This window comes from Aspergillus nidulans, chromosome III, assembly GCF_000011425.1.
Source record: "Aspergillus nidulans FGSC A4 chromosome III".
Lineage (NCBI taxonomy): Eukaryota > Fungi > Ascomycota > Eurotiomycetes > Eurotiales > Aspergillaceae > Aspergillus > Aspergillus nidulans.
The window spans coordinates 2,853,495-2,914,442 of NC_066259.1; the positions used below are offsets into that span (position 1 = coordinate 2,853,495).

Consider the following 60,948-nt stretch of genomic DNA (forward strand, 5'->3'; position numbering starts at 1 on the left):
AAGCTGAGTTGGTTAGTTGATTATCATCAGTGCAGACGTGTAGGAAGCTTACCCATGCTGTGCAAGGTCCCAGATGAAGGACTTAAGAGATGCCTCATCAAAGCCTTGACCCATCCAGTTGAATGAAGGGCTGAGGTTGTAGACGAGTTTCTTGCCAGGTAGGGCAGCCCGTACTTCGCCTGCGAGCTTCGCAGCTTTTTCAACGTTGGGGTCACCAGTTTCGACCCAGAGGAGGTCAGCGTAAGGGCCAAACTCCTTTGCGCGTTTGGTTGCAGCTGGGAAACCGGCTCGATAGTGATAGAAACCTTCCCTAGTGCGGGGGATGTCGCAGGACCAAACAACCGGGGTCTTGGTGTAGTCGTTGGCCAACTCCCGTCGACGGGTGATGGACAGGTCTGGATTCTCCTTGACACGCTTTTTGTATGCGTCACGAGCGGCTTGAGGAGCACCTTCGGCCTCCAGGTGCGCATCGACAGCTGTCGGAGGTTAGATATACCTGGAGGTGCTGAGGTTGATATACGTACCCTCATCAAATGTCACTAGCTTGTGCCTTTTAACCCAGTCCAGTTCAAAGGCATCAATCTCCGAAGGAGCGGCTCCCTCCCTCTCCATGGCTTGCAGGGTCTCTGCGAGAGGTTCCGACTCTTCGGTGACTCCGAGAATGAATTCGTGGTCTCGCACATCAATGGCGCTGCTAAGGAGCTTGCCACTCTCGGAGTCAGTCCGAGCAATAACAAGGTTCTCAACACCCATCATATCCCACTGGAATCGCGTCGCAACAAGGCGGTTGATGTGCTCTCCGATCGGAACCAAGACTTTACCCGCCAGATGGCCGCACTTCTTTCCGCCGTGCATCTGGTCCTCAAAGTGAACAGCTGCGGCACCGTTCTCAGCGAAAAGCTTGGCCAGCTTCAGGACTGCGGTCAAGCCACCGTGTCTTGGAACGTTAGTAGAGACAAGCTAAGCTCTAGATGATCAACCTACCCGGTGTCACCGTCTGCAATAATCGGTCGCATATAGTCAATGTAAGGAGTAGACTTTCGCTGCTCAGGGGTCATCTTCCGCCGCGCATCCCAGTGTTTGCGGTCATGCAACTGCTGAGCCTTGAACAGTCTCTGGACCTGGTTGGGCACGGTATTGTACGGGTAATCACCAAAGTCGGGAGACACCTCGTTGGTCGTCGTCAAAACCGACGAGCACGCCCAGCCCGATACATACAGGACCTCCTGGTTAGGAGCCTGCTGGGTCATCTGTACGGGGTCAATGGCGCCCACTATGTACGCATTAGCATATCTTCCAAACGGTTCACAAGCACAGCAGCATACTCGTATGAACTGGCTTATTCTCTGCCGCTCTCTCGTTCAACAGATTAAACAGCTTCCGCGCCATCAACGAGCTCGGGTACGTCTGCTGCAACGATCCCCGCTTGCTAACGACATCGGCAGCCGAGTAGGGCCGCTTGATGCCCTCAAAGCGGGGGGAATTCCACCACGCTTCAACATCTTTGATCTGTTGTTCGTAAAGAGCATCCTCTGCATCTCCAGCTTTGTCGGCGGTCGATAAAAGCTGGTAGGAATCGCTGGGAAGCGTTGAGGAAACGGGGGGCTGGACGGGAGGGAGCGATGACGGCGACATCCGTAAATAGCCGCACGTGAACGCGCGCTGGGCGAGACGAGAGGGACCGCCAGCGGTCGCTGTCGTAGTGAAGATGGGAAGACGTCGGGGTACTCGACGAGGAATTGATCGTAGCATTGTTTAGAACAAATGTCTGGCGTGGAGTACTGGAAGGAAAGAAAGGAGAATGAGTCTAATTAAATGCGAGGAGTGGAAAGTATGTTGACCGACCCGGACCTCGACCTCGGCCCTGACGCTGGGACAACTCCGGGGATGCCGCTTCCCCGCGGCTTGCTTATGCGGCAATAATGCTGCTGAGTCACTATTCCAGGCTAACTATTCTGCGATATACCCGGGTCCATACCGCCAATTAGTATCGGTCGAAAGGTAGCCCAAAGGTCCGAGAATCGGTAGATACACTAACACACCGATCATGATCCTCAGCGGCGCCCAGGTGATCAACCGCCAACTGGTGCACAACCTGCGATACGTTGCGCAACAGCAGCAACCTTGTGGTGTTGACCTCACTCTCCGCCAGGTCTCGAGATGGACTTCACCGGCAGCAATTGACTTCAACAATACAAAGCGCCAGGGAGCTAGGACTTCTGTCCTACCTTTCAACAGTAGCCAGCAAGCGATCACGCTACAGCCAGGTAATTACCTGATCGATTTCAACGAAACCGTCCGCGTTCCACGGAATTGCATGGCTAGCATCTATCCGAGATCTTCGCTCTGGCGGTCTGGGGTCGGGATTACCGCTGGTGTAGTGGATGCTGGGTATGAGGGGGCGCTAGGAGGTTTGATGGAGGTGAGAATCCGCGTGGGATAGTACTTTTCAGGGATGCGAAGCTTGCGCAAATCGTGTTTGAGGAGTTGCGGGAGACTGTTGAAGGGTATAATGGCATCTACCAAGCGTCCACTGCCAGCAATGGGCGGGATGGTCCAGGGATGGCGTCATAGCTACGATTATATACATGGTAAAACTGTGCAGAAAATAAACAGGAAGATCTAAGGGCGTGCGATGTACCAAGGGCGGTATGGTTGGAGGTATATAAACCCAAGCTGTTAATAGCAAGCTGCAAATAGCAAGTTGCATCTACTGGCCGAGTGTGGTCAGCGAACGATGAGCTAGCTGCTTTAATCTCCATTGATTTCCAGGGGCCCTTACCTCCACTGCCCTCAAAGCACACCCGCCGGCTGTTACTGCTTGATCTCAACCAGGTTATTATCCAGTTGAGCAACCACCACAATCAGTGGAGCCACTTGCGCCTTCATGAGTGCCTGCTTCGTAGCATAATACAATCCGCATACTCTTCAAGCCAAAACGCATTATTTGCCGGCTCTGTAAAGCCTTCAAGCACCTATCCGTACGACTTGATGATCTCAAGCCTTTGCTGGTCAAGTCCTCCTGCGTCTGGAAGATATCCTGGGACAACAAGACCTATGTCCAAATGTATTGGTCAGATTTAGAGTACCCAGTAGAGTATTGCAAACACTTTGAACTGCACGGTGTCGAAGAGCCGCGAGATTGTTCTTTTAAAGGCTCAGATATGCCCCCGTGGAAGCTCCGCGTTACCAGTAGCCCATTTATGTGATGGTGGATCAGGGGTCGGCAGTCGACAATCTGGCAGGCTGAGATTGCTGCCGTAGAGTGCTTCCGTGCTGGGGGTTTTGGTGAGAAGCCGATGTCGTTGATGAAGTAGTGTCAGGAACGCCAAGTTTCGAATACTGGCCTATGAGCCAACTATAAAAACTTTGGTGAGCATGGGCTCGGACGGGACTTTCCCATCCGCCTCGTAATTTCATATTAAGCCTTGTTCCGGCCTTAAGTCCTCGGCGGAATCAACCGGCATTGCCATATTACGAAGAACTCATCAATTCCTCGATGAACAAGGTTCAAACAGATTAGCTGTTAGACCGTCATCAGCAGTGAGGCAGGTCTTTAGTGAAAATGTTGGTTCTGAATGTATTAAATGCGAGTTAGGGCTTCCAGGCACGAGAGACCAATGGCGCCGCGACCTGGCAACAACATACTGAGTAACTCGGCATTTACTAACAAGTTGTTGGCAACTGTGTCGGGTAATAATTACCATGAATATTTGGCGCGGTCTGGCGCTTCCACAAAAGCTAGCCGCGCTTACCTTAAGGTTGCGAGTGGTGTATTCTGTCCCTATCCAGAATCCAGAATCATGTTATAGCGGCTGTCTTCGAGCCTGTTAGGACTCCATAAGGCGCTGAACCCAGCAATAATAGCTAGTCGCAGATCATCGAGTGGTTGTAAATGGAGGAGAAAGCCGAGAAAGCCGGGACTTGGGAACTTTTCGACGACGCCGCAGTTCATCAAGGTCCTATAATAGATGATGACTCGAGGTCTGGACTATCGGTGACAGATTTGTAAATTTGCCCTCGTAATAGGAAAACGCCATCAGAATGGAAAGGATTAAAAGGCAGGCCTATCACTCAATGTAGGCTGTAAATCTGTCGAATAGCACAATGCTCTGCGAATCAGCAATAGAGCCGCCCAGAATTGTGCCCATTACCTGTATGAAATCAAGCCTGAAAATGGCAAATAGACAACGATAGAGCTGAGTATTATTGTGATAGAGCAGATTGATAATCCGTTTGTATTAGCTGGTCTTTCCGGCGCCAGTTTCTCGTCATTGCTGATGTGCCGGGGCACATATATCTCTTCTACGCGAGTCTCGCCGGTAGTGGCAGCTCGGCCTTGGGTTCGGAGACGCATACTGCTGTCAGAATCTGAAGGCCGTTTCAAGATAGTGCATGCTATTAAGTACTCCTTGTAAGTCCCCTTGATATGAAGCCAGCTCACAATTGCTGATGCTTCAGTATACTTCGTTTTGAGCCCTCAATAGCCGCTTGCGAATGCTGGGTGGGAGGGTATTGGAACAGTCATTGCTTGGCCCAAGAAGGATACATCTCAGCAGCGGTCGTTCAGTCCATGCCGGAGAATTCTCGGTAGTGGTCTTGGTTTAAGGCGCAGAACTAGCTCAGATCTTGGACTATAACGCCACGTCAGCAACAGTTTCCTAGTAAAGCGCACACCACTCGTCACACCTTGACCATGCAATTGTCGAAACACGTCTTGATGCATAATGCGAACATGAAATGCAACTCTCTGCAGCGCCCTGAGATTGTCTGACAAACCGATCAGCAAGGATCAAATTGAAGGGTTACAATGTCAATTCAGTTACCAGTGTCCAATTCCCTAGGATCAGCGTTAATCGATTGAGGATATGCTAAGCTTTTCACGATCGCAGAGTGGCAAGGGAAGAGACGACGTGTCAATGGACGCGAGGGGCAGGTAAAGAACTAATTGAGCGGGGCCCTCAATGGTAAGTAGTGGATCCAGTTGACTGATGATATCAGCTCGCATAGTCGATCATATGTCCCGCCCACAGTTAGGTTCACCATCCTCTAGCTAATGCTAGAGTATCTGCATTGGCAATATCAGCAGCGACTCCTTCCTCTTACTATCTTCACGTGGCTTTGGCTTCACCTGTGAAACAACTGCTTTTCAAGCTCAGCGAAGGTAAGTATACTTCTCTCTGTCATACTATATATACTGAAATCTCTCTGCTAACACTGCCCCCAGTCTCCCATACAGGAATCCCTGCGACATGCTTTAGACTATTTCTCCTCAAGTCCCCGAGTCCATATGATTGGAAGAAAATGTATCAACACGGCAAAATCGGCAGGCTGCAGGCGTGGAGTTCCTATATAGGCAGCACCCTTGCCTGGGCCAAGAAACTACTTATATAAGTCCAATGAAGGCCCAGGACTTGACACGAACAACTGATTGATTGATTTACCTGTCCATGTCTAGCTGCTCCCGGGAACCTGCTGTTCTTCCTCGAAGCCATCATGTGTGGAATCTCAGCAGTTCTCAGTCTCAGTGAAGGTAGTATCTGCCCTCAAGCTCTAGCTAGTCAGATGAATGAAAGCCTGCAGCTGATTAAGCACCGTGGTCCTGATGCAAGAGGCCAGTGGCTCAGCTCAGATTATCGTGTGGGTGAGTGGCCTCTTCGAGAAATATCAACATATGGTCTAATTGTACCGTCATTTAGGCCTTGGACATGCCCGATTATCAGTAATTGATCTCAACCCCGCCGGTAACCAGCCTTTCCACGATCCTGAAGGCACCGTTCATGCGGTCGTCAACGGAGAAATATACGACCACAAGAAGTACCGCGCGAAGCTCGCCCATCAATATGAGTTCAGGAGCAATAGTGATTGCGAGATTGTTACTGCTCTATATCGACATTACGGTATCTCTTTTCTCAACAAGCTGCGAGGGGAATTCGCCCTCGTTCTCTGGGACGCAAAACGGAAGCTGTTTCTCGCCGCTCGGGATCGCTACGGTATTAAATCACTGTACTATACTGTGGTAAACAACAGATTATTGGTGGCGACTGAGATAAAATCATTCTTGCCATTTGGATGGCAGCCTGAATGGTCCATTGAGAATCTCCTCAGAAAGGGTTGGTTGTGGGACACCGAGATGTACTTCAAGGGAGTACACCGGGTATGGTAAAAAGGATGCTATAATGTCAATTAGCTGCTGACATTATTCTAGTTAGAGCCGGGTCAGTACATGGTCAGTCAGAACTATAAATTCCCAGTGGTGAAGACGTACTGGGATATGGACTATCCAGACAAGGTGAGTTGCTCTAATTGCACATCCACGGGCGCTCAGCTAACGTATATAGAGAACACCTTTCCCACAGACCGAAGAACAGATAGTCCTCGAGCTTAGAAAACGCATGCTAGAATCAGTGAGGCTGCGGCTCCGAGCCGATGTAGGGGTCGGATTCTATCTTAGTGGCGGGCTAGACTCTTCTGCTATTGCAGGGATGGCGAAATACCTTATACAGCAGGGTGAGCCTCTAGGAAACGACTCTAGTGGAGACATCTCAAAGATGAGCTGCTATACAATTCGATTTGGGGAGGGTAGCGGAGTGGATGAGTCTGGTATAAAGGATACCTTTGTCCCGGAAGTGAGCGACCGTCGTCTAACGAAATGTAGATGTTGCACAACGAACTGCAGACTGGCTTGGAGCCGAGCTGTACCCTGTGACATTGACCGAGGAAGATATCGCTTCCAGATTCGAGGATACAGTTTGGTATACTGAGACACCAATCCCAGACGTCAACGGGATGGGCCGAGTTGCTGTGGGAGAGTTGGCCCATTCGCATGGAAAGAAGGTCATCCTCACAGGTAAGTAAATGATATCTTCAGTATCAATCCACCAGCATTGCTCACTAACAAATTAAAACTAGGAGAGGGCTCAGACGAGCATTTCGGCGGCTACCCGGATATGCTGTCGAAGATGTTTGTCGAGCCGGACCTCTCATGGCATCCACCTCCATTCAAGATGCCTAATAGCTCGAAAGTATTCGAAGCTGGAAGGGAGGCTGTACCTGCCGCAGTTGAATCACTAGCGTCAACAAAGCGGATGCTCAACAATTCCTCGATATTCGCCCGTGTAGACTCATTCTACATGTTTCCATTGGCTTCAGCGACAGTAGAGAGCGAAGAACCTGATCCAGAAACGGCATTCGCAGAGAGTCTCGGCGCACAGACTCTTTCTAACATCTCGGAGAACTGGCACCCTCTGAACTCAGCAAGCTACCAGTGGACCAAATCCATCCTTGCAAATTACATACTCCGCTACATAGGAGACGGCGCTGATATGGTGTATCAGATTGAAACGAGACCCCCTTTCCTAGATCATCACGTTACGGAATATGCAAACCGTATACCTCCGAGTCTGAAAATCCGGTATGACCCTGTCAAGAATGACTTGCGGGAGAAATACATTCTCCGTGAGGCCATGAGGCCGTTCATTACAGACGAGGTCATGAACCGCACGAAGCGTGCATACCTGGGCCCTTCAAACTATAGAGAGGACGGGCCGCTGCATCGAGTTGTAAAAAGCTTACTCACTGAAGATAATGTCAACAAACTCGGGTTTGTGGACTGGGATCGGTTACAAGAGCATATTGTCAAGGGCTTTCGAGACGGCGATCCGCGTTATTTCCGCAGCTCGCTCTTTGTGGCTCAGCTCGTGGTCTTGTCGCAACGGTTTGGCGTCAAAGTAGCTACGACGACGGACGCGCTGCCCGTGACATCTGAGATTCTAGATCGTACTCAGAACAACGACAATATGACCACAGTCCAGGACAGAAGTCGCCTATAGCGGCTGCAGAGGTCCGTTTTTGAAACACGTCTCAGCTCTGTTTCTTCAAAATATGACCTTGCTATAAGCGGATCATCTTTAGATCGCTCTTGACATTCACCTAGCCAGCTAGCCGGGTCAGGGTAACTTCTAGAAGACAAGCTCATCGATGTGAAAAAGTCGGCTGACCGTTGAAGGCTTTAGGGAGGCAACAGGATCTCGTCGCGTCTTTAGAACTAGTCACATCTCGTGTAGCCTACATCGTATGCCGGTCAAGTTTTAGGCTTCATCTTGATGACAACGCTATGCACCGGCACCGTGAAGTACAGAAAAAGGGCGTTCATTTGACTTCTAAACATGATAGCGTTGGGTTGTTGGGATTTAAGTTTCCTGCTCGCGTGGCAACAAGTAAATAGTGACTATACTAGTTTAGCATCCATGGCTTTGCAATTTGTCCATGATTGAAGTTGTATTAGGCCTTGTAATGTCGAGTAAAATATGCAAAGGTGAAATTTGAGTTATCAAGGGACCTTTCAGAGGGACTCACCCATGCCCTGCCTTCTTCCAGCGAACACCGTCTAAGAGGCAGCTAACAATCGGTTTCTCATCCAATGCAGAACCCTGGTCGCCACTGAGTGGTGGGTAAGGCTTCCGTCTCACCCAAGCCTAAGAAGGAAGCAAGACCGTAGCTGATTAGGTGACCCGATATTACCACTGCATCCAGGCCAGATGATCCCTGCTGTTGGGGTCATTGTCTCAAGTGCCAGAAATCATCCCAGTATTAGCTCCATCGAATGGGAGGACCTTCGGGAATGTCAGCACAGAGTTGTCGACTAGTGCAAGTCACGAGTCCGAATATAGCTGATGCCTCGTCTTGAGTCCAGATGCCGATAAAGAGTTCAGATTGCATGTCTCATATGTACACCGGTAAACAACGAAACCTCAGGCACGGACGGTATCGGTCTTGGATGTTACTCTAGGAAGTCAGTTCAGTTGTACCCCATAAACTTTCAAGCAGGATAGGTGTTCTTGATTGCGACTAGGAGTTTGATGTACTCACCGGGCCAGCTTCATAAGGCGACCAGTACATCACCGCAATACTTTGGTGAGCAATGGCAGCAGGAAGAAATACCAAATCCCGGGATGTAGTTTGCTCCCCTATCCTTCCAGGTAAATAGTGAAAGCTCCTGTCAAAGCAGGACCCATTTAACTCGTATCTTGGAGAAGGCATCGGTGCGCAGCTGAAGAATACCTCATTTGTTCGATCTCTCTGGGGTGGCGGAAGTCAGTCAAGATTTCCAACTGGGACGACTTCTGCTGTCGGTAGTGTTACCACGTGCTTCAACTGGGTCAAGTCATACACTCTGCCTACAAGTAACTATCCGTCGTTGGTCATTCTTGCTTCTTCCGCTTAGCACCATCCACCAAAAAGCTCCAGAGTTAGAGCAATCCCTGCTGACTGGGCCACCACAGTGCTTACTTACTAGCGTCTCGCCATTGAGTCCCTAGTACCTGGCTAGGCAGTTTGCGAGAGTTCCTATTGGAATCTGCGCTCTAGCTCATTAGCATCAGATCCCAAGATCACCAGTCCTGGTTTGACCCAGTTACAGAAGAACACGATAAGGGGCTGTCTAGACCACGCCACCGGTCCCAAATTGAGCAAGGGTCATGGAGTGCGGCGGTGAGCCTCTTGCTTGATAACCTCCAGAAATGTTCAAATTGGTCTGAAAAAGGCACCCCATGTTTAGCCTTCAGCTACTGATCCCGCCGTTACACCGTGGGGGTCTGTGAGATTTGAGATATTACCACAAGTTTTGATTAGTGTCCGAGTCTAGCATCTATCACATTCTATCGAACTGCCATCTACAAAAGCAAATGTTTGCTTTGTGGGAAGCGATCACGGGATCCCTGCGAGCACGGCCTCCTTTCTCGTCATCACAGCATGTTCCTCATCTCAGTGGCGCTTTTCATCCTATCAGCTTCGGTTGCTACCTCAGAACTCGTGGTTTTATTTCCTATGTGTTCTATTTTCTGATCATGCTGCTTCCCGACAGAAGCTCCTTGGGTATCCGGACACGAGTCTAAGCGGAGGAACGGCTACCAGGAAATAAGAAGAGCTTCCCCGTTACCTCCACAATCCTTCGTTAATGTGACTAAACACTGCATAATGGAGGCATGGCTGGTCCGTACTCAGCAAGTTCGAGGCCCCAGTGAGACTCCGGCGCAATGCCCAAGCTACGCCCGTTGGATCGGCATATCCACGATTCGCAACTCGCTCCAACTCTCCGCACTCCGCCGCCTTAGTGCCAGCCCTTATCAGTCTGATGACGGTTTCTCCTCACGCCTAGGGGCTATTTGGGACCTTATTTGACTTTATCTCGCCCTCACTCCAAGTTTTGTCCCTATCTCGACAGCTAAGCACGGCCTTATCTGCGGGCACCAACAGTACCTTAAACAGAAATCAACTCTGCCGGCTTCGCGAATCATTATTGTTATATCACTTCCGCCCACGACTATACCAGTCGGCCATCTACAATCGTCATTGCCTCGTTCATATATCGTTCAGTTCCAACCCGTCATCGCTCTCCTCGCTTGGATAGCCCATTTGCACGCTATCTTGTTGGCATGGAAAAGATCAGGATTCCTTCCCCGTCTGCCATTCTTAACCCTCTTGCTGCTTTATCTTCCGGAGGTTCCACAGGTTCCGACTCCACTCAAAACGCAGCGCCTGTCCAGAGCCGTGTGACAACGACAACTAACAAGCCCAAGCAGTCAAAGAGTCGTAATGGTACAGTACACCAATTCTTTACAAGATGCAGTCCTAGATATAATCTGAAGGATAAGGATGCGGAAGAAACAAGGCAGAATGAATTCTTGCTGCGCAGTGCGCTGACCTCTTACCTGTTATACGCTTCCAGGTTGCGTCACCTGTAAAGCAAAACGACTGAAGTGCGACGAGTCAAAGCCAACATGCCTCCAGTGCAAGAAGCGTAACGTGGATTGTGGAGGATACAAAAAGGATTTCAAATGGCGTTCATTTGGAGAAAGCGACTTCCCTGGGAGGGGCTCCGTTCTAAAGGAGAAGAAAGGTAAACATGCAGCATCGGATCAGCATTTGACAGCAGGCTGATAGGCATCATCCGACACAGGAGGTTCGTCGCCACCTACTCGCAGTACTGTCATACGCAACCGGGAGCTGGTTGAAAATCAGTTCTCTGGGAAGGGAACAGTTGGCGGCTCGCAACCTCAGCGAAGCTCGCCCCGAGACATTTCCTCCGGCCGTTCTAGTCACTCGCCAGGCAAGACGGACCTGGGGCTCTCACTTGATCACATCCTTGGCTACTCGGTTTCTGGAAGCTTCAGTGATGACTTTTTTGCGTCGCCGTCTTCAGAAATCACACCAGAGGAGCAATCCTCCTGGTTTCCAACTATACCACTTACTCCTAGCACAGACCAGGAGAATACCCCTAGCCATACCTTGCTGGAAGCGTCTCCGGAAACAGACGAATTTAGTTTTGAAGCTCTGCTAGAAGGCGACGGTGAAGAGATTGAGGAGATTGTGCGGCAGCCAGATCGTCGTACTAGAGTGAGGAATCTTGGCCTCCCAGGGTCATACGTCCCCCAACAAACTGAGCCGACCATCATGCCCTCGGGGCCTCTTGCAGGACCTGCCCTAAGTATTGCAAGCCCAGAACTGCTTGTTTTGCACTTTGATAGGTTTACCTGTGGAATTCTGTCCATAAAGGATGGCGCTCGCGAGAACCCATGGCGCACTTTAGTTTGGCCATTGGCTAAGGACACCCCAGCCCTTTACCATGCAGTGTTCGCGCTGGCCGCATTCCACGGAAGCAAAGATAATCCTTCATTGAGGGTCTTTGGAGTTGACCATATGAGAATGAGCATTACGTGCATGGTTCAAAATATTCAGAGTATGAGGGCTGATGCTGCGTTGGCAACGAGCTTAGCTCTTGCTTTTGCTGATACTTGGGACCAACACACTCGGTCTTGTATACAGCATCTTCGAGGCGCGAAGGCGCTGGTGGCGCAAGTCGTTGGACTGGCGAGGCAGGGCGGGATTCAGGAGACTGATTTTAGAAGGGTGCGGTTCCTGTATAACACCTGGCTCTACATGGATGTTCTCGCTCGCCTGACTTCTCGCGAGGAACTTGGGAAACTAGAGACGGAGGTTCCTGCTTTTCCATGTCCAGAGAGAACAGTTCATGAAATTGATCCTTTGATGGGAAGTGCTGCCACACTGTTTCCGCTCATCGACCAAGCTGCCCGTTTGATCCAACGTGTCCGCAGAACGGAGTCGAACTCTATATCTCTCATTTCCCAGGCCATTGAGCTCAAGCAAGCGGTCGAACAATGGGAGCCGCCAGAATGGTTTGAGCCCCCAGAAGATCCCACGTCAGAAGTGCAGCATAGTATTCAAACAGCTCATGCTTATCGCTGGGCTACTCTGTTGTACCTTCAACAAGCTGTCCCCGAAATGCCTTCGGAACCACCACAGGACCTTGCCAAACGCATTCTGGTTCTTTTGGCCACTGTGCCACCTAGCTCACGTACAACAATCATCCAGATGTTTCCCCTCTTGGTTGCCGGTTGTGAGGCGGAGCAGGAAGAGGACAGAGATTGGGTGCTCAAACGTTGGAGCGCGATTCAAACCCGGCTGATGTTGGGCTCTATTGACCGATGCATTGAGGTCGTTCGTGAGGTCTGGGCTCGCCGGGATGCAAGTGCGGCTCAAAAAAAGCAACAACAGCAGCAGCAGCAGCAGCAGCTTCGTGGGTCTGGTTTTTCTCGCAACAGTGTTGGGAAAGCGTCGGACCAGGACAATGTGTTCTACACCGGCCGCGGCCCCGTGGTTTCCTCGCGAAGAAGCTCTGCAGTCTCACCCCTAGAGAATATTGAGTTTGAAAGGACGGTTCGTGGAAAGTGCCACTGGGCGCATGTGATGCAAGAATGGGGTTGGGAAGGTAAGTTTTCAATAGTCGTGAGGTTCTCCCTGAGGCTTTAACAACCAAACTAACAATCGAGTAAAGTATTCCTAGGTTAAACTCAGAGCACACACACACGCAGGGACGATCACTCTTTTTTAACGACGACAACGCCAGATGAGCTTTTCACGCCATTAGCCGCCTGGTTATCTGGAGAGCTAGACTCCCCCAGCTTCTGGCATGCCCCTTCTCGCGGCGTCTGATTTCTCGCGTCTAGTCGGAGCGGAGCCGTACCATCCCTCTCCAAGTACAGTCGAAGGGAATCCAAATATGGTTCCAGGTCACGGGTGATTGAGACAGTCGACATAGTTGCGGCAGTATGGAAATATATAGCTTGGGAGTCGGCTGCCGGGTGTACATGTGTTTTTGGGCTTGGAGTTAGTGCGGGTTTGGTTTGCTGGTCTTGTTGAAAAAGCTGGTCTGGTCTACACGTTTTCCATAGCGAATCAGTAAATTGGTCGGAGCCGGTATTGACGGATATCACTTGCTGCTTCGGGCTGTACGTATTCTGCACTTTCAGTTGTTCTGCTAGTACTTGACTGTTTCTCGCTCTGACGCTGGCTTCTCGAATGTTGACAAAGGCAATGACGATCGCACCGGCTATAGGTACTACTTATCCTCTGTAGTAAGGCCGTTCTGGTCGCGTTGGGGCGTTGATGCTTTAAAGCCGGTTGCAAGAGCGGCCGTGGATTTGAGAAGTCGTCACACAGATCTGGGGATAAAGCTGATTCTGCAAGGACCTGCTTTGGGTGGTGCTTTCCGTCTTTCGCTAGACAGGGCTAAATGGTGCTTTGGGAATTTGGGACTTGAACGAAGCGAGCGTCCCGTCGACTGGCGAGATGGGTTGGCATGCAATGCAGGGCTTGGAAACTCTGGGGAAGGGGAAGTAACATGGATTTAACTATTAAGAAGTCATGAGTTAGTTCTGCTGCATAATTTGTCCTAGTCAATCAGTCATACGACCACGGATACAAAATATCCTGCTCTAGCGACGATCTGTTAGAATGCTTGGAATCTTCCATCACCACCTGCCGTAGACTCCAACCAGGAGTAGGCAAGACACTCAGTGATAGTACTACCGTTTAAGTATAGTTGTTCCTTGAAAAGAAATGCACGGCTTGCCTTTAGTAGAATGGAGGGTAAGGAACTACCCTTGAAGTGAAATTGATTAGGCTGCCACTCTCGCCTCGAGAGGTCTAGCTGAGTCTGGAGACCTCCTGGCCATTCTGTTTTGAGCATAATCGAGGTTAATCAAGGCAAGGGAAAGCAGTCTCAATACCAGAGCTTGATCAGAAGGGGGAAGAAGCAGACTTCCCCTCATTGTCATCCTGCGAGGGGGAATGGGTGGGAAACTGTAGCCCAGAAGGGTAAAAGGATCCAGCACGACCCCTCTCTATCAGTCTCTCCATCTGCCACCAACCTCTTATCAAACTCATCCCCTCATCTGGTCTTTCCCACAGCTCTATCGCTTATATGGTCCAGGATTTACTTTGAACTACACTAGGTTTCTGGATCCGAGAATGAAGCTAACTTAGGCAGGTATCGATGTGTGCCAGCCCTCTTCATAGCAGCAACTGCTGCAGACAAACTGCCCCACACTCGACTAACCTTCGCGCTCTACATTATGGTAGTTGGAGAGGTATCGCTCCGTGATTTTTGCGAACCTGATCCGGCCCCAGAAATGATTCTCTCGAAGAGATGGGGGTGTCCTACTCCAGAAGGTGGATGCGAAGCGATCGTTCTGCCGTAGCAGGATGTGACTGCTGGGCCGAGACTGGGCCGAGACTGGGTTGCGGCAGAATGAAGGGGGATATAAAACCAGGATTGGACCTTCAGATGGAGGTAAGTAGTTGATCGGACTCTCTTTCCGTCTCGTTGTCCTTATCCCGTTGTGAAGATCAAACCGCCAGAATGCCGACTGCTATGGTTTACCACGCCAAGGCGCAATCCACCTTCAAGCCTCCATTGATCGCAAACGAGAATGCATTCCTGGGCGACATTGACTCAAGGTAAGTGCGCTTTGTCCAAGGTGTGTTGACCCGTGCTGACAGCTCCAAGCGACTCCTACAACCCCGAAAAGCCCATCTCCGCCGGCTTCTACCGTCTCGAGAAGGGCACACCTCTAATCTACGAGTACACCTACGACGAAATGAAGATCATTCTCGAGGGCGAGTTTGAGATCTCCGACGAGACGGGCCAAACGGTGACCGCTGGGGCGGGCGATGTGCTCCACTTCCCCAAGGGCTCAAAGATTACCTTCACTACGCCGTCGTACGGGCTCGCATTCTACGTGAGTGATGTTTCCCGAGCTCGACATCCAGTACTTGCTGACACGTGCTTGCGCATAAAAGACGGGACAGCGGGCCAAGGGGGCGGCTTGAAGGTCAAGTGAGTGATGAGGGAGAAGAAGACTCCGGCACGACCAACGATGAAATGCGGAACGAGGGCTGGATCGGGGATCACCGAGGTCATGACATCACAGTTCCAAGGTTCCTTGTGCGGGCTCCCAGTGATCTGTGCCCCGATCCATGGTTTGCGGTGGCTGGGTCCGCGTGTGTATCTTGGAAGATAACAACAATCCAAATCAACATGGAGATCTCGAGAGACGGGCCGCTGAACCAGATGGATCCGCGCACCCAGATGGCCGCGCCGTAACCAGTAAACTTTTCTGTGTGCTTTTGTGTGCTTTGCAGAGTAGTAACCCCTGTCTCCATAGTTGTGGCTGATTCAATGGATCGATCGGCTGTCATCATCGAGACTATCTCGTTCGATTGCAGTGCATCGCTGATAGATTATGGAATCCTGCGAGGAACTGGCTGATGGTTGGTGGGAATGACTCGCAGTAGCCTCGAGGTCCCCCGATCTTGTATGGAGCTAGGGAGTTGCTAGGGAAACGGTCCAGGAACCTTCAACGGAAATGAACTCAGAAGAGGCTGGCTGGCTGGCTGAAGGCGATCGGGCTTCAAGTGGATATGAATCTGGGCCTGAAGTGGGCTCTCTAGCCTCTCTTCAGCTGCAGCGTCATTCTTCCTCTTCTTCTTCCTTGGTCGTGCTTTCCCCTCATCGTCTTCATTTCAGTTTGCCCTCCATCCCTCGCGTCGCTATATTACCTAGTAATATCCAGCTGTCTCACTCAGTCTGTTTAACTTCAGCACTGTTCCTCCTTCAAGAACTCGTCAAATTCTCTGCGAGAGCTGTCTTTCTTCTGTCAACAAAGACATTCTGTTCCCGCCTATGTCCCACAACTGCTGACACCCTCGCACTGTCACACCTCACATTGCTTTTTCTGTCCAAACGAATTTCTACAATAATTTTCTACAATACTTTCTTTTTCGCGCTCTTCATCGATTCGCTCACATTTATTCTCCTATCCTCCGACCTCGTGCCACTCACTTTTTTTTTTTTTTCTAAGAGCCAGCGTTCGACCCCTCTCGCTGCTTCGCTGACGCGTGGATTGTGTCCCACTGATTGTCGGCGACGAAGCGCGCGCTCGCCACGCTGTTCTTCGAGATATTCACCACCACGGGGTTCAGAAGCTTTATGCCATCATGACTCTGAATCTCGATTCTAAAGACCATTCCAACTTTCGTCTTCCCCATTTTCCCCCGCCTTTACACACTCGCTCCGGCAATGAGGCGTTCGATCGCCCCTCAACGCCCCGCGACGATGGCTTTACCAGCCCAATCTCAACCCCGCTAGGCAGCCCAAGCAAGAGCCGTATGCCTCCTGGTGCCCTGGACCTCCCTAGTGTTTTCGATAACGCTCTGAAACTGCAGCCTTCATCGCCAACCAAGAATGCGCACAACAATTTCAACCATCCAATGTTTACCCTACCCAATCAGAGCGGCGAAACCTTCAATGAGAGTGTTATTCGTCCGGCCAGTCCCAGTCGGCGACCCAAGAATGAGAACACTTTACCGCAATCGGCTCCCCTAACCAAGGATCTGGGTCGTAATCCAGCTGCCGCGGCCATTTCTCGTCAAGAGCAATACCACACCCGAGATCTGGAGAGCGTGCAGAGACGTCAGGTGCCGATGCGGGGGCTGACTCCGGAGGAATTGGAAAAACTGCAGAACCCACGCGTAAAGCGCCTGGTCAACGTGACCCAGCTATGTAAGCCTTTGCGAAATGCTTTTTCTGTAGGGACCAACTAACAGCTACAGATTTCCTGGACTATTATTTCGACCTGTTGAGCTACGTTCACAACCGGCAAACCCGCTATTCCCAGTTTTGCGCCGCAAATCCTGAGCCTCCCGCGACACCGATCGAAGAGTATGAGCCTGCTTTATCCAAATATTTGGGTCGGGAACGGGCCCACCTCCGCAAGCGTCGTACCAGACTTAGGCAGGGCGATTTCCAGATTTTGACTCAGGTTGGTCAGGGTGGGTACGGACAGGTGTACTTGGCATCAAAGAAGGACACCAAAGAAGTATGCGCTTTGAAGGTCATGAGCAAAAAACTTCTATTTAAACTGGATGAGATTCGGCATATCCTTACCGAGCGCGACATCTTGACAGCAGCGAAGAGCGAATGGCTAGTGAAGCTTCTTTATGCATTCCAGGATGAAACACAGATTTATTTTGCAATGGAGTTCGTGCCAGGAGGCGATTTCCGCACCCTGCTCAACAACACGGGCGTGCTGCACAACCGGCACGCTCGCTTCTATATTGCCGAGATGTTTTGCTGCATCGATGCCTTGCATGCTCTGGGCTATATCCATCGTGATTTGAAACCGGAAAACTTCCTTATTGACTCAACTGGCCATGTGAAACTGACCGACTTCGGTCTGGCGGCGGGTATGCTCAATCCTCGCAAAATTGAATCAATGCGCGTGAAGCTGGAGGAGGTGGGCAACACCCCTGTTCCATTTGGCCGTCCGATGGAGCAGCGCACGATGGCCGAGCGCCGCCAGGGATACCGCAGCTTGCGGGAGCGTCAGGTTGACTATGCAAAGTCTATTGTCGGCTCCCCCGACTACATGGCTCCGGAGGTGCTCAAGGGTGAGGAATACGACTTTACGGTGGATTATTGGAGTTTGGGATGTATGCTCTTCGAGGCATTAGCAGGTTACCCACCATTTGCCGGATCAACAGTGGACGAAACCTGGCAGAACTTGAAGAACTGGCAAAAGGTGCTCCGCCGGCCTGTTTATGAGGATCCTAACTATTTCCTTTCAAAACGAACATGGAACTTCATCACCACACTGGTGGCATCCAGGGAGCACCGTTTCAAGAACATCAGTGAAATTCACGCACATGAGTACTTCAGCGAAGTGGATTTCAGTCGACTGCGCGAGCAGCGCCCACCTTTCGTACCTCAACTGGACTCGGAGACTGATGCAGGGTACTTTGACGATTTCGAAAACGAGGCTGACATGGCCAAGTACAAGGAAGTTCACGATAAGCAACGGGCTCTGGAAGAGATGGCTGAGCGTGATGAAAAGATGGCAAAGGGGCTCTTCGTTGGGTTTACGTTTAGGTTCGTGCCTTGCTTCCTCCTTGTGAATGACGAGTCTAACCAGCTGCAGACATCGCAAGCCGAACATCGACGGAACTGGGCGTCTCTCTCCCCGCAAGCCGATACCAACCGAGGACTTTGGTACTATCTTCTAGGGCTCATGACCTTACTGTCTCCTCTTTCGTTGTTGTGGTCCGGACAAGCTGGTCTTGAATGGCCGTTATCTGATTAAACTTCCTAATGTATGGCTGGCATGATCCGAACGGAGTTGACGAGTTGAGTTGTACGATACAAAGATACCTAGTAGTTAACCTGAACGTAAAGCTGTCAATCGCTTGACTATCTTGCCATCTTGTCTAGCCATGCAGTTGCCGCCTTTTGCTTACCGTAGAACTTTTGGCTCCATCTTGGTTGCCTGCTGTTTACCAAAGCATTGAAGTGGCCAGTAAAGGGCTTAGAATCGTTGATGTACCTTGCTGGGTGTTGCAGGTGGGATACTAGTGCCAGTCATAATATGGTTTTCCAATTGAAGTACTCGTGTGAGCGATTACGCGAATGATAGTCGGCGATCCCTAACTGGATGCCATTAGTCTCTTGATTAAGTTTGAGATCGTTTCGACAAAGCGTAGCAGGGGCCATTTTCATAAACAATAAACAGGCTACCGAGCCCTACACTTGAAGCAGCCCGAAGTGATCCCGTACTTAGTGTAAGGAGAGAAAGATAGAATGAATAAGAAAGTTGAGCGGAGAATATTATCAGTCATTTCTCAATTCCAATACAAATACACCCTACCCTTATTCCAACTAATTCAGACAGGTCATGTTGCCCCTAGTCTCAATTCCCCTCCGCCTGTCTTACCATCTTCAGAATCTGACTCTCATCATCCCCAACAACTGCTTGCCCATTCGTCCAATCAACCGTGACAGGCCTCATAAACCGCCCGCTATCTTCCTTAAACCGCTTAACCGCTTCCTCTGCGTTCTTCGCGCCCTGTATAATCTCGCTGACCGGATACCGCGCCCCCCCTTCTTTGCCGGCCCCGCTTGGATCTCCCGTAACGTACTCGAGGATATTGCGCAGCTGGTCGGTTGTTGGCGGGGCGGTAGTGACTTCGAGCTGGAATTCGCCGCGCCCGACGGGTGTATCTGCGGCAGAGGCGGCGGCGGATGCAGACTTTAGGATCTTGTATGCCGTGTTGCTGGCCGGGGAACTGGGGGAGTGAAAGAGGGTTATCGGGTCGAGGGATTTAGGCTGCGTAATGTTAGACCACTGTTTCGTTTGAATTGGACCGGCTGGCCGAGAGAGAAGACAGGCTGACTTACGAAGCGGAAAACCATTTTGACTGGTATGTGGTTGATGCAGAGTCTCTGGTGTTATCAACGAAGATTCTGAGCTTAATTGAGGCTAGGCTCGGTAGGCTAAGCTCGATGGCTGGTGATACCTTTCCAAATCCCGTCGGGCGTCGGGAGCACCACCGACGGTTGTTGGGTAGTGAGTCAGATTATGATTACGTCATACCCTTCGGGGTCCCCTTCTGTTTAGCGCGAGTAGCCGCATAGCGCGTCTTTAGCATGAGGCGCTTGGGGTCTTCATAACTCAGGTCAGGGACGGGCTCTATATCCTAAGCCTCCTAGAGAGAAAAGCGAATGCTAATCCCACGAATTTTTGGGAATAAAAAGTGTCAGTAGTCTAAAGCAGCCCAGCTGCATAACAGGCACGATACCAGACAGCCCTAACTCCAGGTTAATCGCGGCACGTTACCAGACCAACTCCTTACCAAAAACTCCCAAAACATAGGACTATACTTCCTGAGCACCAGTTCCTCTAAGCACAGCCTTCTTGCAACAGAAACAACGCATCATTGAATCTGTCTACTCGTTTCGACACTATTGTCGTCCATTATGTTTCATCAACTGGAGTCTCGTATATATGAAACATATCTCTGATTGGCCCATGAGCCGTGTTGTCATGTCACGTGCTAGGTACCTGCACAATTGTAACGGTGCTGTACAGAGTATTGTTCTTAATCCTTCTCTCCCACCAAAAGCTTGTCTGGTTACAATTTTCCAAAGAATCATAACAATGGGCTCTACTACAGTCGCCTTCGAGCGGCTGCGTTCAGTCGGTAAGTGAGTTGCCGATGTAGACTGCAGCACGCTACTGACCATTATCTGGGCCTCTCGGAGAAGTACTCCACCACAAGACACCCTCTACGCTTCTACATGAACGTTGCCATCACAGCAAATTACACCATTCCAGAGACCTTTACTCTCTCGCTTAAGGAATACATATACAAGGCTATTGAAACCTTGATCAATCAACATCCGATCCTCTCCGCAATCCCAATAGGAGAAGACACAGACAAGCCTTACTTTGCGCGACTTCCTGAGATCGATCTAGCTCAGCCGATTTCTTTCCAGAAGAGAGTCAAGGGTCTGACGCTGGACAAGCATGACAGCGAATTACAAACTTTGCTTCAGACGCAGCACGATACCGGGTTCGCGGCGCCGTTGCCCTACTGGCGGCTCATAGTACTGACTGATGGCGAATCGGAAAGACGCTTTACTGCGGTATTCGTGTATCACCATGGCCTCGGCGACGTACTTCTGGTAAGGCGTTTCATCGCACGTTCCTTCGGGCTCTGCGGGAATCGGCGTCATTGAAGCCAGGGGAAGCTAAGCAGGTGGTTATCCCGCCAAAGACACCTCTCTTACCACCACTTGAAGACCTGCATCCGCTTCCCATATCGATCCCCTTCCTTTTCAAGATCGCGTTCAAGACATGGGTTTACTCCAAACAGGACTCAAGTCTCTGGTCTGGAGGACCATTTCAGCTACCGCTGAGCACTCAAGTACGATTTCTTGTCCTATCAGCCGCTCAGACCCTGGCACTTGTTAAAGTTTGCCGCGAGCACAGCACGACAGTCACCTGCACCGTCGAGACAGCAATCGCGCGCTCGATATTTCCTCATATACCTGGAAAGTACACACGTGTCGTGGGTAGCATACCGATCACCCAGCGCCCGTGGCTTCCGGACACAATCACAGATGAATCAATGGGCGTCTACGTGCAGGAAATGCCTGAAACATTCGCGCGCGAGACAGTAACCCAAGATACCTTTCCATGGGACGAAGCACAGCGGGCGCGGCGAACAATCACAAAAGAACTTGCTTTGGAGAGCAAAAATACGACTGTTGGGCTCTTCAAATATGTCAAAGACTACCGCAAGGATCTGTGCGAATCAAAGATTGGCAAACCAAGACCGGTGACGTTTGAGTTGTCAAGTCTTGGTGTTATAAAGACGGAGGATTGTGAGGATACTTCTATCCCGCAGATGGGTGGGGTCATCTTCACACAGAGCGCAAGTGTCATTGGTGCTGCTATGGAGTTCTCCCTTGTCACTGGTGCAGATGGATGTTTGGCGCTAGGAATCTCGTGGCAACCCGGCGTGGTGGAGGAAGATACAGTGCAGGTTGTGCTTGATACGCTCGAGAAGGAACTACACCATCTTTCGGGGTGATTGAGTGTGTTACCCCTTCCCAGAGTAAACAAATTATGTAGGCGGTGAGTGATCCGAGCCTCGGCCGACGGCAGAATATGGGGTGTTCACCTGTTCTAACCAACTTTCAGCCCTTCATCCACCTCATTCTCCCTTTAGAATACCTAGAATTAAAACAATCGTGCCAAAATGTCCCGTGCGCCTTTCATTGTCCCCGCGCTAAAAAAACACACCGCCACGGTGATAATGGCCCATGGCTTGGGCGACAGGTTGGTTCCGTCCCAAAATGGTAAACGAGTGGCTGATTGATTGTTTTTAATAGCGGTGCAGGATGGTATGCCAGAGCCTTCACGAATGGCGCTTGAAATCATGAATCGAGTTCTAATGAGACGGTCGAACAGGGTCTCTCTCGCCCACAACTGGCGCCGACGAGGCTTGTTTGAAGAAGTGACCTTCATCTTCCCAAATGCGCCCATGATTCCGATTACAGTGGTACGTTTGACGCAAGCTTTTTTCACGGCTCAAAGACCTAGGCTTGAGGTTGAGACGCTGCTGACCTGAAATTTTTCGGATAGAACTTCGGAATGTCAATGCCTGGTTGGTACGACATCACCAAACTCGGTCGTGATGTGAGTCCTTCCCTTCTCATTCCCCTCTATGGCAAACAGCAGCTGATAGAATAGCAATACAGCTCGATTTCCAAGAAGCCGTCAAGAACCAAGATGAAGCCGGCATCCTTAAGTCTCGCGATTACTTCAACTCCCTGATTAAAGAGCAAATGGACCAAGGCATCAAGCCGTCACGAATCGTCCTCGGAGGGTTCTCGCAGGGAGGCGCCATGTCCCTGTTCTCAGGTATAACTGGACAGGAGAAGCTTGGTGGTGTCTTTGGCCTTTCATGCTACATGCTCCTCAGTGACCGTATCAAGAACTATATCCCGGAAAACTTCCCGAACAAGAAGACGCCATTCTTCCTTGCGCACGGCACAGAAGATGATATTGTGCCGCATGAGTTTGGCAAGCGCTCGGCCGAGATGGCTAAGGAATTGGGACTGGAAGATGTCACCTTTAACTCATACAAGTGAGTCCCGGTCCCCTGGGTATATACTTTGATGCTAACGATGAAAGGTATCTCTCACACTCCGCCGACCCGGTGGAGATTGAGGACTTGGAGAAGTTCCTTGACAGAGTGATTCCGGCCGAGAACGGGGGTAGCTTATGACTTGATCCTCCCTCTGGACGCTGGAAGCCGCTCTCCCACAGCGCCACTCTGGGCGCAATACTTCTATTTATAGTGGTTCTGATCTACAGACGAGATAGAGCTCTGTCTAAGCACGAATTTGATTAGGCCATAAATATTTCACAAACATGTGGATCATAATTATTCCTTCCCGGCCCTCTCTATAGCCCTCTTTATGATCTCCACCATCCTATCATTATTCCCCGCATCAAATGGAATCATGTGCTTCCCTCCATGATCATAAACTTCCGCCTTCCCCGGCTCGCAAAGCCCGAACAGTTTCAACCCCTGCTCATATAACGGATCTTGCCTGCCCACAAAATGCGCCGTCGGAATCCTAACCCTATACTCACCCTCTGGTAGGCTAACAGGCCCCTTCCCATCCAACTCATACGGTATCCCCGCACATATAAACACTGCGGCCTTAAACAGTGGCGGCGCGTCCGGACCTTTCGTGTGAACATGATGATCAAGCAGTGAGTACGCAAGCGCTGCGCCCTGCGAAAACCCCATCACCGCGTCAAAGGGACCCTCCCGCTCCATTGTACGCAAGGTGTACTGGATTGCGGCGGCAAGGTCTGTGCCTGGGCATACGTCCCTCGGGTAGTGACTGTAGAAGGGGGGAGGGACAATGCCTTTCAGTTCTGGAAAGCGTTAATATCGAGATTCACCTATAAAGGAAATTTCTGAGATGATAAGTACCAGGTTCGCAGTCAGAGTTGAGACGGCCGTTTATGAAGTGGAATTCGTGACCTTGGGATTCGAGGGCTTGGACGAGACCGCCTGTTGGATATCGATTAGTACGAGACGCGGATTTCAGGGATTTGGTTTTTAGTGTGGTGTACCAGCTTGAATCTCGAAGATCTGATAAGGCCATTAGTATTCGGCTTGATAAGGTTACCTGACATGATGTAGATTGCGTTAAATGCCCAGAGCTGGATGGATGGGTAAATAGACGTACTTCCCCGCTTGTGCTGGCACCATGTAGACAGAGGAACCGCATTTCGACAACACAGTAAGCGACTGAATCTGGACGCAGCGGTGAAAAAAAAAAAGCTATGTCGAGTCTTCTCTTGAAAGGAGAGGCAGTGTTTATCTTTGTTGCGGTTGTTGTTTAGGATCCGATGATGACATATCTTGATACGGAGCGGGGTGGGGGAATACGGCGTACGACCGCATGTAGCACGGGATTTCGCTTCTGTATAAGAACATTGCCTGGATTCAAGGCTCATTCATGACAAATCAACGCAAAGTAATTGATCATCTCGCCAGTCATCATGTTGGAAAAGAACATCAGATGCTATAGTTCAGAATTCAGTATACTAGTTGATTACTCGTTTAGGTAGTGGCCAATCTAACGTTAACAGACATGGCGGCCTCGGTGCCTGAATGCCTTACGCTCGCCATCAAAGGTCACCACGGTCGAGAAGAAACATTGTTTCCGAATTTGACCTTGGAGGGATTATATGATGACGACCACCCCATCATATCTCTTTGTATTTGTTCTTTCAGGAGTCAGGACCCAGCATTGACCTTGTTCTGCTGAGGTTCTTACACCCTCCAATTGCTGCCTGAATGGTTAGGGTTTAGCCGAGGAGCCTCCTCTCGGGGTACAATCCACACAATCACCAAACAGCTACGGTAGAGATGCGCTCAACGCGAAGAATCGTCTTAGAAGAGGCAGCTATCTTGTAGAATGTATCCTGTAGCCAGAAACGTTGCGTAGTTGACTCCTCCGTCTTACGACGCTGTTCCTGTACCTTACCTAGCGAGCTCACGGCCCGCTTTCGCCATCTTTCCCTCTGCTTCTCCCCACACAAACTTCCATCCGAACATTCAGACTGCACCTCAACGCATCCATCCTCACCTCACCACTCATTCATCACCCCTCCCTCTCAGGTAGGTCAATATGCCCGTTCTTAATTCAACGAGCGATCGATTGCCTTTCAGATAGCACCACAAAATCTGGACACGACCTCTGATCGTGGAATGGACATCGTCTGACGTCGTGAAATTCCGAGTCTTGGCACCTTTCCCGAATCCCACACCCACAGCACACAACCTCCGTCCATTCGAGATTCCTGGCACTGTTATTGACGCTTCGACTCTTGTTAGATTTCTCCGGACTCCGAATCTACCGTCAAGATGGATCAGGCAAAGTTGGCTAGAATGCAGGCGAGCGTGCGGATCGGTATGTGATTTTTTTTCTTCTCTTCTGCTGGAGTCCGAATGTGCGGTGCGGTTGCGATTCTTTCTCGGTGCGAGGAGCGGGAAAATCATATTTTGGATCGATTGATTTAAGCGATGTTTGGCATGTGATGGATTTGGCTGGAACTCGCGGTATTGGAGAATCAGCACTGGATCGTCTTGGTTTGGATTGGTATCTGCTGGGGTTGAATGAGGTTGAATCGAACTGCACCGCACCGCATTGTTTTCAGCGAACGGACTTGATAAATTGCTAAATTCTCTGAGAAAACGTCCGCTAACTTGCTTCTACAGGGTATGTTATCCTGGTTTTCCCTCTATCTCCATATCCGTCGCCGATACTCAAAGCGCCCCGGACGTCCGGAACTCAATTAGAGGAACAAGCATACTGACATCGAATAGTGGAAAGGGTACTCCCCGCCGCAAGGTCAAGAAGGTCCACAAGACCTCCGGCGCCGACGACAAGAAGCTCCAGGCTACCCTCAAGAAGATGAACGTCCAGCCCATTCAGGCCATCGAGGAGGTCAACATGTTCAAGGAGGACGGGAACGTCATCCACTTTGCCGCTCCTAAGGGTATCTACCCCTCCATATCCACCTCTTAAGACTCCATTTGCATAAGGCGCCTGGAGCCAAATCAAACAGAAGAACGCGCACTAACTGTTGGTTGCGAAATTAAAGTCCACGCTTCCGTCCCCTCCAACACCTTCGCCCTCTACGGCAACGGCGAAGAGAAGGAACTCACCGAGCTCGTCCCCGGTATCCTCAACCAGCTTGGCCCCGACAGCCTAGCCTCTCTCCGCAAGCTCGCCGAGTCTTACCAGAATATGCAGAAGAACCAGGCCGGTGAGAAGAAGGACGACGACGAGGATGATATCCCCGATCTGGTGGAGGGCGAGAACTTTGAGAAATCTGTTGACTAAATCTATCTCACATCCGATCCTTCCAATCCCATTACGATTCCCATCTCGGTCTCATTTGAACTGGGGCATGAGTGAGCGTCAATGATGATATTTTTGCAATGAGGTAATAGGCTGGCAAGGCAAAATCCAATAAAATATCGAATCAATTCATGATGACTTTCGTGGTTACGTTGCCCTCAGCGGGTTGGGTTTCCGAACGAAAAAGGGCGTTAAAGAGGGGCTTTCTCTGCTTGGCTATTGTCTTCCTCGAGATAGTCGGGCGTGCTATTCCCGTATCTGGGTGAGAGTTGCTACCAAAGTAAGGACTAATACCAAGGTGGAGACTTAGATTCCTTAGCAATGTTAGGTAAGTTGTATGCATAAATTGCGGACTCCTAAACTAATCTCGTAATTAATCCCCATAAGTTCCCATGATGATATACTAACGCCCATGAATGCTAACACACCCAGTACAAAAAAGAAACCAGTTAAATCAGCACTGTAGGCAACACTCCGCATAAATAGTATGTTTCTATCATACAAGCATAGGGTATAAACTTTCTGAGGGGTAGGCAGCCGGCAGTTGCTACGACTCCTCCCTCAACCCACAGATATCAGTCCCCAGAACCATGTCAATCATGTACCAAAACCTCCAGTAAACATTCGATTTATCGTAATCGAATGTCCCGTCCTCGCGGAGCTGTGGCCCATCACCAACAATGTCGCCAGTGAACCAGCTCAGTATCGGGATTGAGCGAAGGACGCGCTCCGTGACTGTCGGCGCGGGCGGGAGTGCTTCGGAGATAGGCCGCAGTTTCGTGCGGCGCACTGTAGGCACGTGTGTCATGAATTCGGAGACTGGTGCGGCCGTGGCTTCCTGGGGTGTGTGGCGCTGATGAAGGGTAGCAGTCGCTGTGCTGGTGGAAGCTGTGGATGGGAGAGACTGTTCAATGCCTGTGGCTGTTGCGGAGCTGGCGGTGCTCGTGGTGTCTTGGGAGAAGGAGAAGTCCTCTTCGTCGGCAATGCTGGCGAGATTGTTGACGGCGAAGGAGCGCGGGAGAGTTGTTGCGCGAGAGGGACGACCCTTGTCCTTGTTCTGAAGGAAAGCCGTCGAATGCGATGTGCTCAGTGTGCGCTTGTTGCTTGACATGAAGCGGTTCGCTTGTGTCGAGCCCACCGGAATCGGGACGTCTTCTGCTGGTCCTTGGCCATGATAAATCTCACAGAAGACCAAGTGCCCGTCGATTTCCTGCGGCGAGTAAAAGACCGCGCGGTCTGCGGCCTCCGTCGAGTCAAAGGTAACCTTGATCCAGTGAAAACCACCCGCGTATCGTTTGGATTTGCGGTTTGCGTCCGCAGAGAGATTTGCGCGGATCACCACATCACCACCGCTGAGGAGCTGAGAGTAGCCGACGTTGGTTTTGGGGTCGATCCTTGGGTAGTCTTCACAGATCATGCCGCGCGAGACCCGCTCGTACTTATCAATCACCTTCCACTCACTGTCCTTATTCCGGTATCCGTATAGAATGCATTCAGTGGCTACCTTCTCTGTCTGTTTCCTAGCATTGTCGAGGTTCGCTGACGAGGCGGATTTCGGCAGTGCATTCCGTGACTTTTCTTGCTCCTGCTGTTGCGCGAAGAGCCGGCTGAATTCAGCTACGTTTTGGTTCTCTTTCTTTGCCGGCGTGCCAGTGCGAGTGCGGGATCGAGACTGCTCGTAGCGGGCGTTCCTTCGCTTGCCGAAGGGTCCAGTCTCTTCGGGCGGCCGTCGTGGGTTGCGAGCTTCGCTGTTTGTTGGATTAGCATGTACTCGGCTTCCGCGGACTGGTCGCCTCCACAAGCTGAATGCATAAGATAGAGTCCTTACTCTTTGTAAACATATCCCCATGGTAAAGTATTGCCCTTGTCATCTTTGGCGCGTTCCTCCAAAGGGACGGAGTGGTACTCCATCTTCTGCAGCTGCTACTGGAATCAAATATTGTTTGTCGTGAAAAAGAAATAATGAAGGTAAATCTCCAGGTTCGGCGGCCTTTAAGAAAAAACGGCGGGTCAATGAAGATGTGGGTTACAGAGAATGCAGGTGGAAGCGAGCTCCCCAAAACTTTTGTCGCAATAAACAGTGTTGGCCTGGATATTGTCACATGACCTTACGGGCGGTATATGTATATGGCCCTGCAAGAGTCCCACATTCTTGTAACAATCTACTACAGGATCTACGAAGTAGTTTCGCACATGCGCCGAGACCGAATCACCTAATAGGATTTCTGTTGCTTCAAAAATGTTATTCGCCCAACATCCCCATCAAGACCGCAGACCTCGCCAAAATTGCCAACCTCCAGGTTCCGGCGTCCTACATGCCCATTGAATTCATCCAAAGGACAAGACAGTCCAGGTCCGGTTTTGCAGTATGGTAGAGGTACTATTTTATCGTTGATGTTGACGCGGATAAATGTGCCCTCGTCAGGTTTGCGATCGCTGTCTATCGAAGAGCAGGTAATGCGTTCAAGGATAATGCGACCGCCCATCGGCAAAACCGACGAGGTACGCCAGACGCGGTCATCCGCCCTGTACGTAGCAGGAAGTTCGGGGTCATATTTCGGATCCTTCAAGATATCCAGTGCTTCCAGGAAAGGGGCGATATCTCCGTCGTGGACGCTAGCCAGCACGCGTTAACTATGAACCCTCAGAGAGATGTAGGGTATAATCAAACTTACAAGCTAAAAAACAGTGGTCCAGCTTTTGGCCCTTCCTGTAGAAGGCCTGCTGTAGCATTCAGCCACAGCCATCCCATTGCACCAGCGTACGGGTTTCCCGGGCCAGCTCTATAGTAGTGCACGAGATCGCGGGCGTATTCGAAGTTCTCCCAGTCTTCGCGGCTGAATACATCACACCATGGACTCGAGCCTCGTACGAGGGTTTCGAAGCCACACATCTCCTGCATGCTGAAAATGTCCATATTCGTCAGAGCTCTTAGGGCCGAATTCCCCTGCTCGAATAGCAGTCGTTCCGCTATAGCTGGAGCATACGACTGCTGGAAAAGAGCGAGCATGTTCATTCCTTTATCGTGGCCATTCTCAGTGTCCTCAAGGTATCTCAGGCACGTGTCACCGGGCGTCAGTGTATCCGCTCGTCGGTCGAATGTCTCTGGAATGATTTCGAGCTTGGCTCTCCCAATGTCCCCCCAGTTCAAGCCAAGTAGCCCGAGCGCGAAATACTGGGCTGTTTGAATGACGCGCTGGCAATCGCTTGCCCAGAACGTGAAGTTGGACTGGGAAGATAGGAGATGATGGTACCGCGTTAAGAGGCGCGTTCCGGTTGTAAATGCACCTAGCATGCCCGAGTAAGGACCAGTTCTGGTTAATTGATCAAAGTCTTCCTCCGGAGTACTGGTGAAATAATCCCAATTGTTAAGAAACGATAACGAGCCATTGAGGGTGACGTTTGCTTCCTTAATTCGCTCGAGAAGGTCAAGATGGCCTGGAGAAGCAGTTAGATATTTGGATACGTCGCAACCCAGTAAAATCAATGCGTAACCCACGGCTTCCGGCATTCTTTGTAGGGTATCTTTCCCCATGGCGCGCCATCTATTCTGCGGTTAGAAAATATACTAGTGAAATGCATTGGAGGTAGACACTACCATATGCACTTGGTCAACATGGCATCCAGCTGGTGGTTTGATGTCCTGTGTAGGACCGTCAAGTTTCTCGATCCAAGGCCCATACCCGCCCAGGTGGTAATACAAGTTCCAACCATCACTTTCTGGTACTGATGGATTGTAATTGGAGGTTCTGTGGGAAGGATTAAACCATGTGTTCCAGCTAGAGGAATATGGCGATGTAGTACTGGGGCCTTTATGGGGTGCGGTAATATAATCTCTGATTATGGAAAAGGCACCGTCAAGGTAGAAGTTTGAAATACTAACGAACACAATAATGATTGAGAATCCAATCAATGAGCCGGAAGAGGAAAGGCCAGACATTTTTTGCCAGGCGAAGCCAATGAGAATTCAGAGCTCGGTAAGTCTAGAGAGGATGGCTTAAACAGGAGGTGGAATGGCCCAAGATCTCGGCCGCCAAGACAAACTGGCGGGCATGCTATGGGGCATTTCGGCAGACGATACCACTGCAGAGCATATACACATATATTGTGACTATTCAAAAAATTTCTGAGCATATTCTTCTGAGAAATTCATTCAGACCAAGTCATAAATTAGCTATACAGCATACCGATATCGAGGACTCATATCGCCCATCTCTTCAATTTCCTCATCCGTCTTTCCAGCAGCCTTCTCGTCTTCAAAACCCTGTTCTCTACGCTTGTTCTTCCACAGATAATAAGCCCACATGATCCCATAGATTATCCCTGCAAAGCCAACCAACGCCAAAGTCACGGCGTTGCCGCGCACATAACGAGGCCCCTCCTCGGTTTTGTAGAGAAACGGCGACATCACCCCACTGACATTGCCAAATGTAAGTTGCAGGCCGGTGGCGAATGTACGTTTCGCATAGCGGGGAAGAGTCGTAGGCAACCAGGCCAAAGGTAGCCCGACCGCGACGTAAAGACCCAGTGCAACAAGAAGCGCGCCAAAGTAATGCACTCCAGACGAGGAGTCGGAAATGAGTATACCGTACCCAACTACTGAAATCGCCGCGAAGACGCAGATGAATAGGCCGCGACGTTGGGTACGGTCACTGAACCATGCAACGATCAAGTATGCGACGGCGCCTAGTGCGTAGCAGGGTATTGTCAGGGCTTGAACTTCGGGCACGGACCAGTCCCCTAGTCCCTTAATGATGGTAGGCAAAAAGGTGCTGTATCCGTAGAGCATAGTGTCAACGCCAAATTGCGCTATACAAAAGGCGTAAATCCTCCAGTCCAGTGCGCCTTCTTTGACGTCTGCCCAGTGAAATTTTTGGGCGGATGCGGTGTGGCCAAAGTGCCGACTGCGGCACTTGACAACTAATGCTCTTTCTTCGGCATTGAGATAGTAAGCCGTCTCAGGATCATCCGCGAGAAAGAACCAGGTTGCGATGCCGATAATGACGGTGGGGATGCCTTCAATGATCATGATCCATCGCCAGCCCTTAAGTCCACTGACGCCGTCCATGAAACCAATCGCATAAGCAAGGAGACCTCCACATGCGCCAGCAAGCGCTGCGCTACTGAAAAGGTAACCTGTTCGCAAGGCGATTTCGTGCTTGCTATAAAAGAGGGTCAAGTACGTCATCAGGCCAGGAAAAAGACCAGCTTCGACAACTCCAAGCAGCAGCCGACAGGCGATGAGTCCGCCATAATTCTGGGTTATACCCGTCAAAGTTGCTATAACGCCCCAGATGATTGCTATGGCCGCAATATAACGTGATGGTGTAAGCTTTTTTATGACGAGGTTTGAGGGTACCTCAAAAAGCTGTCGGCCATTAATGGTTAGATGCAGGTCATCGGATCAAGACGGGTTCAATACGCACACAGTAGGTGACGAATAGAATCGACACTGCGACCTGATACTGGTCACCAACCAAGCCCAGATCCTCCTCCAGACCATATAATCGAGCGTTTCCAATGTTGACTGCACGTGATGTAAAGTTAGCGGGTTAGCGTGCACATGGCCGGAGAGCATACCTCTATCCAGAAAGCTAAAGAGATACAAGAGGACCACAAAAGGGAGAATGTACAGGTCCATCTTCCTGATGAGCTTCTTCTCAGCCTTCTCATCAATGGCCCACATATCGGAGTTCGAGTCCATTTCTGGAACACTCGCTTCTTTATTTCCAAGCCTTTGTTGTTCGACGTCCATTTCGGGTTCGCAGATCTGTATCTTTAGATCGCGCTGTGTCGTTTGCCCCGATCAATGGCTATATAACGCTTTTTCTGCTGTTTCGAGGCAAAAATAAACCGTGGCGCGGCCGGTCTCGGAGGCGAATTTAACGGGATTTACCGGCACTCGTTCTGGCAGCGCCCATGCTCGCTTATAAGGACTCGAAGCCGTGTATGGTGCAGGACCGCGTCACGCCATAGCCAAGGATAAGGGATCAAAATTTATATCAAATGACTGAAGCCATCGAATGAAGGAGGAAGGCGATCTGACAAAAGTGGGAGAAAATGAAGCGCCAAGACTCCAGACTCAGAGCTTATCGAGTTTATCAGCTTTATCAGCGGTACCGCATAGTAACAGTACACAAAAGTGGGATATGGAGTTCCTAAACGCATTTTACCTGGTTTTTAATGATCTTGGATATTCTATCTCATTATTGACATACCAGAATATTGCGTGGTCGTTTCAAAGCAAGGGTGTTTTGCGCTCGCATTGATATTTCCCACAACGTCAGGCTAGACCGAAGCTGAGACATCAATGCGAAACCGAGCAGGTGCCGCATATTCAATGAGTTAACTCCATATCGTGCAGATCATTATCGCGTCTTATCTTTCAGATTCATCTTGAATTGACCAGAACTCAGCCTTCTGATGCCATCTAAGGTCTCGCTCAGAATCACTGGACGTCAGTGCTGATCTACTCTAGAGTACAATAATCTTCTTTGGCGCACTTTATAGTATCTGCTTCTCTGACATCTATACTTTGTCTTGCTCTCAGACAACTCTGAGCTGGCACCCAGCGTTTTGTTACTATGTGATGCTGTGAGCATCGAGATCTACTTATACCCCGTCAAATCTATAGATATGGTAAAGTTGGCACTCAAAACGGTTGACTACTTTGACAGTTACAGTGATTCCTCAGCTTGCAAATTACTTTGGGGCTCAAGAAGACCGGGTAATATCTAATTCTCAGAAATTGTACTTGGCTCTGGTAACCCATCAAGCTGCCAACCTAGACACCACAAAGGCGTCTCCAGAGGGCTGCTGGATGGAACCCCAATCATCCTCTGCGTTGCGTCATCTTCAAACATCCTTCGTTGAACATGTCTATGGACGGTGTACAACTTGACGGCCCCATTGTCTCTCTATATTTTCACCAAGTTCCTATTGTGAGTATACAAATGGTCATGGCTAGGAAAGGTTTGCAGTTTTTCTCACACTTGTCAGCGACTGAACCATTGACATCAATCACAGAATAAGAATCCTAAGAGACGAGAAAAATAAACCGAAGTTCGAATCGCCTTTTGCGTCAGTAATACTACGCTATTAAGTACCCCATTCGCAATGATTGTACAAGTCTATCGGCAATGGATTTACATCGAGGTAGCCCAGTTATTCACGCTTTTCACTTTCAATCAGCCAAGACAAATTACGATATACTGCCGCCGAAATAATAGCCAGAGAAACAATCCGTGACGTCCTTACGGCAACAACATCTATCAGTTGATGAGTTTGAGGAAATTACTATACGAGTTCCTCGACGTAGCCAAGGGAATCAGCAACAAGTGGAGAAATATATCGCAAATCAGGTTACAGATGCACTATTGCTGCCTGAAGATAATTGGACCTCGAAGTTAAGCGGGTTCTACCAGAGGGACATTCTCGGCGCGCTGCAGGATAAGCCAGGCTGCCTGCTTTCAAGCACAATAGTGGTGGTCCTCGCGCTGCGATGCCTTGTACGACGATAGACCTAGGTTGACATCCAACTTCTAGCGGCAAGTCTCCTAAAACTGGACGGTATTATTTGACATACGAAGGTGATAGAGTGAGAGAACTCTCAGAGGCAGTGTACTCGGGGTCAATTTCTCTGATTACCGGGCAATGTTTCTCTCACAGCCATATTTAGAACCTGACGTTGGAAGTAAGGAAGACTCCCTATATCTCAACTCTGTCAACCAAGTGGTGGCCTTGCATTGGGTAAGGCTACCCACACTTGATGATGACCAGGGTTCTCAACATATCGCTTGTGTATCAAGTCTTTGAGAAAGAGCAAAAGTTGGGGCAGTCCCACCCCCATTCCATGGAGGCTTTGACCACATTTAGTGAAGCACCTTTTAGGATGTCTTTTCAATACATGTAAATTACCGAGGTTTATTGTGCAGACCCTCTCAGGAATGATTAGGAGGAATAGTACGAATGTAAGTCCGATGTAGAGTACGAGGTTTCACAAAATATATCTGAAAGCCGACTAGCTCAGATTCGAATATTTTGATCGTTTGTTGCAATGTGAGATTCTTGATTCGCTCCCTTACTGAGAGCAAATAGAGCACTAAGTCGGTGTATGGTCTGCCTTTTGAAGCACCATCAGGCCTCATACCTCTCAAAGACCACCGAGAGTTCGCGTCTGATCACTCCATGAACTCGCATAAGACCACTGGATGCGTTGATAGCTTCATGCTGGGCGAGTTCACAGAAGCATGCACAGAGTATATTTTCGCCGATCGCACTGACAACAAGCCCCAGGCCACGAGGTACTATATATTAGACGCTTTAGGAATGTTTTCACGATTTGGCATATATCAACAGCTCTTTTTCTAGTTAATCAATTACTTTGTCAGATTCTACTATTTGATAGGTAAGATAAAAATAAAGAAATATTTTGGGAAATCATCATGAGAATTTAGAGTATGAGTCTGACACTCAGCTGCATACCTCGGCAGGAAAATCAGTCAATCTTACATACTAGTAGCAGCAGCTCCCCCTCACGTGTCTAGCAGGAAGTGGAGTAAGGCCAAACATCGGGGTTCGCTCTGTGTACCTTAACCCTCATACGATCTCATCCAGACATATCTCGTTCTACACGTTGCTTTCAAGATGTCACAGAACTACGGAGAGTACCAGCAAGAGATTTACGGGCAAGGCGCCTTGATGGGCCTGAAGCCAAATGTCAGCACCGACGCCCGTTTACTCGAGGAGCAGGCCCGAAAGGCTTTAAGTGACATCGCGTATAATTATGTCGCCGGAGGAGCTGGAGAGAAGGCTACGATGGACAGTAATCGTCTGGCATTTCGCCAATGGAAGCTGTAAGCTGATTCCTTCGCTGTTGGGTCTACGTAGGACATGGAACGACTGATGTCCCCGGCATTTACAGAATTCCCAAGATGCTGAGGAAGGTTGGTGATGCCCCTGTCTCTTGTCCTACCTCTGAATTATTTAATAAGTTTGCTTCTCTGTAGATGGATAAGCAGGACATCAGTGTAAATCTCTTTGGGCAAGATTACCCGACGCCCCTTATTATGGCGCCTGTGGGTGTCCAAGGGCTATTCCACCCGGACAAGGAGACAGGTTTGGCCGAGGTATGCGCTGAGACCGGTGTACCGTATACTCTAAGCACTGCGAGCACCAGCTCTATTGAAGAAGTTGCGAACGCGAGCGGAGACGGCAAGAGGTGGTTTCAGCTCTATTGGCCCGGCGACGACGATATCACCCTTTCACTGGTGAAACGGGCAAAAGAAAACGGATATTCTGTCCTGGTGGTCACACTAGACACCTGGTCTCTGTCCTGGAGGCCGGCAGACCTCGATAATGCTTACATCCCGTTCATCCGCGGAATCGGCAACCAGGTCGGCTTCTCAGATCCAGTATTCCGCGCCAAGTTCGAAAAGGAAAGCGGTTCAAAAGTCGAAGACGATATCGTTGGAGCATCTAGGGCATGGATCAGCAAGGTTCTATCCACTACGCCTCATGTCTGGGACGAGGTTTCCTTCTTGCGGAAACACTGGGATGGTCCGCTCGTGCTCAAGGGCATCCAACATGTGGAAGATGCGAAGCTTGCGCTTGAAGCTGGCTGTGATGGTATCGTAGTTTCCAACCACGGAGGTATGGCACTCAATCTCTCTTCATATTTCCTTTTCCCCATGGCTTCGCTGCATGCTAACTGGGCGCAGGTCGTCAAGTTGATGGAGCTATTGCGTCGTTGGAGGTGCTTCCGGAGATAGTTGACGCGGTCGGAGATAAGTTGACTGTACTCTTCGATTCTGGGATTCGAACAGGTGCCGACATTATCAAGGCTCTATGTCTGGGAGCCAAGGGTGTCTTGGTTGGCAGGCCGGTGATTTATGGCTTGTCAATTGATGGCAAGAATGGCGCCAAAGCCGTCATCAAGGGACTCCAGGCCGATCTGTGGCAGAGCATGTCATTATCAGGAATCTGCACAGTGGCAGAGTGCACCAGGGACAAAATCCGCAAAATCCAGTATCCTGGCGACACGAAAGCCATGCTGTGATACTGTTGTCGTGTTACATAGCTACATATATATCTCGCGTCAGGTCAAAGACCGAAATAGAGAACACGTGCTTTATCGAGATAGCACGATGGAACCAAATTGATATTTTAACTGGTAAAAGTCAATACAAGGTTGGGCGCATGATTGCCACTGTATATATTGGTTTGCGGAGGCTCCGTTGGGGAAGCACAGGGAAGTGAAATCACATGCCACGATGCCCCTCAAAATTACCCCCGTTGTGAATGGTCACTCGCCAGCTGACTCTTCTGACGCAACCGACGCCCCCGACGCATCCAGACGCCTGAATATTAAAGTTCTGATTATTCCAGCTTCATTTAGATGATATAGTCTACTGTCTTCACCGTATGGCTCAAAGAAACCTTCCCGGGAAACGCTGACCGTCCGGCGGAAACGATTTAAGTGATTACGTCAATGGCTCGCGATGCCTAGAATACTGGGCTTTGGATCAAGATCTAAACAAAATGATATCGAAGCCACCGGATCGGATAGCCATGAGGGCGCAAGCTATACACCGACGATTTCAGGAACGTCTCTCCTTCCCGGACCAGTCGCCTCTCTTGTGTCCTTCGTCGCGCAGTCTACCTCTTTATCGCTACGGGTAGGGACTTATTTCGGCGGAGTCGCTCTCGATGGGGCAAGAATCACAACATTGACCGGGTTAGAACTGAGTCGAACTGTAATCGAGGGGATTCTGACCAGAGCCGGGCGGGATATTGCCGTTCGAAGCAGCGGGAGTTATGGCAAAGCAGAAGCCGAGTCCATTCTCGAGAGGAGCGTAAGCTGATCCCGGGAGTCTCATATCGTTCGCGCGTTCGTGTATTAACCTGATGATTAGTTGGCTGCCTTGCATACGACGATAACATCCGCGTCGTTCTTTGCCGCTGCATCCTTTCAATTTTCCTCTACAACCCTCTCGTCCGCCTCAAATATGTCCCAGGCGCTTCTCTCGACACTCGATGCTATCCTTGGGTCTACGGAATCATCGAGAGCCATCGCGGCCATTATAACCCTTATTCGCAAGGAGTTCAGAGAGCAAAGCGCTGAATCAGGGTCCGAGAAAGTTGGAGTTGGGGATCTACTGGTTGGGACTGTCGGGTTCGCGATGCTCCAGAGGTGGGGTAGAAAAAACACGGAGAGGCATATCCGTCTCAATGGTGGACTAGAGACTGTATGGGATGTTGTGATCCTAGACAACGGGATTCGTGCGGATGTCCTTGATATGCAGCAAATACAGCCCGTAAACAACCGGCCCGAGATCATGCGCAACCGATCGCGACGCTCTTCATTCGTAACTCCTGGAAATGCTGAGGATGAGTTCGACGTGGTGGAACGTCCGGAAACTGCAATTGATGATTCCAAGCCGCCTTCGGTTATCATACCGGACGTTCAGCATCATATATCTGACGAAGAGATCCGGATGTACATATTGAAGCAGCTCCCTCGAGGCTGCCGCGCCTCGATCAAAACAGACACTGTTACCACACAGACCATCACGGTGAACGTTTATGACGACGATGGAGAGATTGTAGCCCCTCCAGGCACCATGGTGGTTGAGGAGAGGTTTTATAATCACACTGATGACGGCGGCCAGGGGTCGTCTGTAGGGCAGGCCCCAAAACACACCATCGTCTTCCGGACCGCATTCAATAGATCGCAGAGTGCCGATGTAAGGCCACCGTCAAGAAATCTTGTCGGTCTACGCGAACCGAACAACGATCATAGTGATGATCACCACCATGTCTTATCGGACGACTCTGCATTTGAGGTTGGGCCAGAGGACACTTGTCACATCAGCGATAGGGTTTCGAAAAGTCAGGGACAAGATAATCAGCAATCAGTCTCAGTATTCTCTGAAGTCCACGATCCGGGCACACCTCATCCTTCACCCAGGGAGACGCCGCAATCAGCAAGACGAGTTTCTGGGACATTTGGCAGAGGCTCACTGACAAAATTTGCCCAAAGAGTAAAGACGGGCACAAGTGAAAAAAAGGACCAGTCGAAGAGGTCATCGTTGCGATTACCGTTTCAGCAGTCGAACCCTCACTTAACACCAAGCGTCTCAACACAGCGCAGTAAGCCCAGGGGGGCTGCTACAGAACGAAAGCCTTCTGCGCAAGCATATCCAGATAAGCCTACTCGTCAACTGAAAGCAGGAAAATCAGTCGTACCTTCCATGAGCGAGACTGCTCACCTTACCGCAAACAGAGGCGTCCCAAGAACTCTTTCGCAAAATCATCGATCACAGCATAGTTCAAGCACAAATAAACGTGATGGCCGTACAGCGGGCCCCAGAGACGACTATTATTGGGTGCATGAGAGTAGCCAAGAGTCTTATGTTACGCGAACTGACACCTACTCGCCATCGCGAGAATTGAGGCCCTCCTCGCCCACGGCAGCTAGCTCGTATGTCCGCAGCAGTAGCTCGCTGTCACTTACACGGTCCGAGTCAGAGACAACAGTCAATCTCCGTCCAGATAAACGACCAAACTCTGCTCATCGGAGGTCAAAGTCGTACTCAGCTAGCATATACTCCTTGGCAACAGCCGGGTCAGATACCTCCCTTATACTAGCCCACCGTGCTCGGAAAAGTGCGTATGACGATGCTTCAACAATTCAAGCTCTCAATAGGGACGGCCTTGTTCCAGGAATCTTCCCTAAGAGGCATTTCGTTCGGAATATTAGGCGTTTCTGTCGCTTTGCGTCAGCAACTTATGGGGCTAGTGCTCTCCAGGTCATGGGTTTACCGCGACAGCCGAGAGGTCCTAACCGCGACAACCCCCACAGTCAAGAGCATGATGACTTTTCTCACCACACAGGGCTACCAGCGTCCGCTATCCTTCTTTCGTCCTACGTTGACCCTGCAGGTGGATCCAACGCTGCTGGTGAAACTGAAAGCGGCTTTCCCCTCGTCCATTACTTGTTCCTCGACCACGAATCGAAAGCTGTTGTGCTTGCGCTTAGAGGGACATGGGGCTTTGAGGATGTATTAACGGATATGACGTGCGAGTATGACGATCTGGTGTGGCAGGGGAAAAACTGGAAAGTTCATAAGGGAATGCACGCTTCTGCGAAGCATCTCTTGATGGGAGGTGGAAGGAGAGTCATGATTACGATCCGAGCTGCATTGGAAGAATTTCCTGACTATGGGGTTGTATTATGTGGCCACTCACTGGGAGGGGGCGTAGCAGCACTTCTCGCAACAATGATCTCCGAACCGACCCACGAGGCATCGCTTGTGTCCTTCACGACCGCTTCTCGCTCTGACAGAAAACTTATCCTTCCAAACGCCAGATTCACCGACGATTCTCACCCGGCTTATTACCTTCCCCCCGGTCGTCCTATCCACGTCTATGCATACGGACCACCCGCGGCAATGTCACCATTCCTTCGCCGCGCAACACGCGGACTAGTGACCACTGTCGTAAATGGTCAAGACGTGGTACCCTGCCTTTCTCTTGGTATTCTCCATGATTTGCATACAACAGCACTGGAGTTCAAAGGAGATACCTCCGAAGCCAAATCTAATGTCCGTCTTCGTGTCTGGGAAAATCTGCGGCAAAGTATAGTCAACAAATTCTACGTCCACGAGGCGCCAATGCTCCTTAATGCCGGTGATGGTTTAGGCGAAGATGCCTGGGCATGGAAAACTCTGAAATCTCTCAGAGAATCCATGTGTGCACCTAAATTAGTACCTCCAGGAGAGGTTTTCGTAGTTGAAACCATGCGGGTGCTGCAGCGGAGTGCCTTTACCTCTGATGTTGGGGAAGATGGTTCCTTGCGGCTCGGAAAACCAGCAACCAGAGTGCAACTAAAGTTCATTCGTGACGTTGAATCTCGGTTTGGAGAATTGCGATTCGGCTCCGGCATGTTCAGTGACCACAACCCAGCAAGATACGAAGCTAGCCTCGTGGCTCTCACACGGGGCATTTTGGATGACTAACGCGCCATGACCGCCAATATGAATATCTCTCCGTACACGCCGATTTCTCTAGATCTATGGACTTTTCTCAATGATTTCCTTTTTCAATTATCGGGTGAAGATTGAGCAGACCTGTATATACCCATGTGGATCTTTGATTTATACTCCAAGATAAGAGTAGACTAGAATACAATATATCCGATCTGGTTGACTGTATAGCATTATTGACGAGGCGAACTTTCAGTAATACGATACGCCACTCGTCTTGCAAGAACAAGTGGGATAGTCACCATTCAGGAGCTCCTGATCAAAGACAACGAACATGCAAGTATAATTGTCACTTACGCTGCTCTCGCCCTTAATCAAACATCTCATAGCCGTCCTGCCCGCAAAATTTCGGACATTTGGAGCGAGTATAGCATAGGCTAAGACACCGCAGTAATTTGCCAGTTGGAACCAGTCATCAGCATCGACTTTCAGCTGATGCTTGTGGGTCGATACGGCGGACCAGGCTCGACCATCAACTCCGATTATCGAAGGGCAGGTGGGTGTTTAAGCCGTCACATATGGTTCAAGTGCAATGACGGGACGGCTTATAACTCGCTTCAGTCATAGGATGCACCAACACTCTATCTCCTTTCACACCCTCTTATTATCAATACCCTTTTGTTTCCTTTCTTCTATCCTAGCGTCTAAGTCACGCATCTGCTTTTCAACGAGCTCTTTTTTGCCGACGAGAACCTGGCGCGTGCTTTGAAGAGAGGCAATTCGCTCATCAAGTGTAATTTCGCGGGCTTTTTGCGTTTGCTGCTTCGTCCATTAGATCAGGGCGGAAAATGCGGAGTTGGTTGGAGCAAAGTACTCACCTGAGAAACCTCCTGTTGCGTCTTCAAGCCTGCACCATAGAGTGTCCCGGTGATAGTGACTGCGGTTACAGCTCCGGTCAGAACGAGCTTTTTTACTTTCTGGGGTGAATTGAGGATAGACATATTTGCTTCACCTCAATTGATCTAGTCTGATTTGCAAAGTAATCTTCTCCAGATCAAATGAAAATCACCGCGAAGCTCTGAATCTACCGTATCTCACCGCCTGTTAAATTAGGATATAGATTGATTCCTAGCGCGTCACGTCCTGAATAACGCCTGATCACGAATTCCATCCCGCAGTATCAGTTTCACAATAAAGAAAAGTGACACAAAGAAGTCGCCCTCAATGACCGGGATGGGAGGACAATAACGGATCTCGCCTCTACACCATGCTCGATGGCTTTCGTCCAGGCAGTCGCATCTGTCCGAAAAAACCAATATGCCTTCCATGAGCAATAGCGCAGTCCCTCAACGCCGCCGACGTGAGCAGGACGATGACTCCGATGATCTTGCGTCCGCATCTGAATCTTCACCTGTTCCAACTCCTGCGAGTAACAGGAGTCACAGCAAGAGAGCTAGAATAGCAGCGAAATATGATGCTTCCGAAGACGCGTCTGATCCCGAATTTGAAGGAAATGGCGAGAACGAAAATGCCGAGGACAGTTCCGAGTCCGCGAGTTCCACCCAGGATGATGGACAAACTGAGACACAGAGCCATAATTATAATCCTGCGGGGCTATTGTCGACTGTGCAGAATGGCATGAGGGGTCAGGAGGGGTTCAAGCCTGGTGCCATTGTGCGAATCAAGGTCAAGGATTTCGTGACATACACAGCGGCGGAGTTCTTCCCTGGGCCGAAGTTGAACATGGTTATTGGGCCGAATGGAACTGGGAAGAGCACGCTTGTTTGTGCTATTTGTTTAGGGCTGGGATGGGGACCAGTAGTAGGTGCCTGTTATAATCTAACTGTGTTTTGAGTACTAACGATCTTTTATCTCGGCTACAGCATTTAGGACGTGCGAAGGACATCGGCGAGTTTGTCAAGCATGGGTGCAGAGAGGCAACAATCGAGATTGAGCTTGCTAGGGGCCCAAAGCACTCTCGAAATCCAGTCGTGACTCGGATCATCAAACGAGAAGGCAACAAGAGCTCTTTTATGTTGAACGGAAAGCAAGTGAGTGGACACCATGTGAAGAAACTTGCGCAGTCCTTCGCGATTCAAGTCGACAACCTATGTCAATTCCTGCCGCAAGATAAAGTTAGCGAGTTCGCGGCTCTCACACCAGTTGAACTGCTTCACTCGACTCAAAGAGCTGCTGCCGGAGCCGAGATGGTGGAGCTGCACGAGAACTTGAAGAGGCTACGGGCAGAGCAGAAGAAACTCCAATCGAATAATCAGTCCGACAAGGATCTCCTGGCGAATCTTGAAAATCGACAAGAAATGCAGCGCGCCGACTTTGAGAGAGTGCGCCAGAGAGCTCAAATTGCGAGAAGGATCGAACTACTGCAGACGGTTCGTCCCTTGGTTTTATACCGACATTTAGTGGAGCAAGGCAAGGCTCTGAAAGAGGAGAGAAATGTTTCTCAACGCGAACTTGAAGTTCTCGAAGCGCAATTGAAGCCTGTTATGAGATCCAGTGAGCAGAAGAAGGAGTACTGCATGCAGCTGGAAGCTGTAGTCAAACACAAACAGCGAGCCCTAGAAAGAGCAGACAGAATGGCGACAGACCTCAACAGAAAAGTCGAGCAATACGAGCAAAACATGAAGGAGCTAGATGCTGAGATCGAGGCAGAAAAAAAGAGTGCCGTAAAGTCAAGACAGGAAGGGGCCAAAATTGCGCAAACCATCAAAACTCTCACTCGCCAGTTACAGGACAATCCTGTGGAATTCGACGCTGATTGGTATAACGAACAAATTGTAAGTGCAACGCGATGCTGTAATGCTATGGGCGCGCTGCTAACTACCGTTGACAGAGAGACAAACGGAGGGAGATAAGAGAAATTGAAAACAGGGCAAAAGAGATAAATGAGCGTAAACGGCAGCTTCATGAGAAGTTTAACGAAACAGGTGATCGTTTGAAGCAGGCCGAGCATCAACTACGAAGCCTTGATTCGCGCGCTGGACAGCAAGAGAAAAAGCTGCAGGACGTCTCATCTGATTCCTATAAGGCTTATAGGTGGCTCCTAAACAATCAAGACAAGTTTGAGCAAGAGGTTTTTGGGCCTCCGATTGTGACGTGTTCCATCAAAGATTCCAAATATGCCGACCAGGTCGAGTCACTATTGCAAAAAACGGATTTCACAAGCTTCACAGTTCAAAATCGGCGAGACTTTAGGACCTTGCAACGTTACCTAATAAATGAACTAAGGCTCCATGATATCAGTATCCGGACTTCTTCTACTCCTCTCGAAAACCTACGCTCTTCTCTGCCAGATCATGAACTCAGAGATCTGGGCTTCCATGGCTGGGCTAGAGACTTCCTCGATGGTCCAGAACCCGTGGTCGCGATGCTGGTTAGCGAGAAGCTACTGCACCAGACGCCGGTCAGTCTAAGGGATATCTCTGATCAGACTTTCGCGACGTTGGAACAGGGGTCTATATCGTCGTGGGTTGCTGGTAAACAGAATTATACGATCAATCGACGACGAGAGTATGGCCCTGGTGCCATTTCCACACGCGTGAGACAGGTGCGGCCAGCCAGAGTCTGGACTTCCCAACCTGTTGATGCATCGGCGAAAGCCGAGCTGCAACGACGGATTCAGGAGCTGAGAAGCGAAGTCGAGGAGATCAAGGAGAGAATAGAGTCCGATAGAGCAACCATGGCTCAACTTAAACGGGATAACGACACTGCCCATGCAGAAAGGGTCAGTAGGCCAATTTTCTAAACCCGACGAGTTATGCTAACTTGTTTGAATAGGACAAACTTGAACGAGATAAGAATGATAAACAAACCGCCTACACCCATTTTAGAGCCATTCCAGAGAAAATCCGTAAGCCGTTTTCTTCAGTTCTATTTCTTCTTCAATCACTGAATGTACAACAGGCCATCAGGAAGCCAAGAAAGAGGCCCAAGACGCTTCTATAGCTAAAATCAGGGCGAGCATTATTAAAATTCGCCATAAGCAGGATAAACTGTCTGTCGAGAAGGCTGAAGCTGTCCTTCAATACGCGGTATGAAAATAGGCAATCTCAACCCACATTGATGCTAACAGGTATAGAATGCTGTTGAGAGTCTCCGTGAATTGCACGAGGAATTGATCAAACTATCGCTGTGGAAGATCGAATCGTTCTCGGACTGGGAAGTTCTGAAACTCCGCAATAGTGAATATGAGGAAAGACTTAACGCAAAGAGGGACGAGGTAAAGCAGTTGTCTGAACAAGTCAAACAGAAGGCATTGGAATGCAGAAGGGCGGAGCAGGAGGCAAAAAAGCTCTCAGTAAAGGCTAGAGAGCAGCCCGATTTGATGGAGGTAGCACAGGAGGTATCGAGTAACAATCTTACCCCAGAAGCACTAGAAGGCGAAATCGACTCCGAGCAGGCACGTCTTGAGCTCACACACGGAGGTCCCAGCAACGTGGTTCAAGAATATGAAGAGCGCGCACGGCAGATCAATAAATTGCGCAAGAAACTCACAGAGTTCGATGAGAAGCTCAAGCAATTCAACGACGCCATTGCTGAAGTCAGAGGCAAATGGGAGCCCAAGCTGGATGCCATCGTCAAGAGCGTCAGTGACGCATTCTCCGACTCGTTCGCCCGCATCGGCTGCGCAGGTCAAGTCAGCCTGGACAAGCCAGGCGATGAGCCTGGACCTGACGGCCAGCCAAGCGGCAACGACTTCGACCTGTGGTCTATCCAAGTCCACGTCAAGTTTCGCGAGCACGAAAATCTTTCACTGCTCGACTCGCACCGCCAGTCTGGCGGCGAGAGAGCCGTCAGTACAATATTTTACCTCATGGCCCTACAGTCCCTCTCCGCCTCTCCATTTCGCGTCGTTGACGAAATCAATCAGGGAATGGACCCCCGGAATGAGCGCATGGTCCACGGGCGCCTGGTTGAGATCGCTTGCGCTCCTAGCAGCGACGGTGGCGGTGGGCAGTACTTCCTTATCACCCCGAAGCTGCTTAGTGGACTCGTATACAAACCCGGTATGAGGGTCCTTTGCATCGTCAGCGGTGAACATATGCCTGAGGACCACAATCTCATAGATCTTGGTGCCGCAGTAAGGAACAAGCGGGCTCTTTCTGCACGGTCGGGTACGGGAGGAGCTGTGAGCCCTGCTGTGAGGTCTGTTGCTGCTTAGAACCCATCTTTCCATATTAGCCGTATATTTTCTGCAGGTTCCTTCGGTGTTTTGGGCATCAGCATGAAGGTAGATAGGGTGAAATCCTTTCTTTAATTCGCAGGTTGCTGTATCTACAACCATTCTTGTCTATAGTTGACCGTGATACCTGATCTTCTTGGCGCTTTGTGAGATGATTTTAGGGAATACATTGAAGTGAGAAACACTCTATTGAGGAAGCTACTTACTGAATGGGATACGGAATACACGGGACGAAGAAGATATGTACTGCCATTAGAAACATCCAGCATTTGCGAGGCAGCTGTACGGCGATTCACTCACTTGGGCCAGGGGCACCCACCGCAACGCAGAGCCATTTTAAAGAATGATATCTAGCCTCGAGCGCAAAGACACCAATAGTAGCTCGTTTGATCAAAGAACTCAAGGTGCGCACAGAAGCTACAAAGGACCATGGAATTAATAGAGGATTTTCATCTTTTTATTTCCTTTTTTTTATTCTTCTGTCTGTAATTGTCTGAGGATAAGGTGAGAGAAAAGAAAAAGTCATTCATGTCACATCATCACTCGGAACAAAGGAAATGACACAAGAAAAAAAACATATTCAATAGATACCTTCTTCGGGTATCCAATACAATAGCCTCAAGGGAGCCCAGCTGGCGCCAACGCCTCTGCTCGCTCCGTAAGTCCGAGATGAGATGGTTGACCTGGCGTAGTCTTTGAGAGGTTGCTGAGTAAAAAAGTATGAGAATAGATATACATCGGTAGAAGAGAAATGTGTCTTGCGAGAAGGCCAGGGCTGTTTATTTGAAATTCCGAATCCAATTCCAATTCCTTGATCCCCGTGACACCGGTGCGATGAACATGAACAGAACATGAGAGGGTATCATGCATGAAACAGATAACAAGCTTAAGCAGGCGATTAGTGTAGATTTTTTTTCCTTTTTTTTTTGTTATGATGCGAGGAGGTGGAGTAACACAATTGGTTACACCATCGCGACAGCCCTCCCGGTATGGCAGCCGCGCTCATGGCGCTTCATGTTGCTCCGTACACTAAAGGCTTTGCCGCATCCGGCATGTGTGCACCGAAATGGCTTCTCGCCGGTGTGGCTATGGCTGTGGATGCGCAGACTCGAGGGCCGCGAGAACGCCTTGTGGCAGGTGCGGCAGATATATCGGTCGTGGTTCTGCTGGTAGGGTGTGTTTGAGGAAGGAGGGAAGTAGTGGTGGTGCTGCCAGGCCGGTGTCACGGGCGAGATCATGGGCTGGTGTTGCGGCGGGGGTGGAGGAGCCTGGTATGTGCCTGAGGATGCGGGCCGCTGGTGTTGGTAGTACATTGCCGATGAGGGTGAGGGCTCAACGGGCGAGGAGTAAGAGGGCGCCACGCTGGGAGCTGGCGAGGCGTAGGGACCATGCTGGTGCTGCGGCGCAGACCCTTGGCTCGAGATGGACGAGCGGTCGGTTGGGCTGGGAAGGCCCGGAAGAGAGACTGGAGCTGATGGTGGTGCCGGGTACTCGGACTTGATCATCGAGATGGATGAGATGGAGCTCGAGGGCGAGTGGCCGGCGCTGTGGAAGCCGGAGCCGGGGCGCAATGGAGGAGTGGGCGGGAGACGGATGGGAGCAGCGCCGGCAGATGGGTTCTTGTCAAGCGGTTCACGGTGCATTGGAGAGCTGAGCCGTTGGCGCTCTAGGATTCAATGTTAGCCGGGATCCGCTCGGTTGCGCTGAAATGGAGACTTACTTGGAGCTTGTGTCGAGGCGCCGTCTGCGCTGTCAAGAAGCGCAGAGATTGATGGCAGTGAGCAGCGAGAAGATCTATCCTCGACTGGAGGCGATAGTGGCGCTTGTGTCCGCGTGAATGAAGTAGATGCGGCGTAGAAGGAGCCCGGTTCAAAGGCAGGAGGGCTGTATCTTGATTTGGCCGTCAGAGCAGGCTCAGGCCCCGGTTGGGAGATGAGGTTGGCGAGATCCATGACGATGTGTGTATATGATGTGTTTGAGCCGCCGATATAGGTGAGCGATAGATGGGCGATAGGTAAGCGGTGGATGAGCGGTAGGTGAGAGGAAGGCGAGAGGAAGGCGAGGTGTTGGAACCAAGTCTAAAACGAACGGGATCGAGGAGTTCAAGTAGTCAAAAAACGTGGCGAGCAGGTAAGCATATATGATGGAGACGACGCTATCCCAAAGCCATCCAGATGTATGGAGTGGGGAGAGATGAGGAACAGGGGGGGGACACAACGAGGTTTATAGTCCCAGCGTCCCAGAGAGTCGAGATGATGCTGGAGATGAGGTGGGGAGCAAATGGAAGAAATGAGCAAAAAATAAAATATTAAAATGACCCAAAACGATAATCTGACCCAGGATCTCCGAGGCTGATTCGCGCAGGCGTCTGGCCTCCGCCGTCGTGGAAATGACTCGGGAGGGTGGGCTGGCTTGGGCTTTGGCTTGGGCTTAGGCGTTGGTGGAGAGCAGCCGAGCCGAGCTCTCAACTCTTTTTTTATCTGGTTTTATCTGGTTATTTCTGGTATGGTATGGACAGTATGGTATGGTACAAAGTACAATGGTATGGGGAATGGGTGTAATTTATGCGAGGACGGCGCTCTGAGACCACCGTCTCAAAGCTTAATTGATTGTGGTGGATCGCGTATTTGCCGTATCGCCGTATTGGCAGTAATGGAAGTATTGGCAGTATTCGCTAGTAATCTTACCCTGAAGCCTGCCCTCCCTCAGGAACACACAGTGTTCCCAAGGTGGGACATCAAGGCTCACGAAAGAACGCACAATCATCAATGTTTCGCAACCTCAGCATCAGCATCAGCTGTTGACGGTATCCGGCAGGACGGCAATATCGACGAGAGCCAGGAGACTTGTCTGGACTCGACTCGGCACAATCTCCTAGTGCAGATCCATCGATCTTCCTTAGTGCACCAACTTCCATCAAGCCGTGGCAAAGGTTTAAGGCATCCACCTTAGCGGGTGCTATTATTATGACTTTGATTATTATGATAGATGGGCCTCGACGATCGTTGGGTGGTCTAACCTGTCACAACGAGCCCCTCAGGCCCCGTTAACGGCTGATCGTTGCCGCACGATCATGTCGTTGCGAGAACCTGATCTTGTTTCACCAGCCTGTCGATCGTTCGTCTGTTTCGACTCTTTGAGATGCCTAGAGATGGGCTTCGCCGAAATCTTAGGACTCAACCTTGTACAGTCGGTCACCGTGCAGTGTCGACCTCAACTCGAGTCTCCAGCCATCAGAGTGGTCTCCCGCATTCCTGGGCGGCTCCCGATCGAGCGTCTTGTCGCCTTCGCCCGGCGACCGTATGAAAGCTCTGCTGGGTCGTGGACAAACAAGGGGCTGTGCTCGGATTGGAAGTGCCTCCGTTCTCATCGCCAACCAAGCCTCTGAAGTCGGCTGGCAGCTCCAGCTTGGGCTTGGGCCAGGCTTGGCAAACACGCCGGGAAGGGAATCTGGGAACGATTTCCATCCTTTGCGTCCATCGCTTGGTTGCAGGTCACTGGAAAAAGAGGCTAGCGCGGCGCGAGAACCGGAGATTATAGTGGAGTGGGACCGATAATGCAAAATAAAGGAGGTTCCTCGCCGGACCAAGGACCGAATCTAGTTTAGTGCCGCTGCTCTTCTGGCCAAGGACTCAAATCCGTATGACTTTTGATCGCTTTCGTGTCGCTCATTATGACGTTGCCGCTCTGGATTATGATATGACCCTCAAGCTGACAGGCAATCTATCAAAAAGACTAAAAGGACTACGGAGTATCTATCGCCGTGACCTCGTTTACTTGGCCCCAAGCTTGATGACCCTTCATTTACGCTTGTGCCTCCATTGGGATCGACCTACATATAACGTAATGTTGTAGTCGGAGCTGATACGGCTTTTCGTTGCTCGGCGCAATCCAGGCCGTTGGCCGATTTGCACGAGGTCTTGACTACACAGTACTACGGTAGTGCGAGGGGGGCCAGCTTGCGTTATTCCTGGTTCAAGCCTTGGCTCTACCCGAGTTCTCTACCCGCGAACCTCGACCGCAAAAGGCTACGGAGACGACAAGTAGGCTCTATTGGCCACACTAAAGGCAGATCATCAACCCGAAAACCGATTCTCAGTCTGGCAGTCACCACATCAACGAAACCATACAGAGTGCTCCTGTCACATTCCAAGGACCGCCATCCAAGACAATGAGTGGTGACTGTTTCACCCAGTTTACGGGATACGTACTCGCCTCCTCGACTGCATGCAGCTCGGCTGCTTCTCATGCGTAAGTTATTTGCGTGGATTATTCCCGATAATGATCGTCAGCGCCCGTCCCGAACCGGTCTAGTTTGTTCAAAGCGTCCGTCTCTCAATCTCGCTCTACGATCCTTGGCGCTATCAGGTGACTGGGAAAATCACCCGCTGCGTTGGTTCTTGGGTCGGATTCGTTCTAAAATGCTAGCTGTTAATCATGGAAAATCCAAATTAGGTCCAGCTTTTTGGAGTAATACTTCAAGCCCGACTTTGATTACCGCTACCCCTAGAAGTTTCTTTGTTTTTTTTTTGCCAATGCATACGGCAGAGGCAGCATTACTGGCCGTGCTCACTGCTTTGTGCGGCACAGAAAAGAAAGAAAGAAAGAAAGGATCCGGTCAACCATGTGTGCTGATAGATGTGCCCCCATCCAAACTCTAATATACGATCTCGTGGAAGCGAAGCACAGTAGCCAATCACCGGGCACTGTCTTATTCGCCCTGCCTGCGTCAGCCGTCAGCTGCATGAATGCCGCTATAATTATTATCCCTCCGTCCGTCAGGCAGAAAACGTTGGATCCAGTCTCCAAGGCCCCTCAACTGGCTTGTCTCTTATTGGTCTGTGGAGCTCAAAAGCACTTCTGGAGCTTTTCTCCCGTCCGCTCGACCCGGAGAGCTCCGGCCGGCTCAGAGTCTGACTCTGATACCACCACTGACTCGAGTAGTATGAGGCGGCCTCGGGGAGGACACCAAAGGTTAAACTCCTCCGTAGACACGCCCCGCAAAGTACCATCTCCAGAGCCCAGACGACAGGCGCTTTCGCGTCTATGGAGCCTTGAACGGAGTCTAAAGTGGATCAAAGCACTAAGGAGAAGCCGTGGGAAATTGCAGAGTCATGGATTCTGGACTCCAAATCCTTGGACCATAGTCGCACAGCAGGATAGCAGTCACACAATCAACCTGAAGGCACTCGAGGATAGGAGCGACGTAACACAGAGATCAGGGAAACTTGCGGATTGAGCCGACCGTGTGCATATGTATCATCCCTTTCACTCGCAATGGATGCTCAATCGAGGGGGGATAAACGTACATCGGGAGGACGAAGTTTTGTCCTCTGCGCGCATCATTCCATGCAATAAGATGGAAAAAGAAAACATATCAACCAGCCATCAGTCATCACAGGCACAATTATCCGTGTGTTGGCCGGGTTTATTTTGCCATCCACAAAGCAAAGGCGCTGACATGTACATCCTTCGTGACCCGTTCGATCTACAAGGGCTCAGACGTACAGTTACAGTTCCCTTCTCAGCTTACAATTGGCGCTGACGAGCATTTTGAGTCTCGACTCTTGAGGTTGATGATCACCATCACGGATTGCGGTGATCACCGGTAGGGTAGCAGAAGCAGTCAGGTACAGAAAGTACCCCAAATTCGAGATCATTCGCGCATCCGTGTACAGTTTCCTTTCGCGGACGACAGAGTGGCCCTGAAGCTTCGATTAGGTAGCGAGCCACGGGGGCCGTACCAGACCTTTCTCTTGATCCATGGAACAGCCATCCATGGATCTACACACAGTGAGTTTGGATGATGTTCAGGCTGGGAGATCTGGGACCCGTGCTTCGCTTATTCGCTTGACATCTTTGTCTAAGATTACGCCTGCCATCGATAAGATTTCCCGCTTTGGCGGTTTTCCGACCGAGAGAGGAAGCGGAAGTCGATAAACTTGACGTCAAATATTGGCCGATGGATGGACCCTCTGGCGGGCCAACTCAACCCGGAAATTCGGCTTCTTTCATGAAGCAGGAAGCAGGAAAGGATTAGGCGAATATGCTCGAACCAAGAGTGATGCAGTTTGGCGCAGTCGTTCGCGAAACTCAACCTTCCTTGATCCTTCAGCCGTCAGGAACCGAGAAACGTATCAATGATCCGGCCGGGACACCGGTAAAACTAGAAAAGCAATCCCGAGATGGAACTACTAGCACTAGATGATTATGATGCGCGACGATCATTCCAACGCTCAACGTCCAGAGCACTGACCGCCGACCGCCGGATTAGTGCTCGGATGAACTACTGCAACTCGCTTAGCGGGCCGGTAATCAATCATCTTGCCCTGCAAGTTCTCCCTTTGGGCTTGGCCTTTCTCCAAGGACTCCAGCCCCCTGGCGGCCTTGAATCAAGCCAGCCTAGTCAGGCTCTAGCCTCTGTCTGATATGATAATCAGCCTCCAGGCGTTACTGGGATCTATCTCCGAGACTATGGACCTGTAACGCATAGTTCTTGCCGCTATGCGAAACAGTAACGGTCTCGGTATTCCCCCACGGTGATGCTTCCATTACGGGAAGTGCCTTATCAGGGATAATGGTCAAAGCTCAAGGATAACTCATGATTACTTTTGGGAATGCGAGTTCTTGGGGAGCAGAGGAAAAAGCATCGCAGAACAACATGCCAAGAACAATCTCATAATCGAATCTGATCAGTGCTCGCTTGGGTGCGCCGTATCAGGTTAGGCCTCGCACGACCCAGGAACCGCGAAGTAAAGGGAACCATGTCAAGCGATTCCAGGGCTGGTCGTCTGTCTGTCCGAGATAGGCGAGCGGTGAAGTTTATGATAAGCGTCGATCAGTGCGAAAAGCAAAGAGCAGCCATCCCTGTCCAAGTTTTCAGTGTTTCAGGAGCTGGTCAGGAGACAGGGCTGTCTTGGCTAAGCCTGTACAGCCACGCGTGATGAGGAGATCATCACATCTCCTGCCACGCGCGTCCGTAATACGGGATCGACGTCTCCTCCCCCCTTTTCCCCCTGCATATCCAATCACATTCCGTGGTGAACAGCTTCAGCACCGCCGTGTCCGAGTCTGACTGTAACCGATGTTACGCAGTGAGGACTCGATGACAAACACATGGGGGAGCGAGGCTGTATGCTGCGGATAACCACGCTGTTCCTCACTCTGCAGATTGGCAAATGTGGCACAGACTGTGCAACACTTCAGCTTCAGCATTATGCATTATTATTTCCGGCAGCTGTTGCGACCTATGTTGCGTAGTATTCCGGTTTCTGTGATCGTACAACCTTGCCAGGCTGCGATTTCGGTAAGTATACTCCGTTACTCCTATGTGATCGGCTGTAAGATACCAGTTGGGAGTGAATCTGGTGATAGTGATCACTATGCTACTCATAAAAAATAATATCTGAGCTATCATGTCGAAACACAGGCCTAGGCACTCACATACCATCACGGTCGATCGTCGTACGTCAGGAAGCCTTTCCTGGCGCTGCTCGGGGAGGAACTGGAATCGGGGCCAGCGGCTCGGTCTGTGACTTTGCGACTCAGTGCAGGCTCCGGTGGGTTTGTGGGGAGCAGGTCAGGCATACAGGCATACAGGCACCCAGGCAGCCAGGGGCTCGGAATCGGAATGAAGAGACAAGCGTCCAAGAGTCAAGAAGCCAAGAGTCAAAGGATTGCGCAAGCACCAAACCGGCTTAGTCCCTCGCCCAGAAAGTTCCAACGCTCTGCCGCCCCTGAAACACCAGGTCACGACCAACCACGCGTCCGGAGCATCGAACTGCTGGAGCAAGCGCCCTTACCATTCCTCTTTGGCATAGCGCCGGCCTCCTAGCGTCGCCGCTGGAGTCTGGACCCTGGTGACTTCACGTGGCAAGATTGTCGCCCCCGTCGCAGGCATCCTTCGGCCCTTCCCGGGTTTGGCACGAAAGCCGACGCACTAATGCAGGCTGGTATTGGTATTTCTGGTAATTTCCGGTACGGTTCATTCCTGCTACGACGACGAAGTACTATACGTACTGTCCTCAAATTCAAATGCAGAATGCAAAATGCAAAAGATCATCAAGACATCCAAAGCATCCATCTCACTTACGGTGTAGCTTCTATCAACGCATACACTTAGCCATCGCCAAATTCACGCGCAATTAAACCGCTTTAACGAGGCATGACACTGTACACAGTACGTGTGTAATCTCGATACGAATAAACCTTGACTTTGTCGATCATCTATGTATAGGCGTAGCCATACGGTACGCCATGCCCTGGCCGCATCTCCCACTATCGTTTGGAACTTGGAAATAGCCGTATCGACTTCATACTCGGCAGATGCCAGAATGCCATTTTCTGTCGGCTGGATATCAGAATATTGGAGAAGGGGGTCGGTGCAGTCGTCCCGAATAAAGTACATTCCTACCCCGATAGGCATCTTCCCCGTCCTCCCTGAGTCGCGACTAATATCGCTTCCGAATTTCATAGTCTTGGCCTGTCATGTCGGTAGAGTCATGACTCGACCCGCCCACAGCAATATTCCATCGGTTATGGATACAAATAAGGCTTGACGGTTAATAGTGTTAACGAGTACAGCAACGGTACCGCTGCGTGCTTCTATGGGGCCCAGGCAAATAGATTACCCGCCAGCCCGCTAGCTCGCTTGCAGAGCAAGCGGGATCAGTGTCGATTACGCCGCTATGAAGTGATAGTATGCAGGTAGGTGTCGATGCCAGGTTTAGGATTAATCTTAAGCGAAGGGACCCATCATCTACTCCGTACAATATAGATAATGTGGATCATTGAAGTACTACTGGTTTACTAACTGTCTGTAGACAACTCCGTGATGATTATGAAGGGAGCCGAGTCAGTCAATCCCTTGAGCCTCGAAGATGAGCATACTCTATCTAGACTGCGACATTAATCAGCCGTCGTGATAGTCTCCTGGTGCCTCTTTGCTTTTCACTGGGTGGCTTAGCTGGAATGACCACCTCGCGGTCGTATGTATGAGTTCACTCGATCAGATCATCCTATCGCTACGACTCTCCATCGGCCTATTATCATTATGACTTCCTGTGGGTAGGTACCCTATCACTCGTAAAGCAGCTGATTAACGTCCGGATTGGATTTCATCCACTGAGCGACATCAATTTCGCTATGCCAGCCCTGTGTTTTTTTTATAAGCTGCACAAATGTCTTTGCCTTTAGCTCGTCTTTGCCAAAGCTCAAGCCTGTAGACACTGTTGTACTAGTACGTAGGGCAGGTAGCGGTGATATTCTTGTAACAAACCTTCTGCATTTCGATGATTCGACACGTGGGGCGGTCTATGCGACGAACCTTTCAAGAGTAGTACTACGAAAGCATGATTGATTGCCTAAACCTACAATCGCAGAACCAAAAGTACTGAAACCGTCATCAATGAGCGCCATTGATTGATGTCTTCAAGCTGAAGCTGCGGAGAAATGTGGGTTGTGGGAGAATGTGGGGCTCATCGTGGGGACAATGGCATACCGTTGCATTATTGCATTATTTGCATTATTAACTTGTCCTGTAGCGCTCGTGTGGAGGGGAGCTTTTAGCTCATACGAGCGGCCCAACTGTCTATCGAAATCATCAAAATCGATCAGGGGCCGAGGTAGAGTGTACGGAGTCCGCAGATCCGGTGCGACCCCCAAGCCAGAAACAGGGCTGTCCTTTCATTAATTTTCTCGGCATGGCATGGCATGGCATCCCGACCGCAGTCCCGAATCCCTGGATAGGACTGGGATATCGGATTTCCATATGGTGATCATCTGATTTCTGTAGCCCTGCTTTATACTCCGGACTCTGTACTCCGTATTACGACTCCCTTGCCTGTCCAATCGAGAATATCGCCCTGTCGGCTGGTCATGGTCGATGGCAAAATACTGTAATACTGCATTGTACATCCGTGCTCGGCTGTCCCATCAGCGTAATGACGAAAGAGTTGCTGACGAATGCAAGTAGAGTTCGAGTAACAAAGAAGCCAATCAAGCATGCATGATCCCTGTATCCTCGCGTGTATTCGGGGAATGGGGTAATGTCAAGCGAGCTGCACGACAGCGCCCCCACAATTCCTGCTTAGCTTTGTTCGCTGAACCTTGGGACGGATGCAAGTTGAGCATTTCCAAACTTCAAGACGAAATTCAGACACTGGCGGCGTCGAGAGTTCAGGAAATCCAAAATTCCAAGAATTCCAAGACTCAAGACTCAAAAGGTACGCAGCGCACCATCGGCCTGGCGGCCGCCACCGAATGCGCCGTTCTTAATTACGCCGCCGCGCCTTCCCGGGTCGGGCTAAGCGGCATTCACTAGGATCATGGTTTATGGCTTGTTATTGCCATGTGTCTAGGATCAGGCTTCAGAACAGAATTCAGGATCATGATTCCAGTATCAGGATTCAGGATCAGGACAAGGATCGGGCTTGTTGGGAGCCTAAGTGAGCCGGGACAGGTATGGATTGGTAATTAGAACGCGCCAGAACAGCACGGCTTTCGGTCTCAGCTCCTGCGCCGTCGCGCGTGCAGTCCGGCACTTCAGGTGCGAAATGCCAGGTCGAAGTATGGAGTGTAGATACAGAATCTAGGCTTAGTTGGCTTAGTAGTTGGCTGGCAGCGATCGGTGGATGTACGCAGTCCATAATGGGCGGGAGACGATCTGTTGGTAGTTGCTAACGTAGTAAAAATAAGCAAAAATAAGTACACATAATTGATGTAACATTGGATCTGTGAATGTCACGGTGCAGCAGCCGGATTTTCCAGAGCATTCATGGTTATCAGTATACGGTGTAGACCAGGAGAGAAAGTTGCCCCCGAGTCTATCTCCCTTCGCGACGCGGGCGACGATCTGGCGGGCACAAAAGAGGAAATGTGTACGACAAAAAGCAACGAAATGGGACCTCCATTTGCTGCCTGTATTGTCAGGAGTCAAAAATCAAGCTGAACCTTGCAGGTTTGTAACGTAAGACAATCTCGCACCGCCTAACCCGATCCGTCAGCGGTCTCGACGAAACTCGAAATCACGACGACGTCGAAGAGAAAAAGAAACGAAAAGAAACGAAAAAGAAACGAAAAAAACGATAAAAAGAAGAAAAAAGAAACAAGCGGAAAAACGAGCGACGATCAGCAGCGTGGCAGACGAAGCCTTACCCAAAGCGGTTTAATTGATTTGCCGTGCCGTGGGCGACTTTTCCATGGACGCAGCCGAGGTTCAGGTGTGGCTTTTAGCCAATCAGGCGTGTCCCCTTTGATTCTGCTCGTTTATTATAGTTTCGGGGGCGAATTCAACCGAGCTGTCCAGGTCCAGTCCCATTATTGACTACTCCATCAGGAGGCCTCAGAGGGATCGACAACGGGGGACTTGCGCGCCAAATTAGACCCGTACATCATCCTGCCAGGACCAGACTCCAAGGCTGAGATTGCGGTTCGGGCTCCATCTTTTCGGTCTCCAGAGTCTCCAGCAGAGATCGTAGTCCAGCCGGAGACGTGTCCAGACGGGATATTTTGAGGATAATCGGCTAAACGGACTTTGGCGGTGATATTCAGACTTTTGGACGCAGTTGTCGTCCGCAACGCGCTCCGTAGTGTTTGCGCAAGGACCAGGTCCTCGCTCGGGAGGCCCAAGACATCGTATCCGTGTGATCGATCACTAAGCCATTTTGCACCACGCCATGCAACACCATGCCATGCTATGCCGGTATCCTCTGTTGGTGAGGCAGCAATAATAAACGCTCGAGCAGCAGCACTGGCGCCCGCAAGCGGTCCTGACCCGCAATTTCCCGAGAAAACGAGGCATGATCGTATCTCACCAAAGTGGCCCAGTAAAACTGGTTGAAGCTTAACTGCCCAGGTCCCAAAGAATGCCTTGGCCATCTCAACAGACTGATAGCCGCTAGTCCGGACAAAAGTCGGGAAACCATGGGTCGTATTATTAGATGTGATGAGGCCTGCATGATGAGGAAGTTACTGGTGTTTCAGACCTTCTTACCACTAAGTACGTACGTACGTATGCGGGCAGTGGCTGCTCTCCACCCCATCGCGGACTGGTTCCTTCAGCGCCAGGAACTGAGGGTGGGCTCCGTGCGCCGCAGTGGCCCTGTGCTTTGCATAGAGCGCAGCACAACTGCATTGCTGGCATGCTGCAATCTGTGAGAGGCTTGGCTGTGGTGTTGCGCTCACGCCTTGTGGTCAGGCGGAGTTGGCCTGTAGGCTGGTCTCTCAACCAACGTTGGTTTGTCCTGTTTGTACGTATAGGCGTCCCGTTTTCTGCTATGCCACACAGAGTTAGATAAGATGATCTTGCAAGCGAGCAGCTTGATGCGACAGTTATTGCAACACGGAAGTGATGCCGACGATGATACCGCATAAGACCCATGTTTTGAGTCATTACCGAACAGTTCGGTAATTCGAGGGGACTTGATCACCTGCTGGAACTCCGACTGCATCAGCAATCGACATCCCGGCCAATATACGAGGTCCTACTCGTGGGCTCGGGTTTGAGCAACTGCGCCTTCGTTTCCCGAATAGCAGTTACGGAGTAGATACGGGTGGGAGGTAGGCCTGCAGAGAGGCAGAGAGGCAGCGAGGCAGCAAGATCCTAGTCGTCTCCTGCATATAGCAGGGCTGGCTCGCATTCCTTCGTGGGGGGAGGGGGGCCCAAAAAACAGGTCAGAGCATCCTGGTTTCATTAATCGTAGCTTTGACACTTGGAAGTGCCGAGATCCTCCGTATATTGCTTAAGATATATTCCTTGTCTCTTATGGCTGCTCCCATGTGCTCGTCTCAGAGACCAGGCAACACACCGATCAGCGACCTGGTTTGCTCCTACTCTGGTGGGCAGCCGCTGGTAATCGTCTTCGATGAGATGATGAGCTGTACTTAGCGCACTGATCTTAGCCTCCCAGTAACATGATTGCACCCTCCTGCTTACTCTCGTTTACAACCCGTTAAGCCCTTATTCGCCAACAAATGCTTGATGCTTGATCACCATCAGCATAACTCGTTAGGGAACGGAGTGGCGGGCGGAAGGAAGATTGCAAACGCAAATGTGGTGGTGACAGGCACAAGGCCGTTGTCACACCGGAGATCATCCATGTGTCTCGGATAGAAGCCTGGTTAGCCTAGTACGCATGACAAGACTCAAAAGGAGGTAGGTGCCAAAGACAGTTCTGGAATAGATTACCAGACATCTGGGAGGGACTCGAACGGCTCCAGATGCCTGCATTGGCCTCGCATCACCTGGTTTGGCAACCCTGTCGCCGAGAGCGAGCTATAATACTGCCATCTTATCAGTGCTCAAAGTACACCTTTAGAGATCGTTGCAAAGGCATGTCGTAGAAATGCCAATACTTCCCCACTTGGGTTATCTTTATTGATGGAGGAGGCGAGTATCAGTGCAGCCTTGCATGCGCATCTGACGCAAGGCCATCCAAGCAAGCCGGATGGATCATCTATTGTTGTTCGATGCGATAAGCCGCTAGGGATCATGCTGCTGCGCCGCTTGTTGGCGAGCGCCTGGCCGCATGATTTACCATACAGAAGACTACAGCCGTAACAAGTTAGCTTGCCGCTCACTACTGGGGTGCGAGTCAAACCGTTTGACGGGCAATCGTTTGCCCCTCAGCGCGAGCCCCGCCATGAATCCCACGATGGCGTCAGCTCTTATCGTACTAGCACCCAGTCTAAAGGCGCGAGACGAGGAGTTCTAGGTGAACTGGGAAAACCTGTTGCTGTAACTCTTTGTCTCGCCCACCATCGGCAGATGCGAGGCTATATCTGAGTCATTGCCATATGGCTCAACGGTTTCCAACTCGCAAAATTTCGCACCAATCAATCCAACTCCCCCGCACACCTTCAAGACGGTGGCTGTGGCGATCTGCCTCTTGGAGCAAATCAGTGGGGACACATCGAGCGCGAGTATAATCGACTCGTCGAGCAGTTGATCCAGACTGGATTTTGGAGACGCAAGATCAGGATGTTCGCTGTGTCGTGGCAAGCCTTGCCCAGAAATAAAGTTGGAGATTGCATGAAAGCCATCCACCCGAATAGCGGTGGCCACCGTATTGACGCCCAACATCGACCATTGTCTACGTTCCCAAGCTGCTGATTGGTAAGTAAAAATTCCGACCCAGATTGACCATGCGTTTCGAGGGCGATCCGCCACGGTAATGCCCGATTGCTGTGCCGCCAGGATGCACCAGGAGAAAAAGGAAGGGGCCAGAATGACTAGATCACCAATCAGCCTTGAGGTGATCACCGCAGTTTTTGCGCTTTGATTTTCAAGCCTGCAGGATTAGGTTCCCTTGTCCACATTTCCTATAAGCGCTCGGCCTCCTGGTAGGCTGACGTGCCTCATCGCCTCAGGTTAAGTAGCAACTGTACGGAAAACAGACTACAGAACCTTCTGAAGTGGTCCTAGATGCATGATCTCGCAGTTTTGGATATTGGTGGGCTGTGCGGGCAATCAGCGTCTATCATCCCACGCGGTGAGCACACCGTACCATTCATTGCAATCCAATGCATACGATCGGAATAAGAAAGTCAAATTCGTGGGTGGAGGTTCTCTGTAATCCGCCTTGTCTGCAAGTAGTCTGTAATTTCTCTATCTGGGTCTCATTTGAGTTTCCAGTGTAGCGAATCTCGCATGATTCAGTCGACCCATACTAGAATATCATGAGACTGCGAAGCACGCTCTCTGCGCTGCCAGCATGATAACGCAAGCCCTACCTCATATTCTTGCCTAGTGATGTAGAATCATACCTTGCTGCGACAATTTCGGTGTCAGGATTGAAATGGTGGACGTTTCAATGAGAGGTTTACGGCTTTCCGGCTTTAATGCCCGTTTCGTGAACCTTGATATCATTTGACTTTGCCTCGCCTAGGCGCTGCTCGAATTGAAAGAAAGGAAGTATGCACGAGCGCGCAAAGGTTCGCTCTGATTCTGCCGGCCGGTGCGCATGACGGTTGTTACTATCAAGAGCACAGGTTCTGGAGTAGGAGACTTATTTTCAATTAATCAGCAGCGCAATGCACTCACGTATGTGCTAGTCTCTTGATCAGACTGGATCCCATGGCTTCGGTGGTATTCGCTGCCCTAACCAGAGGGTGTCTTCGGACTTTGTATGTGTGAGCGTCTTCTTCAGAAAGCATAGCGAGCGTTGAGATATCTGTGTTTATGCGTGGTAAAATGACGTTCATAAAACGAAAGGAAACATATATTTTACCGTAGCTGTGCGCCAAAAAAAGATCGAATAATGTATTTTTATATAGCAAAGTATTCGGCACCGAATTCTACCGCTTTCTATTGTTTATATCTTCGTATGGGACCATCTGAATATGTATGTACCCGGCGTTACGTCGTCAGTCGTCAACTCATCTTCTGTAGGAGAGCAGCTGGGCACTTGGAACGCTTTATGCGTCCAAGTTCAAGCTTTCTAAGATTCGGTCGAGCTTATCCATCAAGATCTGGTAGTTAATTGCGTCCCTGCTGAGTTCGTCGTCTGCAATCTCTCCATCCAGTGTTCTGATGACGGGGCCGTGACCCGCTCCGTTCACAGCGGGAGGCTCATGCGATCGGTCGTCTTTGATATGGGCAGGGGCATTCGGAG

General features: G+C 50.3%; 21 protein-coding genes and 1 pseudogene across 22 annotated transcripts in view, besides 1 other annotated feature; 12 read left to right on the forward strand and 10 right to left on the reverse strand.

Moving 5' to 3' along the window:
* Positions 1-1,752, reverse strand: part of ANIA_08755 (methylisocitrate lyase ICL2) — a gene marked incomplete at both ends in the record, with an annotated part of 2,029 nt that extends 277 nt beyond the window's left edge. Inside the window, 5 exons of the mRNA XM_676932.2 lie at positions 1-3; positions 53-476; positions 525-937; positions 985-1,273; positions 1,326-1,752. The exon at positions 1-3 is cut by the window's left edge and continues 277 nt beyond it. Coding sequence (XP_682024.2) covers positions 1-3; positions 53-476; positions 525-937; positions 985-1,273; positions 1,326-1,752 — 1,556 coding nt within the window. The remainder of the gene's footprint in view (positions 4-52; positions 477-524; positions 938-984; positions 1,274-1,325) is intronic.
* Positions 1-60,948: part of a sequence feature (contig 1.161 621..266267(-1)) that runs on past both edges of the window.
* ANIA_11124 (putative dUTPase) lies at positions 2,048-2,562 on the forward strand (the record flags this gene model as incomplete). The annotated part of the gene is made up of 1 exon (XM_050611814.1): positions 2,048-2,562. The coding sequence occupies one exon, from the start codon at positions 2,048-2,050 to the stop codon at positions 2,441-2,443; it is 396 nt and encodes a 131-aa protein (XP_050467797.1). The 3' UTR covers positions 2,444-2,562.
* Positions 5,140-8,107, forward strand: ANIA_08754 (asparagine synthetase B family protein). Its single transcript, XM_676931.2, has 8 exons — positions 5,140-5,164; positions 5,228-5,644; positions 5,700-6,157; positions 6,209-6,292; positions 6,342-6,654; positions 6,692-6,850; positions 6,913-7,948; positions 8,009-8,107. The coding sequence occupies exons 2-7, from the start codon at positions 5,497-5,499 to the stop codon at positions 7,830-7,832; spliced, it is 2,082 nt and encodes a 693-aa protein (XP_682023.1). The 5' UTR covers positions 5,140-5,164; positions 5,228-5,496; the 3' UTR covers positions 7,833-7,948; positions 8,009-8,107.
* ANIA_08753 (Zn(II)2Cys6 transcription factor) lies at positions 9,979-13,014 on the forward strand (the record flags this gene model as incomplete). Its single annotated transcript, XM_676930.1, has 5 exons — positions 9,979-10,141; positions 10,270-10,599; positions 10,730-10,900; positions 10,961-12,790; positions 12,929-13,014. The coding sequence occupies 5 exons, from the start codon at positions 9,979-9,981 to the stop codon at positions 13,012-13,014; spliced, it is 2,580 nt and encodes an 859-aa protein (XP_682022.1).
* On the forward strand, positions 14,723-15,399 carry ANIA_08752 (cupin domain-containing protein; the record flags this gene model as incomplete). Its single annotated transcript, XM_676929.2, has 3 exons — positions 14,723-14,820; positions 14,870-15,101; positions 15,163-15,399. 3 exons carry the CDS (start codon positions 14,723-14,725, stop codon positions 15,190-15,192), a joined length of 360 nt encoding a protein of 119 aa, XP_682021.1. The 3' UTR covers positions 15,193-15,399.
* ANIA_08751 (serine/threonine-protein kinase sidB) lies at positions 16,360-18,602 on the forward strand (the record flags this gene model as incomplete). Its single annotated transcript, XM_050611816.1, has 3 exons — positions 16,360-16,924; positions 16,975-18,289; positions 18,339-18,602. The coding sequence occupies 3 exons, from the start codon at positions 16,360-16,362 to the stop codon at positions 18,421-18,423; spliced, it is 1,965 nt and encodes a 654-aa protein (XP_050467798.1). The 3' UTR covers positions 18,424-18,602.
* Positions 19,074-19,670, reverse strand: ANIA_08750 (uncharacterized protein). The gene is made up of 2 exons (XM_676927.2): positions 19,592-19,670; positions 19,074-19,520 (listed from the first exon to the last, which is right to left on the reverse strand). Exons 1-2 carry the CDS (start codon positions 19,604-19,606, stop codon positions 19,104-19,106), a joined length of 432 nt encoding a protein of 143 aa, XP_682019.1. The 5' UTR covers positions 19,607-19,670; the 3' UTR covers positions 19,074-19,103.
* Positions 20,352-21,789, forward strand: ANIA_08749 (uncharacterized protein; the record flags this gene model as incomplete). The annotated part of the gene is made up of 3 exons (XM_676926.1): positions 20,352-20,398; positions 20,473-20,878; positions 21,070-21,789. 3 exons carry the CDS (start codon positions 20,352-20,354, stop codon positions 21,787-21,789), a joined length of 1,173 nt encoding a protein of 390 aa, XP_682018.1.
* On the forward strand, positions 21,958-23,444 carry ANIA_08748 (palmitoyl-(protein) hydrolase; the record flags this gene model as incomplete). The annotated part of the gene is made up of 6 exons (XM_676925.2): positions 21,958-22,037; positions 22,091-22,102; positions 22,170-22,260; positions 22,344-22,397; positions 22,460-22,848; positions 22,896-23,444. The coding sequence occupies 6 exons, from the start codon at positions 21,958-21,960 to the stop codon at positions 22,987-22,989; spliced, it is 720 nt and encodes a 239-aa protein (XP_682017.1). The 3' UTR covers positions 22,990-23,444.
* ANIA_11117 (uncharacterized protein) lies at positions 23,149-24,098 on the reverse strand (the record flags this gene model as incomplete). The annotated part of the gene is made up of 4 exons (XM_050611817.1): positions 23,969-24,098; positions 23,853-23,871; positions 23,710-23,790; positions 23,149-23,651 (listed from the first exon to the last, which is right to left on the reverse strand). Exons 1-4 carry the CDS (start codon positions 24,008-24,010, stop codon positions 23,149-23,151), a joined length of 645 nt encoding a protein of 214 aa, XP_050467799.1. The 5' UTR covers positions 24,011-24,098.
* Positions 24,837-26,134, forward strand: ANIA_08746 (annotated as a pseudogene). The gene has a single exon. A coding segment is annotated over exon 1 (1,298 nt).
* Positions 26,700-28,184, reverse strand: ANIA_11115 (uncharacterized protein; the record flags this gene model as incomplete). Its single annotated transcript, XM_050611818.1, has 2 exons — positions 27,981-28,184; positions 26,700-27,900 (listed from the first exon to the last, which is right to left on the reverse strand). The coding sequence occupies exons 1-2, from the start codon at positions 28,061-28,063 to the stop codon at positions 26,700-26,702; spliced, it is 1,284 nt and encodes a 427-aa protein (XP_050467800.1). The 5' UTR covers positions 28,064-28,184.
* ANIA_11111 (histidine phosphatase family protein) lies at positions 28,366-30,092 on the reverse strand (the record flags this gene model as incomplete). Its single annotated transcript, XM_676922.2, has 4 exons — positions 28,366-28,768; positions 28,828-29,590; positions 29,652-29,697; positions 29,751-30,092. 4 exons carry the CDS (start codon positions 30,090-30,092, stop codon positions 28,366-28,368), a joined length of 1,554 nt encoding a protein of 517 aa, XP_682014.2.
* Positions 30,327-31,907, reverse strand: ANIA_11116 (putative MFS transporter; the record flags this gene model as incomplete). The annotated part of the gene is made up of 3 exons (XM_050611819.1): positions 30,327-31,520; positions 31,579-31,679; positions 31,733-31,907. 3 exons carry the CDS (start codon positions 31,905-31,907, stop codon positions 30,327-30,329), a joined length of 1,470 nt encoding a protein of 489 aa, XP_050467801.1.
* ANIA_08744 (lactate 2-monooxygenase) lies at positions 34,799-36,209 on the forward strand (the record flags this gene model as incomplete). Its single annotated transcript, XM_676921.1, has 4 exons — positions 34,799-35,007; positions 35,076-35,097; positions 35,161-35,803; positions 35,872-36,209. 4 exons carry the CDS (start codon positions 34,799-34,801, stop codon positions 36,207-36,209), a joined length of 1,212 nt encoding a protein of 403 aa, XP_682013.1.
* On the forward strand, positions 36,652-40,363 carry ANIA_08743 (lipase family protein; the record flags this gene model as incomplete). The annotated part of the gene is made up of 2 exons (XM_676920.2): positions 36,652-37,005; positions 37,066-40,363. The coding sequence occupies 2 exons, from the start codon at positions 36,652-36,654 to the stop codon at positions 40,168-40,170; spliced, it is 3,459 nt and encodes a 1,152-aa protein (XP_682012.1). The 3' UTR covers positions 40,171-40,363.
* ANIA_11630 (uncharacterized protein) lies at positions 40,789-41,138 on the reverse strand (the record flags this gene model as incomplete). Its single annotated transcript, XM_050611820.1, has 2 exons — positions 40,789-40,956; positions 41,016-41,138. The coding sequence occupies 2 exons, from the start codon at positions 41,136-41,138 to the stop codon at positions 40,789-40,791; spliced, it is 291 nt and encodes a 96-aa protein (XP_050467802.1).
* Positions 41,455-45,572, forward strand: ANIA_08742 (DNA repair ATPase SMC5; the record flags this gene model as incomplete). Its single annotated transcript, XM_050611821.1, has 7 exons — positions 41,455-41,958; positions 42,021-42,188; positions 42,222-42,932; positions 42,989-43,879; positions 43,933-44,005; positions 44,059-44,186; positions 44,234-45,572. The coding sequence occupies 7 exons, from the start codon at positions 41,455-41,457 to the stop codon at positions 45,314-45,316; spliced, it is 3,558 nt and encodes a 1,185-aa protein (XP_050467803.1). The 3' UTR covers positions 45,317-45,572.
* On the reverse strand, positions 46,269-47,289 carry ANIA_08741 (protein mtfA; the record flags this gene model as incomplete). The annotated part of the gene is made up of 2 exons (XM_676918.2): positions 46,269-47,003; positions 47,058-47,289. The coding sequence occupies 2 exons, from the start codon at positions 47,287-47,289 to the stop codon at positions 46,300-46,302; spliced, it is 936 nt and encodes a 311-aa protein (XP_682010.1). The 3' UTR covers positions 46,269-46,299.
* ANIA_08740 (uncharacterized protein) lies at positions 48,411-48,894 on the forward strand (the record flags this gene model as incomplete). The annotated part of the gene is made up of 2 exons (XM_676917.1): positions 48,411-48,526; positions 48,561-48,894. The coding sequence occupies 2 exons, from the start codon at positions 48,411-48,413 to the stop codon at positions 48,892-48,894; spliced, it is 450 nt and encodes a 149-aa protein (XP_682009.1).
* Positions 56,669-57,716, reverse strand: ANIA_08739 (uncharacterized protein; the record flags this gene model as incomplete). Its single annotated transcript, XM_676916.1, has 2 exons — positions 56,669-57,288; positions 57,344-57,716. 2 exons carry the CDS (start codon positions 57,714-57,716, stop codon positions 56,669-56,671), a joined length of 993 nt encoding a protein of 330 aa, XP_682008.1.
* Positions 59,046-60,490, reverse strand: ANIA_08738 (uncharacterized protein; the record flags this gene model as incomplete). The annotated part of the gene is made up of 2 exons (XM_676915.1): positions 59,046-59,625; positions 60,378-60,490. The coding sequence occupies 2 exons, from the start codon at positions 60,488-60,490 to the stop codon at positions 59,046-59,048; spliced, it is 693 nt and encodes a 230-aa protein (XP_682007.1).

What these genes read in the sequence shown, in the direction of transcription:
- ANIA_08754 (XM_676931.2), top strand. Translation starts at nt 5,497, where the DNA reads ATGTGTGGAATCTCAGCAGTTCTCAGTCTCAGTGAAGGTAGTATCTGC. An exon ending in CAGCTCAGATTATCGTGTGG is followed by an intron (nt 5,645 to 5,699) that starts GTGAGTGGCCTC and finishes ACCGTCATTTAG; the next exon opens with GCCTTGGACATGCCCGATTA. An exon ending in CGACCGTCGTCTAACGAAAT is followed by an intron (nt 6,655 to 6,691) that starts GTAGATGTTGCA and finishes ACTGGCTTGGAG; the next exon opens with CCGAGCTGTACCCTGTGACA.